This window comes from Lolium perenne, chromosome 2, assembly GCF_019359855.2.
Source record: "Lolium perenne isolate Kyuss_39 chromosome 2, Kyuss_2.0, whole genome shotgun sequence".
Lineage (NCBI taxonomy): Eukaryota > Viridiplantae > Streptophyta > Magnoliopsida > Poales > Poaceae > Lolium > Lolium perenne.
In genome coordinates this window covers 281,121,902-281,193,990 of record NC_067245.2, presented here as the reverse complement: position 1 = coordinate 281,193,990, position 72,089 = coordinate 281,121,902, and the positions used below count along the sequence as shown (strand labels likewise).

General features: G+C 43.2%; 2 protein-coding genes across 4 annotated transcripts; both read right to left on the bottom strand.

The window, feature by feature from the left end:
- Window positions 1-37,844: 37,844 nt before the first annotated feature.
- LOC127330733 (nuclear poly(A) polymerase 2-like) lies at window positions 37,845-39,530 on the bottom strand. The gene has a single exon (XM_051356849.2). It carries the CDS (start codon window positions 39,528-39,530, stop codon window positions 37,845-37,847), a length of 1,686 nt encoding a protein of 561 aa, XP_051212809.1.
- Window positions 39,531-40,713: 1,183 nt separating this feature from the next.
- Window positions 40,714-52,193, bottom strand: LOC127336540 (DNA replication ATP-dependent helicase/nuclease JHS1). Of its 3 annotated transcripts, none has more exons than XM_051363361.2 (34): window positions 51,827-52,193; window positions 51,621-51,746; window positions 51,341-51,520; window positions 51,201-51,266; window positions 50,874-51,071; window positions 50,735-50,788; window positions 50,592-50,653; window positions 50,228-50,360; window positions 49,964-50,074; window positions 49,751-49,847; window positions 49,043-49,119; window positions 48,559-48,624; window positions 48,157-48,312; window positions 47,026-47,081; window positions 46,869-46,929; window positions 46,686-46,796; window positions 46,554-46,610; window positions 46,282-46,416; window positions 45,979-46,209; window positions 45,417-45,491; window positions 45,203-45,324; window positions 45,037-45,109; window positions 44,848-44,952; window positions 44,599-44,766; window positions 44,379-44,448; window positions 44,146-44,297; window positions 43,874-43,951; window positions 43,706-43,798; window positions 43,450-43,587; window positions 43,253-43,292; window positions 43,103-43,176; window positions 42,042-42,176; window positions 41,568-41,687; window positions 40,714-41,172 (listed from the first exon to the last, which is right to left on the bottom strand). In XM_051363361.2, exons 1-34 carry the CDS (start codon window positions 52,109-52,111, stop codon window positions 41,011-41,013), a joined length of 3,867 nt encoding a protein of 1,288 aa, XP_051219321.1. In that variant the 5' UTR covers window positions 52,112-52,193; the 3' UTR covers window positions 40,714-41,010. The 3 variants fall into 3 exon arrangements, with proteins under 3 accessions (XP_051219321.1, XP_051219323.1, XP_051219322.1); XM_051363363.2 differs by having other exon boundaries at window positions 51,201-51,263; XM_051363362.2 differs by having other exon boundaries at window positions 51,341-51,517.
- Window positions 52,194-72,089: the final 19,896 nt, after the last annotated feature.

The following is a 72,089-nucleotide window of genomic DNA, read 5'->3' as shown; positions in this document are numbered from 1 at the left end:
GTCGACCTAGCCGCCCTTCCAAACGGTAACCTGCGACCTCCATCTGAAAAGGCAAACTCAGATCCCCAAATCGCCGCCTGAGCAGTTCCAATCCACAACCACCTACACAGATCTCGACCACGCCGCCCCCGGCTCCTTCAACGCATCCCATGGCGGAATCATCCAACACCGATACCACGGCTTCCGGACTGAAGGTAATCCTCAACCTCCTCTCGCCGTTCGACTTGACATGAGATTAATGGCAAACACCTGAATTAATGTTTCGCTCCGCTACTAATTTAGGCTTCAGACATCCTTCTGCCACACCCTTCTCTCGCAAATTCGATGTGCCTCGGTCCTCGTTCTTCTGAGAGTCCTGCCCTGCTAATTTCGTGCGAAGCTAACAGAATCCCCTTTGTGAGCCAGAACCTAGATCTAACTTCCTGGGCCGACTGCCTACGAGCCTGGCCTAATCCTCCTGAAGGCTGGGTGGCATGGTACAATAGAGTATCAAAATCCCATTATGCCACTTGGGAAACCATAGGGATAGCCGATGCCCTGTCATTATCATTATCTCCTCTTGAGAAGAATGAGAACATCCTGAAAACCATCGGCTACTTCTGGTCTGATGCACTGAACTGCTTCATGTTTGGTCATGGCCCTATGACACCAACCCTGCTGGATGTGGCCATGATTACAGGGCTAGACATTGCATCCCCCAGCCCTTCTGCATTCAAACTACCAAAGGTCCCTTTCACTCTCTCCTCTAAAAAAGAGTGTACCAGCTGGGGCGCCTATCTCAATCGTTATATGAAAACCAAAGGCCCCGTGACAGAGAGGGAGCACACAGCCTTCCTGAATTTCTGGCTGGAGCATTTCATATTCTGCGGCCCATCACTTGCTCCCACCAAGAATTACCTCTCCCTGGCCTATGAACTTGCTAAGGGCACCCAACTCGGCCTAGGCAAACTATTTCTTGGAGAGATTTATCGATCCCTTCAACTGATGTCTGTCAAACTGTTCTCTCGAAAGACAGTTAAAACTGGCGGCCCCTGGTGGTTCATTCAGTTGTGGGCCCAACTATACTTCCAAAACCAAATTCCAGACTTCCCACCGCTGACCACCTGCACCTTTCCGGATGTAACTGGGAAGGAAATTCGATGCACCAGCTACGGCCAAGCCCTGTATGGTCTCCCGGGCAGCAGGCTGATCCCCAAGGAAGCAGCAGGGTGGTTTAAGATTTTCTTCCAAGGCTTGGACAACCCCCTGTTCGATCCTTATACTGAATCGGCAAACTTTGAAAACCCAGTCTCCTTCCGATTGGATGACTTTGCCGATGACGCCAGCATACAGCATTTGTACTCCCTCATGATTCGTCCTTGCTTTCTCCCTGTTGGCATGAGCACCTCGAACCGGATCATCAAGCCCGGTTACGAGTGTTATCAACCAGTAGTAGCAGCTCGACAGCTTGGTCTCGGACAGGTGCCTCCACACTTCTTCTTACATCACCTGACAGCAAGTAGAGCTGACCTGCCTGACATCCTTACTGCCCAAAGGTGCTATACCTTCTTTGATGCTTTGGCCATCCCGATTCCCCACAACCTCCGTTTCTCCTTCACTACCGATGGTTTTGAAACTTGGTGGTCTATGTGGAAGACCCACGTCTTCAGGAGGGCTCTAGGACCGCTGCTGAGCGAGCTTGACGCCGAGTATGACATCCCTGCAGACCAGGTACCATTACTTAAGCATTTCCTGTAACCGCCTTATGGTGATCGTCTGTGACCTGATTCTTTCTCCTGGCAGCAACAAGATGGCCCGGCTCCCACACAAGCCGACGGTTCCCCTTTCGTATTCCTACCTCCGGCACCAGTGGTTCTCTTCTGCCAGAGCTCGCCACCCCTGAAGAAAGTCATCATGCAGGGTCAGCCGATTTCACCGAAATCGGCTCCCAAGAGTAAAGCATCTTCGGGGCCGGTTGCCCCCCGAGCCTCGACTCAGGCGAGGACGGCAGTGAGGAAAGTGGCTGCCAGAAAAACCCTGAAGCGTAAAGCTCCGGCTCAAGAAAGCTTGCGTGTAAGTTGGCTCAGACCCTGTAGACACTTGTCCGCTTCCAACCATTTGTTTACAATACGCTCGTATTCTTTCCTACAGGCCTCCACTGAAGGAACCTCCAGCGGGGCCGAAGAAACCAGTCAGGGGGACTCGAGCTCGGGTAATTCCGAGAGATCCACCACCCAGAGCCAGACGGCTTCACCAGCGCCGGCTTCCAAGAAAAAGTCGATCACTGAACCCCCTGCCCCCCAAGCCCCGAGCAGATCGGGGTCACGCACAAAGCGCCGCTGCGTCAAAAGGGCTCGCAAGAACCCACGAGCCTCTTCATCAAGCCAGGAGGTTTCAAATGTAATCATCTTCTTGGTCATACTTCATGCTTTCCCGTCGTCATGTGTGGATCGGCTAATTACTTCTTCTTGCAGGCCGAAGAAACCTCCAGCGGAGACGTTGAGGAGATACCGAGGCCGTCTGCCACCCTGGACCTAGCCACCTCGGCGATCGCGGCTGCCCAAATGGCTAACCCATCTCAGTCCACCGAAAAGCCGATCGTCACTGCATCGGCTGTTCCTCCTTCCTTGGGAGAGGTATGTCCCTCTTCCTTGGCTCTATCAATTCCACCATTGCCTGCTAAACTCACTTTGTTTGCCCTACCAGGGTTGTGATCTCTCGAGCTTGCTTACGTTCGACCCAGAATCCATCGAGCCAACTTCTTCCAAGGCAAGTGGAGAGCCGATCCCTAGTACGGTCCGTGGTCCACTCCAGCGTCTCAAAGATTTGCTTTCTGCCTCAACTGAGACTCTGATTGAAGATTCCGAGGAAGCCAAGAGCATCCTCGAGGATATCCAGCCTCATCTCCCTATGACGCTGCAAGTGAAGCTCTGGCCCGCTGTTACCCTGCCGGTCTTTAAGTCAAGGGTGCAATCGGCTCGACAAAGGATTACTCTTCGCCACTCCCAACTTCCGCTGAGAGCCGATATTGCCGAAAAGTGTCGACGGCTCAATGAGAAGAAGGCTGCTCTAGACGCCAAGACGGACACTTCTGCCACTCGCGCCAAACTCGAGACCCTACGCAAGGAGCTGGAGAATCTTGAAGAGAGGGTAAGGGTGACCAAACAGCTCATCCAGGACAAGGAAACCCTTGTTGCCCGTTCTCAAGACGAAGCAAAAGGCCTCACAGCCGATCTGAAGACCGATCTGGCTGAAATCCGTACCCTGAGCAATCAGCTGGTGACGGGTAAAGACGAGGATGACAAGGCTGAGATCGCTGAGGCGGATCGGATCCGTGTCGACGCCGTTCTCGCCATCGGTGTGTTTCTTCAGTAGGGCCTTCAGAGACAGATGATGTTTCGCTGGACTGGATCTTTCTGTACTTGCTACATTTGTACTTGCTAATGATTTTTTTTTACTGGCCGATTTCCTATCGGCTCCTAATATTTCTTACTGGCCATGCGTCTGTCTGCTGATCATACGCCTCCCCCGAGCCGAATCTGTCGGGTGACTGCAGATGTCGGCTCTGTATTGTGCCAAGGCACTGTACTCGTACGTCGGTTCCGTTGGGATTCGTGTAGCCGACGTGGCCGCTGTTCGTTGGATCACCGTTAAACCCAAGCAGACCGTGTGGTGAGAATAAACTTGGCCGATTCGCTGGATCGAAGCACTCCATGAAGGTTCTGTAATATCCCTCGCGTAATCCTGAAGTATTAGGCTCCGTCGGGAGGACGAGCATCGTGTTCGTACCGGCCGATGTCTCGTCATCGGCTTTCTTTTGCTCGGTGTCCCACCGGGCGTGCCAGAATGTGTTGACATCGGAAACCCACCGACGGGCAGCGACGGGTCAACACCGTAGAGCCGGGAAGAGCCTAGAGCTGCGGCTGGCTGAGACCCCTCCGAGCGACGGCCCGCAAAGCACTTCTGGTCACACGTCCGATGCTGGGTGCAAGGGCGTGCCACCTGACCTATACCTGGCCAGGAAGGTGATGGAGATGCCTCGCTTAGTTTCCTGCATGGCATACACGTAAACATTAAATACGAGCCTCGATCGGCTCTCAGGTTATCCTGTGAATCGGCTCAAGGAGCCGATCCACCCATGATTCGTACGGGGTGCACGAATATATGGTGGTCCTGCTTGATCAAGATAAAGCTAATGAGATCTACGATGATTTAGGGTTTTCACCGCATAATCGGATCATCCTACTCCAGGTTGGGCCTCGCGGCCACGCACGGTGCTCGTAAGCCGATCCTAAACAAGGCCTAAAAACCAACACGAAGTTGATCCCTGGAACATCCTGTTTAGGACTTGCGAACGCCACCCTACGTGCCGCTGGATCCTCCCCCCCTTTGTAAGGCCTAACTATTGCAGATATTAAACTAATCCTTGTAGAACAAGGAGCAATCGTAACGGATCAGATCTACTAAATAATGATCAAGCGGGGTGCCGCCCCCACACCTGAGATAGGTGTGAGGACGGCTAGACATGCAAGGGTTGCACTACGTAAGCATGTTATACGAAGAACTATGCTAACCCTAACACATCTATGATAACTATGTTACTCGCCATCAAAAAGGCTTCAGTACGAGCAACGCGTGAACAACATGGAGCTTGTGCTGCCTAGATCGCAAGATGCGATCTAGGCAGCATGTCGCTTACCTGATAGAAACCCTCGAGACGAAGGAGTTGGCGATGCGCCGAGATTGGTTTGTTTGGGTTGAACGTTGTGTTGTTGTTTATTCCATAAACCCTAGATACATATTTATAGTCCAAGGGACTTTCTAATTCAGGCGTGCACCTAACCGTGCACGGGTAAAACTCTAACTTCTAACTTAAGATACGATCTAATAAAGTACAGATACAAGGGCAAACTAGCCCAAACTTGGTACACAAGGCCGATTCACGTATTTCTTCCATGTACATATCTTCAAGCCCATCTTGATCGTGGCCCACCTCTGACTTGGTCAAATTCTGGTGATAACAGTACCTGGGTATTTGATACTGGTTCGGTTGCTCATATTTGTAACTCGAAACAGGAACTAAAGAATAAACGACAACTGCTGAAAGATGAAGTGACGATGCGCGTTGGAAACGGATCCAAGGTCAATGTGATCGCAGTCGGCACACTTCCTCTACATCTACCTTCGGGATTAGTTTTAAGCCTAAATAATTGCTATTATGTACCTGCGTTGAGCATGAACATTATATCTGGATCTTGTTTAATGCAAGACGGTTATTCATTCAAGTCTGAGAATAATGGTTGTTCTATTTTTATGAATAATATCTTTTATGGTCGAGCACCACAAAAGAATGGCTTATTTCTGTTAGATCTCGATAGTAGTGATACGCATATACATAACATTGATGCTAAGCGAATTAAATTGAATGATAATTCTACTTATATGTGGCACTGTCGTCTTGGTCATATTGGAGTGAAACGCATGAAGAAACTCCATACTGATGGATTACTTGAATCACTTGACTTTAAGTCACTTGATAGATGCGAAGCATGTCTAATGGGTAAAATGACTAAGACTCCATTTTCTGGTATGATGGAGCGAGCTACTGACTTATTGGAAATCATACATACCGATGTATGCGGACCAATGAGCGTAGCATCGCGCGGTGGTTATCGTTATGTTCTAACCTTCACAGATGATCTGAGTAGATATGGGTATATCTATTTCATGAAACATAAATCCAAAACTTTCGAGAAGTTTAAGGAATTTCAAAGTGAAGTAGAAAATCAACGTAACAAGAAGATTAAATTTCTACGATCTGATCGTGGAGGTGAATATCTGAGTTATGAGTTTGGCATGCATTTAAAGAAATGCGGAATACTTTCACAATTGACACCGTCGGGAACACCTCAACGTAACGGTGTGTCCGAACGTCGTAATCGAACTCTCTTAGATATGGTTCGTTCTATGATGTCTCTTACTGATTTGCCGTTATCATTTTGGAGTTATGCATTAGAGACAGCCGCATTCACTTTAAATAGAGCACCATCAAAATCCGTAGAAACGACACCGTATGAATTATGGTTTAATAAGAAACCTAAGCTGTCGTTCCTGAAACTTTGGGGTTGCGAAGCCTATGTAAAGAAGTTACAACCGGACAAGCTAGAACCCAAAGCGGAGAAATGCGTCTTCATAGGATACCCTAAGGAAACTATAGGGTACACTTTCTATCACAGATCCGAAGGCAAAATCTTTGTTGCTAAGAACGGAACCTTTCTTGAGAAAGAATTTCTCACTAAAGAAGTGACTGGAAGAAAAGTAGAACTCGATGAGATTGATGAATCTATACTCGTTGATCGAGTAGCGCGATCGAAGTTGTACCAGTACCGCCTACACCGGCAACAGAGGAAGCTAATGATAATGATCATGAAACTTCGAACGAGGAAACTACTGAACCTCGCAGATCGACAAGGGAACGTACCACTCCTGATTGGTATGATCCTTGTCTAAATGTCATGATTGTGGATAACAATGATGAGGACCCTGCGACGTATGAAGAAGCGATGATGAGCCCAGATTCCAACAAATGGCAAGAAGCCATGAAATCCGAAATGGGATCCATGTATGATAACAAAGTATGGACTTTGGTAGACTTACCTGATAGCCGAAAGGCTGTCGAAAATAAATGGATCTTCAAGAGAAAAACAGATGCTGATGGTAATATTACTGTCTATAAAGCTCGACTTGTCGCAAAGGGTTTCCGACAAATTCAAGGTGTTGACTACGATGAGACTTTCTCACCTGTAGCGAAGCTAAAATCTATGAGGATTTTGTTAGCAATAGCTGCATTTTTCGATTATGAGATTTGGCAGATGGATGACAAAACGGCGTTCCTTAATGGAGACATTGAGGAAGAGTTGTATATGGTACAACCCAAAGGTTTTGTCGATCCTAAAAATGCTGACAAAGTATGCAAACTTCAGCGTTCAATCTATGAACTGAAGCAAGCATCGAGAAGTTGGAACCGACGCTTTGATAAGGTGATCAAAGACTTCGGGTTTATACAGTGTCATGGAGAGGCCTGTATTTACAAGAAAGTGAGTGGGAGCTATGTAGCATTCCTGATATTATATATAGATGACATATTATTAATCGGGAATGATATAGAACTATTAAGCAGTGTTAAAGGTTATTTGAATAATAGTTTTTCAATGAAAGACCTTAGTGAAGCATCATATATATTAGGCATAAAGATCTATAGAGATAGATCAAGACGCCTAATAGGGCTATCACAGAGTACATATCTGGACAAGATTCTAAAGAAGTTTAGAATGGACGAAAGTAAGAAAGGGTTCTTACCTATGTTACAGCAAAGTCTTGAGTAAGACTCAAGGACCGGCTACGGCAGAAGAAAGAGAAAGGATGAGTAAAATCCCCTATGCCTCGGCAGTAGGATCTATCATGTATGCCATGCTATGTACTAGACCGGATATAGCACATGCTGTTAGTTTGACTAGCAGATATCAAAGTGATCCAGGAATGGAACACTGGACAGCGGTCAAGAATATCTTGAAGTACTTGAAAAGAACTAAGGATATGTTTCTTTGTTATGGAGGTGACCAAGAGCTCGTTGTAAGTGGTTACACCGATGCAAGTTGGAACACTGATCCTGATGACTCTAAGTCACAATCTGGGTACGTGTTTATATTGAATGGTGCTGCAGTAAGCTGGGCAAGCTCGAAGCAGTGCACGGTGGCGAAGTCTTCAACAGAATCAGAGTACATAGTGGCTTCAGAGGCTTCATCAGAAGCGGTATGGATGAAGAGGTTCATTGTAGAGCTCGGTGTGGTTCCTAGTGCATTGGACCCATTAATCATTTACTGTGATAACATGGGTGTCATCGCCAATGCACAAGAGCCAAGGTCACACAAGAGGCTGAAGCATATCAAGCTGCGTTACCACTCGATTCGCGAGTACATCGAAGATGGAGAAGTAAAGATTTGCAAAGTACACACTGATCTGAATGTAGCAGATCCGTTGACTAAAGCTCTCCCTAGGGCAAAGCATGACCAACACCAGAATGCCATGGGTGTTAGGTATATTGCAATGTAATCTAGATTATTGACTCTAGTGCAAGTGGGAGACTGAAGGAGATATGCCCTAGAGGCAATAATAAAGTGGTTATTATTTATATCTTTATGTTTATGATAAAAGTTTATATATCATGCTATAATTGTATTAACCGAAACATTAGTACATGTGTGATATGTAGACAACAAGAAGTCCCTAGTATGCCTCTTAAACTAGCTTGTTGATTAATGGATGATTAGTTTCATAATCATGAATATTGGATGTTATTAATAACAAGGTTATGTCATTGTATGAATGATGTAATGGACACACCCAATTAAGCGTAGCATAAGATCTCGTCATTAAGTTATTTGCTATAAGCTTTTCGATACATAGTTACCTAGTCCTTATGACCATGAGATCATGTAAATCACTTATACTGGAAAGGTACTTTGATTACACCAAACACCACTGCGTAAATGGGTGGCTATAAAGGTGGGATTAAGTATCCGGAAAGTATGAGTTGAGGCATATGGATCAACAGTGGGATTTGTCCATCCCGATGATGGATAGATATACTCTGGGCCCTCTCGGTGGAATGTCGTCTAATGTCTTGCAAGCATATGAATGAGTTCATAAGAGACCACATACCACGGTACGAGTAAAGAGTACTTGTCAGGAGACGAGGTTGAACAAGGTATAGAGTGATACCGAAGATCAAACCTCGGACAAGTAAAATATCGCGTGACAAAGGGAATTGGTATTGTATGTGAATGGTTCATTCGATCACTAAAGTCATCGTTGAATATGTGCGAGCCATTATGGATCTCCAGATCCCGCTATTGGTTATTGGTCGGAGTGAGTACTCAACCATGTCCGCATAGTTCACGAACCGTAGGGTGACACACTTAAAGTTGGATGTTGAAATGGTAGTACTTGAATATGGAATGGAGTTCGAATATTTGTTCGGAGTCCCGGATGAGATCCCGGACATCACGAGGAGTTCCGGAATGGTCCGGAGAATAAGATTCATATATAGGATGTCATTTTATGTGAATTAAAATGTCGCGGAAGGTTCTATGGAAGGTTCTAGAAGGTTCTAGAAAAGTCCGGAAGAAACCACCAAGGAAGGTGGAGTCCACATGGGACTCCACCTCCATGGCCGGCCAACCCTAGTGGGGGAGGAGTCCCAAGTGGACTCCCCCTTAGGGGGGCGGCCACCCCCCCATATGGGAGGTGGAACTCCCACCTCTAGTGGGAGTCCTAGCTTGGCTAGGTTTCCCCTCCATATGGAAGGTTTTGGTTTCGGGTCTTATTCGAAGACTTGGAGTCCAACACTTGGGGTTCCACCTATATAATGAGGGGCCAAGGGAGGGGGCCGGCCACCCCAAGACCACAAGCTGGCCGCCCCATTGAAGTGGACGGCCACCCCCTCCCAAACCCTAGCCGCCCCCTCTTCTCCATATCTTCCGCGTAGCTTTAGCGAAGCTCCGCCGGAGTTCTCCACCGCCACTGACACCACGCCGTCGTGCTGTCGGATTCAAGAGGAGCTACTACTTCCGCTGCCCGCTGGAACGGGAGGTGGACGTCATCTTCATCAACAACCGAACGTGTGACCGAGTACGGAGGTGCTGCCCGTTCGTGGCGCCGGAACCGATCGTGATCAAGATCTTCTACGCGCTTTTGCAAGCGGCAAGTGAACGTCTACCGCAGCAACAAGAGCCTCCTCTTGTAGGCTTTGGAATCTCTTCAAGGGTGAGACTCGATACCCCCTCGTTGCTACCGTCTTCTAGATTGCATCTTGGCTTGGATTGCGTGTTCGCGGTAGGAAAATTTTTGTTTTCTTTCTATGCAACGTTATCCTTCATGCGCCCAGGTTTTTTGCGTCGTAATATAACTGCAGATTGAAGCAAAACTTCGATTACTCTGTTTGATCGACCGCGCCCGCCGCATGAACTATCTCTGGTGGCGAAATTATTTCGACTGTGTCCACCGCATGGACTATCTATGGTGGCGCAACTATTTCAACTGTGCCCGCTACATGGACTATCTTTGGCCGCGCAAATACTTCAAGTGCGCCCGCTACATTGACTATTTCTAATCACGCAATTACTACGACTCCGTCTACCATACGACCTGCTACCACATTGGCCTCGTCACAGCCGAATTAATGGCTTCATCATCTATGGTTGTTAATGCATTTATTCTCTTCGACTCTGGATATATCTTCTCTCGATGCACTCCCGGGTCAATGGATTCATCATCTATGATTACTTGATGGACTTATATTCTCCGATTCTGGACATATCACCTATGGTTATTAATGGATTCATCTTCTATGGTTATAACTGGAACTATTTTCTTCGGGTCAATGGATTCATCCTCTATGATATCAGCGGATTCATCTTCTATGGTTATTACTGGAACTATTTTCTTCGGGTCAATGGATTCATCCTCTATGATATCAGCGGATTCATCTTTTATGGTTATTACTGGATTCTTCGGGTCTATGGATTCATCCTCTATGATAAGCGGCGGATTCATCTTCAATATACGATTCATGTGTGATGGTGTAATCTTTAATATGGATTCATCTCAAGTACTTCATCTCGGATTCATCTTTAGTATTTCATCCTTAATGGCCTTCTTTCGGCGACACGGATAATACTCGGGGGCTCGACAACGACTTCGCCGTGAGTAACAACTGTGACACGGCGTCTAAGCAACAATCATGACATCACCCTAGCAGTGCTCGGGGGCTCGGCTATCTCTTCATCAACAATTTGGTGACATCCACTTTCGCTAATTCGGTGGTTTCTACTTCGGCTCGACTATTTCACTGTACTCGAAGACCTTCATCGCGCATCGACTCCGTTGTGCCCAATAAGCTAAGTGTTCCTTTATTTAACACAAAGTTGATTATCGTTTACTTTCGCCGCACCCGACACTCGGGGGCTGCGCGGCATATATTCACTTTACATATCATCGAATCTGAGCATCTGACACCGCATGCGAAAAAGAGAGTCAAGGGAAAGATAGAAAAAGTTTGTTTATTTATGCAGGAGAAAGCCGATGAAATTGTCTACAAGAGAGAACCCGACAAAATTGTCCAAAGGGAGAACTCGACGAAATTGTCTTCAAGAAAGAACAGGACCCGAAAAGTTATCTTCAAGAAGGTCCTGAAAATTATCTTCAAGAAGGTCCCGAAGAATTATCTTCAAGAAGGTCCCGAAAAATGATCTTCAAGAAGGTCCCGAAAAATTATCCTCAAGGAGGTCCCGAAGAATTATCTTCAAGAAGGTCCCGAAGAATTGTCCTCAAGGAGAATCCGAAGAATTATCCTCAAGGAGGACCCGAAGAATTGTCCTCAAGGAGGATCCGAAGAATTGTCCTCAGGGAGGACCCGAAGAAATTTTCTTCAAGAAAGAACTCGACGAAATTTTCATCAAGGAGGAACCCAAAAAAAAAAGAGATGGACAAATCTTCGGGTCCATTGACTCGTCATATTCTTCCGAGCAAGAGCATCGGTGATGAACCCGACAATATAAAAGAATCCAATATATTCGGCAGTCTCATCACACCCAAGAAAAATATAGAAGAGCCCGCAAAATGGGTCATTGCATCAGCCGAACAAGGCACTCGACAATATATTCTCAGAGCGCTAAAAGTCGCGAATAATCTCTGAATGCTGCAAAACTCTGCGAAGGTAATACCCCGGATCCGTTCTGAGCGGCGTGGCACCGTCTCTGACGTCGGTTTGCTACTTTTTTCCGTATCAATAGATACGAAGAAAAATCCTAACGGACGCGTTAGGTACCCGATAAAACATGACTGGGACTCGACAGAATGGTAAGACCTTAAGCGGCACCTGTCGAGTTAACACCAGTATCCCGGGATCATGTCCAGGGACGTGATCTTGAAGTAGGTTTTTGCGGATTGCCACTAGAGCAGTTAACTAGTACCTGATCCGTCAGATGAACTAGCCCCAATTACCATTATCCCTATACAATATAGATATGGATGTCAAATAAAAATAGCAACGGCCTGGAGTCGATAAAAAGAGGGGCTGCGCCAAGTTGTTTATCGAGTAGTACAACTTGAGCCTATGCCTAGGTGCAAGCACCTGCTCATAGGCTCGGGGGCTACTCTTATCGAGATTATTGTTCACCCTCCCGATAAGATACAAGAAAGAGGAAAAATTGTGGAGTCAATTACAAGCAAGTTGAGCCTACACCCAAGTGCAAACACTTGGATGTAGCCTCGGGGGCTACTCCCATCGGGAGCGCTGGTAGCGCACTCGATAGAAAATAACTTCGACAGCATCTACGATAATCAAGGTTTGTAGACTCAACTCGATTCTACGACTCGAGTGGAGCCTACTCCCATCGGGAGCACATGGATTTCATCAAGTTCTCCGGAAATATAGTTAAGTTCTTCATCGAGTAGTACAACTTGAGTCTATGCCCAAGTGCAAGCACTTCCCCATAGACTCGGGGGCTACTCCCATCGGGAGCGCTAGTCGCGCACCCGATAGAAAAATAATTTCGAGAATCGTCGACATCATCTATGCTACACAGGATCTACGACATGGACCTCGCCTTGTATTTTCTTCAACTTCGGATATGGTTATGCTTGGAGTTTCTACGCAAGTCTTCGACTTCCCTATAAACTCGGGGGCTACTGACATGGGCATACCCTTCGGGTACCCATTATTAGTATACCTGGCTCGGCCCAATATGGAGAAGGCCCAACAAGGCAACCCGAAGAAGTAGTCGACTAGGACTCTTGTAAAACCCTAGGCTGGTTGCATATATAAAGCTAGCCAGGGCACCCGAAATAGGGAGGAGAACAGATAGACAGAATATAGACAACATAGCTCCGCTACGGCAGCACCCTGTAAACACAGATATGATCATATATTGGATTGCTAGCAGCACGTAGGGATCCTCCACCGAGGGGACCCGAAGCTGGGTATGTCGTGTGCCTAATCTCGTCCCCGGAATCTCCATCGTCGCTCTCTCTCGAAACCCAAGTCTACAATACGTAGGCATTGGCGAGGTGTTCCCTCGTCACTCACACACTATTTTCTTTTTGTATTTTTCTTTCTTTTTCTCACTATGTAAGGATGCTACTATCTATGTAAGTATGTCACACTTCTTTTGCTTATCTTTTCACAACGAGCTTGCTTCGTAGCTTTGCTCAACACACGCACACCCTCACAGTCGGGACGCTTGCGCAATGCTTCGCAACACTAGAAAGCCACTCTCTATGGGAAAGGTACGCAAAGGAGGCTAGGGCTAAAAGTTAAGGGGCAAGTTATACCACTTGATGATGGTGGCCTACGATGATCTCGAACTTGCGATGGTGGTGGAAGGTGTCAAATGAACCGCTTGGATCCTCGGGGTGCCGTCGTCGTTGTCGGTGTTGCGGAAGATTGTGGTAGCTGGAATGGCACTCAAAACCGAAGTTCAAACACAAAAGGGGTAGTACCAAAATAAAAAACAAAGTTAGCTGTCAAAATTTCGGATGAGCGGAACTTCCGGTGTCTGGGGGAGGTACTTCCGGTCCCGGGCGGAACTTCCGGTCCTGCCGGGCGGAACTTCCGGTCTCAACAGATCTGCGGGTTGTTCGTCGATTTGGGCGGAAATCCGATCCAAGAACCTTCGAATTCGTGGAAAATTTGGCACTTAAAGTTGTGGGAAGGTGGGGGAGTTGTAGATCAACAACAAAGACAAGTTTCTATCGGAACAAAACCACCAAAAACTCAACAAATCGCGAGATCCAACCAAGGTCAATTTAGGGCTATTTTTTTGGATTTTTGAAAATTTCCTCAAGAAAAATTTTGGGAGTCAAATCTGTGGCAACGAAGGAGCTCTTGATACCATATGATAAGGGATGAGCCCTAGGGGAGGCCCGATCTTCACGGATTTGGGTGGGATTCGTGGGGGAGGTGGTAGAACACAAAGGGGATCAGGATACAAACTCACACACACACAAATCGTTTTGTCCTCATTGGCCCGAACCACCAACTCGATAGAAGTTGCAAGGAAAATACCTTTCGGTAGAAGTCCCGCAAAAAGTTCGACGAATCGAATCCAAGAGATCTAGAAGGGTGAAAAGATCAAGGTTGGTAGAAGTGCAAGCAAAAGACCAACAATTGATAGAAGTCACCAAAGAGATCACAACGATTCAACAAGTAGATCGAGTGATACAAGATCTAAGATCCAGGGTAGGGTTTCCCACGTGGGGGAAGAGCATGGCTCAAATTCTTTCTCAATTCAAGTCTAATCTCAGATCTGAACCAACAATGCTATTTATAGTTGGTGGGGCGAAGGGATAAGTTACATGCTGAATCGGGCAGTTTTGGGCTGAAAGTCGTGCAGGCGGAAGTTCCGGTCTCTGGGGGCGGAAGTTCCGGTCCTAAGGGGCGGAAGTTCCGGTAAGGGCGGTACTTCCGGCCAACTTTTGGCCTAGTTCCGAAAATGACCAATTTGCTTGCAGTAACATCCCGGGGGCTCAGAGCTTGTTTTCGGAACTGGGGCGGAACTTGGGCGGAAGTTCCGGCGGGCGGAAGTTCCGGCTGGATCCTCTTCTCTGGGCATTGGATAGCATCTGGAAAGCATCTGAGCGGAAATTCCGATCCTGGGGGCGGTACTTCCGGCTGGAGCGCTGGAGCTCCATCTTTCCATCTTCAGCTCCCTCTCCAATGGCTTGGTCTCCATGGCTTGCATCTTGATCGATGTACCTGATTGAACACATGTTATTTGTATGAAGTAGCATGCCATCCAATGAGGTATCAAATGCATACGTGGAAAGGAGCGAGTTCACCTCTTGGTGTATGGCTTTGGCCCGAGCTCGTGTCATTGGGCCACGAGGAGGGCTTGTCGGTCTTGATGTAGTGTCGTCCTTGGGTAGGGCTACATCATTTGGTATATAAGTTAGTTTTTCAAATTCACGCCTCTATTTGATGTTAGCCGGCGCCGGTGCAAAAAGTGAAACCTACTGGTTTATGATGTTGAGTTGTTCTTGGGCTGCCTAGGAATCACATCAGGTTAGAAGGCTTAAGCATCAACATGAGACGCATAAGATAAAAATAAATAAATAAATATTAAGACATAAAGTTCAACCACCTTTATAAGATAAATTTTTACATTACTTTATCCCCCTTCTCAACATGCAAGTCAAACAATTCAGGCACATGTACTTGCTTCTAGCCCTTCTCCAAGTCACATGCAATAGTGATGACCATATGCACCATAGAAGACCATCATAGAAGATAACAAACATGTATGAATCCAACAAAGCAAACTATTTACCAGTGTTGTGAACAAATTACTACTCAAAACTAGACATAGAGATACAATATATCATGGGGAAATAATATATAGCACCACACATGATGTTTTTGAAGATATTACATGGTGGAGATAAAAGAAATGTTGATGGTGACCACGCCTGAGGGGGTGGAGCCACCCACATGCAACTCTAGCAATGTTTCCCCCTATTAACATCTAAGGCTCCGGACTGATATCTCCTTATTTTATGGTTTCGTCTCTCCTCCTCCGCATGTCATTAAATAAAGTCCTTGAAGGTATATATGGAATATTTTAGGTTAAAGCCAATTTGATGGCAGAATGGGGAAATCGGACACTCGAGGCCCTGGTGAAAAGGACACGGATGTCACCTAGAGGTGGGTGAATAGGCGACTTAAAACTTTTACAATAAGGGATTTACAAATGCGGGATAAAACTAGCATTTAATTTATCAAACACAAACCATATATCAACTAGGATTTACCTATGTTCACAACCAACTTATGCTAAGCAAGACAATCAACAATGTGATAGCAAGACTAGGGTCCATGCATACACTACTAGAAAAAAGACTTATAGGCCCCGTGCTAGGGTCGGCGCACCAAAAAAGTGGTGTGTCGGTGATGACCAAATAAATTTGGTGCGTCGGGGTTAAGTGTCAACACCCAGATTTTTAAGTCCAGATGCCTATTATGCCATACCTCGCAATCCTAGGAATATTGTTTTTGCGAGACATAATAGATTGATATCACAACACATCATTCATTACAACTCATAATTGTCTTACAACAAAAAGGATCACATGATCCAGTCTCATTACAACACTTGATCTACTGATCAATTACATAACACAATAGCGGGAATACGTAGTAGAGGTCCATCTGTTCCACAGGCAACTGTTGACGTCAGGAGTGGTCCTAGTTGTCGTAGACGTCCTGCTGTCCTTCACCTTGGTATTGGGGCTCATCTTCATAGTCTGGCCATTTGAATAGCCAGGGACAAAGCCATGAATACTTTAAAGTACTCGCAAACTAATACTAATGTAAGTAGTATTAACTACGATAAGGGGGTGCTAAGCTCTAAGTTCATTTGCATAAAGCCGGTTTTATTTCATAAGCATTTAGTAAACAAAGACCCTTCATTTGCCTAACTTAACTCAAGTGGGAACATTAGTGTCATTCCCACAACTCTGTTGTGATTCAAAGTTAAGGTCACCTTTCAAACTCAAGTCACAAGTCATCATTCATATTTTGGAAAAGTTCTGATGACGGAACAGTATGGCCTTTCCAACTGTCCATGACCGCGGACGCCGCTATTCGAATAGGTTTACACTCTGCAGAGGTCGTACACTTGTGCCACAATAATTGCAATAGTCCGTCAGGGGTAACTGGCCCTGATTTATCACACTCAGTGTGCGAACTACCAATCCTAACCTTTCATTTACATACCCTAGTATAGGCACCTCTCCCCATGAGCTTGGCCTCCCAGTGAAGACCAACCGTCAACCTGGGAACTGCATAGGGCTTGGGTAGGACATTCACCTCATTTCACATCATTTCACTTTAAAAGGAGGCAGCCTCGGCATAACCCCTATGACACTTGTTCAGAGGGAACCCATACTAAAATACATAAGTTTCCAGTTAAGCCCTACCCAAATTCAGGTATTGTGGGGATACTCAAGAATTGGAATGGTATCGCATCCGAACCCAACCATCAGTTTTTGTAAAGTTCACCAAGTCATTCACAAGTCAAATTCACCTTCAAATCTTTCAATAGAATGACTCATCATTCCAAGGTTTTCAAAGTCATTGGTTTTCACAAGTTCCCATCTAGAGTAGTCTATCTTAGTTTAGCACTAGCAACTAGTCATGAGGGGTACTAACTAGCTTATAGCTCTCTAGGCTAAGTGTGATGCTCTTGTACTACTCCACATCTAGACCAAGTGAAACATGAATCAAAAATAAACTTTGATAAACCAAAAGTCAAAAACTTGTAAGGTAAAAACTTGGGATAGGATTCAGTAAGCATAAAGTAATAAGTAATGGTGCCTTGCTCTTTTAGAGCTTTTCACTTGGGTATCTTGCAAGAGTATTAGCTTGCCTTCATTGGGGTAGTGATCAAAGTTCTCTTCTTCTTCCTCTTGGTAGAAGACCTCCTCCTCTTGATAGCCTCCGGTACTAGCGTCTATAAACGAAATACGAGGATACAATCACCAAACAAATATTAATGGGCTACTTAGCCTTATTGGCTCACTCAAGATGATTTATTATCATCACAAACATTACTCAACCTTAGACTAGGGTTTCTTCTTGAGTTTTTGGAAAACAAGTTCCTCTTAGTGCAAATCTATTAGGGTTTCTAATATTTCCTTTGGGAGAAAATAATTTCCTCTCATTGAATCTTCTTAAGATTTAATCTCCTCAGTTAATAAGTGTGAGATCATGTTGACCAAGGTCAATACTTCACCTTTATCATTTGGGAAAAAGATTTAAATGAGGTTCTATACCTCATGCAATTTAAATCCTATTTTGATTTAAGATCCTCAAGTGAGCAAGTATGAGACCATACAACAAGGTTCATCATATTACTTCACAACACTTGGGAAGATGATTTAAATGAGGTGCTACACCTCATAGATTTGAAATCCTAAAATTGAAAATGATTTAAATGAGCTAGAAATGACAAAATAGCCATTATTTGAATCTAGCTCATGATCATGCACACAACTAGGTCATTTTTTTGCATAATCAATTAAACAATGTGAAATGTGATTTTTTGAGAGTTGGAATCAACTCAAAATCACTTGTGGTTGATTTTTAATAATTGTTTGAAATCTGAAAAGTCCATGCCTTGTTATTTTTGCTACTTTAATTCCACAACAAAACTAGTGTTGAAACCAGTGTGGTTGGATAGAGCATTTTATAGGCTTTCCAACAATATAAAGTTTGTCAAATTTGGTTCAGTAAATTTGAAGAAATTAACTGAAAAGATTTGATTTGATTTCAAATTCTAGGCCTAGGCGGGAAATCTTAACGGGCCAGGGGGAGAGAGAGAAGCAGGCCGGCCCACTGCGCGTCTCACGCTCACAGGCCGCCTGACGGGTGGGCTCCACTAGTCAGTGCCTCTTTAAAACCGAAGCGGTACGCGAGCGTGTGGGACGTAGGATCAGAGACAGATCGGACGGCTTACGTGCGTCGTCTACGCCGACAAGAAGGGGTACTGGCACGGCGGAGGAAGGGGGTCGGCGGCGGTCCTGGGCCCCGGCGAGGCTGGGTGGTGGCGGCGTTCGACGTTGTCGATGACGGCGAGGCGAATGGCGGTCGTGGGAGCGCTTGAGGAGGACGCAATCGTCGGCTTGATCTGCGGCGGCTCACGAGTCTCCGGCGTGCAATTGAAGGGCTCCGGTGGACAATGTGGACGGGAGAGGAGTGGAGGAGAGGCAGAAGAGAGAGGGGAGTGGAATGGCGTGCTCAATTCGTTCCTGGGGGTGCTCCTTTTATAGCTGCGCGAGGTGGCCGAGGGTGCTGGTGAGGTCGACCGTGGCGTCGTCAATTCGAGCGGTGAAGGGGCAAGGTGAGGTAGGCGTCCTGTAGGCGACGTCGATGCGGTGTTAACGCGCATCGTGGAGCAACCAATGGAGGACGGAGCAGGGGGGCGACGTCCTGTCCGTGCGGTGTACTGGCGGCAGGTTGATGGGCGACGGTGACGGGTCGTGCAAGGGCCAACGAGCGTGTCTACGGGGTGGCCGGGGTCCTGGTGATCGTGTAGGAGAAAGAAAAGGGGCGAGAGGAGGCCAGGGTGACGAGGGCGAGTGTAACACCCCAAATTTCAATAAAAAGAAAGTTAGAGAAATCCAGAAAGCAAAATTTCAAACCAACAAAAACTTTTCTATTTGCATATAGTACCATGCATAGGACTTGTGCATTTGAGTGATATGCCATGATGATTGCTTTTACTTGTATTTGATATGCTCTAAAACCCTAGAGTGATCATACGAAGATCACCAACCCAAATAAATCAAAGAGGAAGAAATTCCATAAAATGCAAAACCCTAAAAACCCTCACATATGCCCTATGACATTTTTATAAATTTTGACCCTAGACCTATTTGGTCTTCACCATTAGTTTAGTAATGTTATTAAACACTTATTACAACTTTTGGAATCAAAGATTCACAATTCAAATGGATTTCAAACACAAATCCCACTCACATATGATAATGGTCAATTTTGACAATTCTAGTCTGATCACCACTTTGAGCCCTTGCCATTCAATTTTCCCAAACCAACTCTTGCTAACTCTTTGCACCATTTCAAAGTCAACATCAAGGTGAACAACTTTGGTGAAGATCACCATGCCAAAATCATCTTGGATCAAGAGCCATGCTCACCCAAAGTCCCAACTTTTTAACATATGGAACATTCTCCACTTAGCCAATTTTGCAAATTTTTGAATTCTAAAAATTCCACCACCACCTCAAAACCTCTCTGGTCATGTACAACTTAGATCAACACTCACATTTCAAAAACTTTCACCATTTGAATTATTTCAAATTTGGACAATTTGGCAAATTCCAAAATCGGGCAATATTTACACACTATAGCAAATAGTGATCTAACCCAACAAATCTACCCTAACCTACACCATTTGGTTCCCTGGTCCCCTTAAACCCTAATTGATGCATAGTGAGGCTAAGGGGAGGAGAGAGCAAGCTAGGGCATGGCCATGCCGGCCATGTCCCCGAGCCCGTCGACCTCCCTTCTCTCCCCTTGCACCACTGCCCTGGCCACCTCGCCACCGTGCGCCAACGCACCTCCTACGCCACCCTAGCATCGCCATTGTCACGCTCGAGGACGACACACGCCGGCCGACGCGCGCCCTGGACGCGCTCACCATGCCGGTGACGTCGCGCGTGGACATGCGCGCGGACGTCACAGTACACGCGCCGCGCAGCCACCTCGCTCACGCCCTGGCCCCGCTCGCAACACCTTGAGCCTCACCGTGACACCGCGACGCCGATGGACACGCCCTCGACCACGACCCGCACCCGCCGTCGCCGGAGAAGCCAACCCTGGTCCGCCGCGGGCGCGACAGACGCGGAAGCGAGGCGACCAAACCAGCCACCCCCTACCCTAGCTGTCGCCGCCAAACGACTTGCCAGGAACCGCAGAACAGCGCCACGCCCTCGCCTAGCTCGATAGGCCACCGGAGCAGCCGCGCCATGGTCGACCTTGCCACTGCCCCGCAGCACCCTTGCTCGCCTATAAAAGGAGACCTCTCCTCGTCGAGCTGAGCACACCATCACCTTCCCCTCTTCTCACTCGACCGCCAGAACCACTCCACTGTCGACATTAGCCACTGACGCCGCCCAATCGAAGCCTCACTGCCGCCAGACGCCGCGGAAGCTCGCCGTCGATTGGAGCCGTTCCAGGAGCCGCCGCTGGTACAAGGAGCTTCGCCGTCGACTACACCTTCCCCGAGCATACTGCCATCCCTCGCTGGAGCCCTGGTTAGCCCGCCGACCCCCTACTGCCGCTGCCGCATCATCGGGTTCTCGTCGGAGACGACGATGAACCCCGGCCGTAGATCCGCGATCTAATCCAACGCCCCAGCTTCGCCCATACCGTTTCGGGTTTAAACGCCCACTGACGGGTGGCCCCCGCTGTCAGGCAGCCCGCGCGGCACTGGACCGTGGCTGGGCTGGCCTTGGGCCATTTAAATTGAATCTGGCCCGTTTAGTTTTCCCGCCGGCCTTTTAATTCAAATCCAGTTTAATAAATTGCAAATGAATTTCAATACTGCCTCCACTTTGAAATTCAATAGATTTAAATTGGCTAAACCAAATTTGATGAACTTTATATGGTTGGAAAGCTAGAGAAATTATCTAGCCAATGCCACTGGCCTCATGGCCAGTTTCTTTGTAGAATAAATGTGATAAAAATAACAAGACAGGGACTTTTCCCTATTCAAATAATTCTTAAAAATCAACCAAAATAGATATTAAGTTAATTCCAACTCTAATAGCTCACATTTGACTTACACTAATTGTTTATGCAATAAAATGGTGTGGTCACCTTGCGTGATCATGCCCTAGTTTAAGTAATGGATCATTTGACTAGTTTAACTAGTTGATATTGTCCAAAACTATTAAAGTAAATTATGTGGTCATTTAAACTTGTCTCACATAAATTCATGGGATGTTTGGACCCCTGGTCCCAAACTCTCTTATATGAATTACTTGAGATTTAAATCGAATGTAGTGTTATTTAAATAGTATGAGGTAATCCACCTCATTTAAATCATTTTCCCAAATGATGATGATAAACATTTGACTTAGGTCAATATGAGTTCATCCATTATTGTTTGAGAAATTAAATCTTAAGAAGATTTCAATGAGAGGAAACTATTTCTCAAGAACCCTATGGAAACTATCATTTACATATGAAATACAAAGAAGTGAAATCTATTTAAACCCCACCACCCATGCACTCTAGTTAATTTATTTGTGTGCATAGAGTAGTTTGTGTGTTATATGTGATGTATGGAATAGCCATTGAATTAGTGAGTAATTATACTCGTATTCAAATTTAGACGGTAGCACCGGAGAGTACGCCGAAGAAGAAGGTTGCTACCAAGAGGAGGAGGAGGAACAGTTTGAGAACTATCAAGGCAAGCTATTACCAATGCAAGCTATTATTCTTGCAAAGTGCAAAGCCCCTTGGGGCAAGGCACCATGATTCTTATCTTATCTTACATAAGCCTATCCCAATTTTACTTTACAAGCTTTACTTGTTTTCTAAATGAGTTACTCTTATAGTTAACTTTGGTCAAAGTACAAGTTGGTTACTAGAGTAGTGAGTTAGTCTCTTCCAAGCAAAGCAAGATAGCACCCCTCATGATTTAGAGCTAGTGCTAATGAAGTAAAACTTGACTACTCTAGATGGGAACAATGTGATTTTGAAATGGATTTGAAACCTTGGAATGAAGATGCATTCCATTGAATGATTTATGAAGATGAATGTGAACAAGAGAAGATGGTGATTTTTGATAAAACAATGGTGTTGGTTTGAATGCGATACCTTTCCAATTATTAAGTACCCCCACAATACCTGATTATGGGTAGGGCTTAACTGGAAGTTTATGCGTCTTAGTATGGGTTCCCTCTAAACAAGCGTCATCGGGGTTATGCCGAAAGCTGCCTCTACAACAAAAGAAATGATATGATATGATGCGAAATGAGGTGAATGTCCGGCCCAAGCCAATGCGATTCCCAGTGGTATCTGTCTTCACTGGGAGGCCAAGCTCATGGGGAGAGGTGCTCATACTAGGATTTGTAAGTGAAAGGTTATGGTTGATGATCCGCGTACTGTGTTACGATGATTCGGGGTAATCCCGACAGATGAAATCAAATGTTGTGGCACAAGTGTGCAACCTCTGCAGAGTGTAAACCTATTCGAATAGCCGCGTCCACGGTTACGGACGGTTGGAAAGGCCATACAGTTTCCGATGTCATATCTTTGAAAATGATGTTGAAAGGTGATGGTGAAATGACTTGTGGTGAATTGAATTGAAATCATCACTTGAATGGTGGGAATGACACTAATGTTCCCCCTTGAGTTAGTTAGCACTTGAATAAGCTTTTTCTCAAAACTTTGTGAACTAAAACTAGCTTTATGCAAATAAACTAGAGCTTAGCAAACCATACTAGAATGTCTAGCACCTACATTAGTATTAGTTTGCGAGTACTCATCGTACTCACGGCTTTGTCCCTGGCTATTCAAATGGCCAGAGTGTGAAGATGACCAAGGAGATGACCAGCAGGACGCCTACGACAACTAAGCGCCTTCCGACGTCAAGCGTTGGCCTGTGGACTAGAGAGTCCTTGTATCTTACGCTTCCGCTATGTTGAACTATGAACTTGTGTTTGTTCGTTGATCAATAGATCAACTATTCGTGTAATATGGATCATGTGATTCCAATTTGTAAGACTTATGGTTTGTAAGGAATGATGACTATGATACTTAACTATTATGCCTCGCAACAACAATATTCCTGGGATTGCGATGTATGACATAATAGGCATTCGGACTTAAAAATCCGGGTGTTGACAGCGAGCAGGTGCACTGTGATGGTCGTGGCAGGTACTGGTGTGCTCTGGGCTTGGTGATCACGTCGGGGCACGTCACGTTCTGGTCGATGGCATGCTTGCCTCTGGTCAGGGAGGGTACATGCAGGTGTAGGGGAGTGAGGGTGAGCTAGTAGACATGGTGAGAGAGAGGAAGAGAGGGAGCAGATGTGACAAGGTGGTGATCATGGTGATTGGCATGGTGATGTCCTTGGTGTTCTGGTGCAATCCACTTGTCTCTGAGGTCATGGCTGGCTAAGGTAAGGTGAGGCAAGATGGTTTGCCAAGGTGGCCCAGGTTAGAGAGAGCTAGAGCTTGTACATTTGATTTTTGCCAAAGTTTATGTGACATACACCATGACATGGGTTGTCCTTGTGCTAGGTGAGCAAGGCTAGGTTAAGTGAGGTCATTTAGAAGTACAATGCACTATTGATGAGCCAAAGAGAGAGAGGGTGAGAGGTACCTAGTTGTTGGAATAGTGGTTGTACCCGAATTCAATTCTATGTGCTCCACATATAGTACAAGCAAAGGTCTCTTGTGTGTTGAATTTTGACCCAATTTCTGCATAGATGTGTTCTAAATAAGGTTTGGCACTCATTGGTGGTCTTGGTTTGAAATTTGAAGTTGGTTTGTGAAATTTCAAAAAGTGGAGGGAATCTAGAATCTGATTTGAGGTTGCTACTTTGCATGCGTGTGCTAAGCAATGGTCAACGATCTGGTCAAAGTGGTCAACACCAAAGTTGTTCACCTTGATGAGTTCTTGGATGAGGTGCAAAGAGTTGGCAGGGTTTGGTTTGAAAATCTCTTAATCCAGGGGCTCAAAGTGGGTAAGATGTTAAAATTGTCACATGTGACCATTATCACATGTAACTAGGTTTTTGATTTTTCTTTGATTTGATTTTTGTTTCTTTGATGCAAAAGGGATCCTTTTGAGTTTAAAAGAGTTTCCAAACCATTGGCACAATTTTATATGGCCTAGGTTAAAGATTTTCAAAAATGGCCAAAACCATATGTAAGGGTTTTGCAATTTCTCTATTCTTTTTCTTTATTTCTCTTTGATCCAAAGGATCCTTGTTTTGAGTTAAAAAGAGGTTGGGTTGGGTTTACTCATGGTTTCCAACCATTTGGGTAAGGTAAATAGGGCATAGGCCAATTATTGGGGAATTAGCCATTATCCCACATATGCCTCACATTTTATTTTATTTTCTTTTTAAAAGTTCCTCTTTGGTTTTGATAAGGGTAGGGTTAGGGTTTAGAGAAAATTTCAAAATACTTCACACAAGTATTAAGGAAAATCTCACAACAATTGGGTAGGAGCACTATGCACCAAACTTAATTTAATTAAAGTTTTTGTTGGCTCCAATTTTTGAATAAAGGAAATTCATTTTCTTTCTTGGTTGAAAATTTGGGATGTTACATTAAGGGTCGCCTAGGTCCCAGCCAAGGCAAAGTCATGCCTTTACCACCGGTTCGCATCTATATTGGTGCGCCGGTAGTATATTGATACTACCGGCGCAGACCCCCCCCCCCCCCCCCCCCCTCACCCCACGGATGGACTTTTTCGATTTAAAAAATTATTTTAAAAATTAAAAGTAAAATCCTTTGAAATGACCATATATTATAGTTGTTAGGAAAATTAACAAACATGAATTTTGATATATTATGCAAAATGGTGTCATGTTTCAGTAAGGCGGCTTTTCTGGTTGCATACGACCTGCAATGAAAATGTTTTTATATGAAAATGTATCTTGGGAAAAATTACATCCGATTTCAACGCCGACGATCGTTTACCGATTTTTTTACATTCCTTAAAATCAAAAAGGAAATAGGAGTTTTCTGAGGTTTAAGATTTTGATGAAAAACTAAAAAAAAAGTCGCCAGCGCACCACCATATTGGTGCGCTGGAGGTAACCTAGCATATATATTGAAAACAACTGGCTCACATTCTCCTTTTCTTCAATTTCTCCTCTTCCTCCTCCTCCTCTTCCTCCCTCCATCCACCTTCTCTTCTCCTCCCCTTTCCCTTCTCGTCCTTCTCCTCCTCCTCCTCCTCCTCCTCTTCCACTTCTCCAACTTCTTATCCCTCCTCCTTCCTCTCCCTCCCTCCGGAGAGCACCTACTCACCATAGACCACCTCCTCGACCTCCCTCCGATGATGGATGGCTCTAGCCGACCTCCCTCCGCCGAGCTACTCCGTGACCACCTCCGCTCGCTCCTTCATGCGCGACACTCACAGTGAGGACAACAGACACGATGATGAACACGATGAGGGATATGTCACGACCTAGATCTATATCGTAGATATATATTTGGCTATTTTTGAATTCTGAAATTTTTTTCCGCCGGCGCACTAGCTGCAGCCAGTGCGGTGGCGGTATTTTCACTACCACCGGAACACCAAATGTTTCGCTTCTGCGCCAGCGGTAGCCGATTTTGGTGCGCCGGCAATAGGCCTTTTCCTAGTAGTGATATTATTTTATATCACAAGGACGGAACAATAAAAAAATTATTATGTAAATGCATGTTTGCAAGATCTATATGATCAACCATCCAAATAGGTTCTACGTTATATCTGCCACGTAGCTTTGCCAATATTTTGGGTAATTAGCTTAATAGAGTGGATCATATATTTAAAACACTTATTATGGTGGGAGCCCTTATTGTTATATGGTCACTTTAGCTATGTAGAAATAACAAGGTTCTTAATGATAAAAATCATCTCTTATGCAGGTTATCTACCAGTGCAACAGTTTGCTCCATTCATGGTTATCTCTTCAGCGCATGGATCACCGAGACCTATTTACGGAGGTATTTACATGGTTGAAGGACATGGCGAGCGAATCTATTACCCAACATAGGTGGTAGCATAATCTCAGAATTGGATCTCCACCGTCTTAGGAGTCGATGGAGTGCTTGTTTTTGTATCGAGCTTCTTTTATTGCCTTTGTAGCTAGGATGTTAAAAGACTGTGTGCATCGTATTTATGCAGAGGTCGGGTGTAATACTTAAAACTTTTGAGTAATAAAGGGTCATTTATCGAAGAAAAAAATGAATCCTTGGAGGGTAGCATCATCGTATCTTTTGAAGGGGAGGAGTGTTCAAGTTGACCCTCATATCATGTTGTGCGTGCCTAGTGAAAGAGCAAATTCTAAACCCCGTGTTTTGTGTGTTTGATGACAACACTTGAACAATCTCACCGTGTGCAAAGAGTATCTTTGTTAGATTTACAAGTGCACGGTGACCTCGCTGGACACGTCAAGATCGGAGGACTGAAGCGTAGCTTATAGGTTTTCTGGTTTTGTGTGTGTTTCGCGAGGTGACATGGTTTGAGAGGAAAAGATGAGAAAGCAGTTTTTGTCAGGCCGGTACTACCGGTACCAGTAGCGGTAGTACCGCTACCCCTACTGGTACCGCCCAAGGTACCACTCTGGAGTTTTACACTTAGAAAGACCCACAGAACAAGTTATGGTACCTTTGTGGTACCTCGAGCGGTAGTACCGCTTGAGAGCGGTAGTACCGCCTCGGTATCGCTTAAGTACCGTAACATAAGTTACGGCAGTACCGCTCTGGTACCGCTTCGGTACCGCTTGGGATCCAGTAAGCTCTGGAGGCCATTACGGTACCTCGAGCGGTACTGCGAGCGGTAGTACCGCTATGTGTCCACGTGGATAAGTTCTGTGGGATTTTGAATCCAGAGCGGTAGTACCGCTTACCGAAGCGGTAGTACCGCTTAGGAAAAAACTGCAGGTAACGGTTGGATTTCGGGGGGGCTACTTAAAGGGCCCTTCTTCCCCAACACGATTTTATCTCTTCTCTCTCTCTCCTCCATTGTTGCTGAGCTTAATCCTTGAGGATCTCCCCAACCATCCAACCAATCTTGCCCAAATTTTGAGGAGTGGTGGAGGAGACCCCGATGTATAGTTCTACCAAGAGAGATTTCACCAATTCGTGCTAGTTCTTAGTGGATCTTGGAGTTAGGGTTCCTATGGTGGGATCTTGGAAGAAGTGCACCTATGGAGGCTAGCTTGGTGTTGTGCTAGCCCCATAGGTTGTTGGGAGCCTCCTAGTGTTGTGGAGCTCGCCCCAACCTTGTGAAGGAACCACCGCCTCGACCGGTGCCTTAGTGGAGAAGGGGGAGCCCCTTCGTGGAGCTCTCTCGAGGAAGAAGGTGAGGCCTTCCTTCGTGGTGTGGCCGCCTAGCCTCTTGTGTGAGGCTAGCACTTCCTCAACGCAGACGTAATCTCTTTTGTGAGGGGAACTGCGGGAAACAAACCTCGCCTCGTCTCTGCGCCATCCGGTTGTCCCACTCCTTACTCTTACTATCATGCTTGTTTCCTTTACTTGTTGCACTTGCCTTGGATCATACTAGGAACATCTCCACCACTAAAGCTATCACCTTTACCTTCCGCTTTGCTAAAAACTGAAAAATACTTAAAATTTGTGTAGCGTCCATTCACCCCCCCCCCCCTATTGTCCGCTACGATCCATTCAATTGGTATCAGAGCGAGGTTTTCTTGCTCGGGCTTTACCGCCTAAGAAATGGTCGGACAAGAGAAGGTTGTGAATGGGTCTCCTTCCCTTGAGCCACCCGCTCCATCATCTACCATCGATAGCACAACGGCTACGTTGGATGACCTCAAGAAATTGGAGTCATCCATCGTTAGCCAAATGAAGGCAATGATGATGGAGTTGGTTGCTCAAAAGCCAACCCCTATCGAAGATCCTAAGGCAAGTGCCGCGGATCCCCCACCAAAAGCTAGTCAATTTCCTCTTGTTGATTTTGTCGCACAATCGACAAAAGACCCACAAAAGGAAGAGCTTGGGGAGACCGGCACTTCAACAAAGGGGAAGGATGAGACACCGGTATCGGAATGTCTAGGGGATAATCATACGGTGCCACCACCAAGTGATTACACCATAAGCGTTCCAATACCTATGCCACATATCTTGTCGCATGGTTCGCCACCGTTACTTGAATCAAATAGCTTTGAAAATTGGCAATTCTTAATGCGTTCTCATGTGCGCAGTGCTTCTACCGAGCTTTGGCGCATCATTGAGGAGGGCTATTCACCACGAGACCCAAAGAACTTGACAATAAGAGAAGTGGTGGATGACCAACTCAACGCCGCCACCATCAACATGATCCACATGGCCGTCACGCCCAAGGACCGCGCTCATATCCGCTCGCTCAAGACCGCCAAGGAAGCATGGGATAAACTCGACAAGCTCTTCCTCGGAAATGAGAGCATCCAAAGCTCTCATTTCGATGAAGTGAACAACATGGCCGACAACTTTGTCATGAATGAAGGAGAGACCCCCGAAGAAATGTATCGGCGCCTCATCGCTCTTGCCGTACAAATGCAAGATCTTGGAGCAACGTTTGTGGATGACCATTGGATCAAGCGAAAGTTCTACAACGCTCTCCTCCCGTATGAGGAAGTGAAGTTGACGGCCATCCGCCAAAACGCCTCTTTCCGTGCTATGACATCCGTTGAAGTCCTTAGAGAAGTCATCGCTTTGGACATCTCTAAGAAGAATGCGGAGGATCTTGTTGCTCGCGCCCACAACACCCGCAAGCCCAACCTTGCATTGAAGATGAAGGTGCATGAAGCTAGTGAAAGTGATGAGGATCCCATTGAGTAGGGTCCGGATGATCTCAAGACCAACTATCATGAGCATATGGCCCTCGCCGCCAAGAGATTTTGGGAGGGAAACAAGTCCCGAAGTACAAGACCAAGAAGACCACGTGATTCTCCAATAAACTTCTCCAAGAGTCCAAGGGAGGGGCAAAGGGGGAGAACATGCTACAATTGCGGCGACAAAAGTCATTTTGTTGCAGATTGTATCTATGAGAGAAGAGAAGATAATGGTGGAAGGCTTGTCCGCAAGGAAAAGTTCAAGTCACTCTCCAAAGGATTCTCCAAGTTCTCCTCCAAGCCCGATGACGACAAGGTCTCCTTCACCAAGAAGCCAAGAGCCTTTATCATCCGTGAAGAGTACTCCGCTGATGAGGATGAGGAGCATGAGGACAAGAGCTCCAACAAGGAAGGAGAGGGAATGGCCGCCATCGCCATTACCACTCCCTCTATCTCCCTCTTCGACTCTCCAAATGAGAACCTCGTCACTAACAACGCGCATTGCCTCATGGCAAAGGTATCCTCGGAGGTAGAATCCCCTTCCAAACTCACATCTCCACATAATGCTCTATCTATTGATGATGCCACTAGTCTCACCATTAAGCGTGAGATTGTGGGTTTGGATTCTTTTCTCACTAACATGCAAAGGGATACCAAGACTCATGTTGGGGCTCTCTTGGCCCAACTTGGTGCGGCTCAAGACCTTATAGAGGAGAAGGAGAGGCTTGAAAGGGAGGCAGCAAATGAGATTGCCTCTCTCAATCAAGCACTTGAGGAGGAACAAAACTTGCGCATGTCTCTTGAAGCTAGTATCATCACCCTCGAAGACTCCAACGATGCCATCATCTCCCAACTCACCAAGGACCGAGATCATGCTCTTGGATTGGTGGGTGAGCTCAAGAAGAAGATGCTTTCTCTCGAGGAAGCCAACAAGGAGAAAGATGAGGAAGGTCCCAATTCTTGTCATGACGAGCTTGTTGATCAAGTTGCTTCTTTGAAGAGGCACAATGCTCTACTCTTGGAGGTCAATGCTCTTCAAGAAGAAGCCTTGGATGAGTATTACCGCTTGAGCAAGGAGAAGACCTCATGTTGCAATCATGAAGAAGAAATTGCCACTCTTGAGAGCACCAAGGCCAAGCTATTGAGTTTAAGTAGAATGCAAGAAGATTCCTTGGTGGAGTGCCTCCGCATGAGCAAAGAGAAGGTCACTTGTTGTGATCATGAGGAAGAAATAGCCTCTTTGAAGAGGAGCGAAGCTAAGCTCATGGAGGTCAATTCCATGCAAGAGGAAGCTTTGAAGGAGTACTTTCCCTTGAGCAAGGACCGCGCGTGTTGCAACCATGAAGGTGATATTGCCAAGATGGAGAGTGACAAGCGTCTACTCATGAAGATGAACTCTCTCCAAGAAAAAGCTTTGATGGAACATTTCCGGGTGAACAAGGCAAAGGAGGTCCAAGTGTTTGATATCATTCACCCTCACCCGGAGCATGAAGATGAGGTCAATCGATTGAAGGCCAAAATTGATAGACTCTAAATCCAATCCAAGTACTTGGAAGGAGTCATTGAAGCCAAAGATGGAGCCAATGAGGGCTCGGGCAATGAAGGAGGAGTGGCTACCAAGCCAAAGAGGAAGAGAAGTAGGAGGACCAAGAAGAAGAAGAAGAAGAACAAGGAGAACATGGAGATCAACCATGAGGGAGGCGATGCAAACTCAAGAAGGGATGGAGTGCCCAACTCCGCCACGAAGGGTTTCGCCGGCTCTAACAACCCTTCTCATGTTCTTTTTGTTGATTACTATGGACATATTTGTGCTCGCTTTATTGGTCCTCAAGAGTACAATGTTGATTGGACTATTTGGGTTCCCAAACCCCTTGTTACTAACATGATAGGACCCATTGAAAAATGGATACCTAAATCCAAGACTTGATTCCTTGTAGGACTATGCTTCCGGTGGCGCTAAATGGGTGGTTGATAGTGGAGCCACAAGTCATATGACCGGAAGCAAGGAAATTGTTGTTGACCTCGAGCCATCTCACTCTACCGTTTCATATATATGGCGACAACACGTGCTCTAAGGTATTGGGTCTTGGCAAGGTGGTGGTAACACCCGACATTTCACTTGTGAATGTCCTCCTTGTCGAGACCCTTGGTTACAATCTACTTTCCGTTCATCAAATTGTTTGTATGGGTCTATTTACATTTTTCGATGAACATATGGTGGTCCTCTTGTGGAGTAAGACACTCCGCGTAGCCTTTGTTGGATATGTAGAGAACAGGTTGTATGTTGTTGACTTCTCTGGAAAGACAACATCTTCCGCTCTTTGCCTATTCGCTAAAGGTGACAAAGGTTGGTTATGGCATCGCCGACTAGCCCATGTCAACATGAAGACTTTGCAAAGTCTCCACAAGGGTGCCACATTCTCGGACTAAAAGAAGATGTTTCCTTTTGAAAAGATCATGTTTGTAGGGCTTGCGTACAAGGAAAAATGCATGGAGCTCCTCACAAGGCCAAGACAATCATCTCTACCACAAGATGCTTGGAGCTCCTACATGTTGATCTCTTCGGTCATCCGTCTCCTGGAAGTCTTGGAGGGAAGAAGTGTTGCCTCGTCATTGTTGATGACTATTCACGCTATTGTTGGGTATTCATCTTCAAGTACAAGAGTGAGACTCAACGGACCATGATCGAGTTTGCCAATCAAGTTCAACGCAAGTACAACACCACGATCCTCGCAATAAGGAGCAACAATGGAACGGAGTTCAAGAACTACACCTTGGATGACTTCCTCGGCGAAGAAGGAATCCAACATCAATACTCCTCGCCATATACTCCCCAACAAAATGGGGTTGCCGAAAGGAAGAATCGAACCTTGATCGAAGCCGCTCGAACAATGATGATGGAGTACAAGTCCAACTACAACTTTTGGGCGGAAGCTATCTCTACCGCATGCCATGCTACTAATCGTCTCTACTTTCGCAAGGGTCTAGAGAAGACACCATATGAGATTCTCACCGGCAACAAGCCCAATGTGTCATACTTCAAGGTCTTTGGATGCAAATGATATGTGCTTGTCAAGGGCACACGACTATCCAAGTTTGATTTAAGAGCTCAAGAAGGAATTTTCGTTGGCTATGCTACAGATTCTCACGCCTATAGAGTCTTAAACAAGTCAAATGGACGAGTTGTATAATCTTGTGATGTGACATTCGATGAAGATGATAGATCTTTGGAGGAGCGAAGTGCTTCTTGTGAGAAATGAGATGCAATCCCCCCGAATGCCATAGGAAGGATGGGTGTTGGCATTCGCCGACCTCAAGAGCTACCTTCTATGAGTACCGGGGAAGGACCAAGTTCCACACAAGTGGAGCCATCTACACCACAAGGCCAAGCTTCTTCCGTTGATCATACAAGTTCAAGCCAACCTCTACAACAACCTCAAGTTCAACATCAACAACAACAACAATCAAGTACAATCCTACCTCAACAAACTCAAGAACAACATCAACAACTACCGTAAGCTCATCTACCTCAACAACCAACATCAAGTGACCAAGGTCAAGCTTCAAGTTCTTCACCAAATGGCTCGGGGACAATCTCTATGGATACTCCTATACCCAATACACTCGAGTCATTTGGCCCTCATGATGATGATGATGATGTCCGACCCAACAACAGTGAAGGTCAAGGCGAGGATCTAAACCATGATGAAGGCCAAGAGGACTCACAAGAATCTACTCCTTTAGCCGATACTCGCCGTGAAGATCCTACTACAATACATTTGCGCCCCAAGTCCCATTCTTTGTGTAATGTCATTGGTGATTTAAAGAGGAAAGTGACCACCCGGAGGCAACTAGCAAACTTTTGTGAGCACCACGCCTTTGTCTCTATGGTGGAACCACTCAAGGTTAATGATGCGCTTGAAGATCCCGATTGGTTGATAGCAATGCAAGAGGAACTCAACAACTTCAAGAGGAATGATGTGTGGACTCTCATGAAGTGACCCGATCATTGCCGCAATGTTATCGGCACCAAATGGGTTTTCAAGAACAAACAAGATGAACACGACATCGTCATCCGTAACAAAGCAAGATTGGTGGCACATGGCTATTCTCAAGTTGAAGGCGTGGACTTTGATGAAACCTTTGCACCCGTTGCAAGTCTTAAGTCCATATGTATCCTTTTGGCCTTTGCCTCTCATCATGGCTTCAAGTTGCAACAAATGGATGTTAAGAGTGCTTTTCGTAATGGTCCTTTACGCGAGGAGGTATATGTGAAGCAACCCCCGGGGTTCGAGGACCCCCCTTTCCCGGACCATGTCTTCAAGCTCAAAAAGGCCCTATATGGTCTCAAACAAGCTCCTAGAGCTTGGTATGAGCATCTAAAGGAGTTGCTTGTAGACCGTGGTTTCGAAGTGGGGAAAATCGATCCCACTCTTTTTACTAAGAAAGTCAATGGGGAGCTCTTCATATGCCAACTTTATGTAGACGACATCATATTTGGCTCAACTAACACAAAGTTCAATGATGAGTTTGCTAAGTTGATGACTAATAGGTTTGAGATGTCGATGATGGGTGAACTCAAGTACTTCCTCGGGTTCGAGATCAAGCAAATGCGACAAGGCACCTTCATCAATCAAGAAAAGTACCTCCAAGACATGCTCAAGCGCTTCGACATGAAGGACGTCAAGGGCATTGGAACCCCGATGCATCTCAAATGTCAACTCTCCCTTGATGAGACCGGCAAGGCGGTGGATCCCAAGCTCTATCGTTCGATGATAGGTTCTCTTATTTACCTTTGTGCTTCTCGTCCGGACATAATGTTAAGCGTTGGTATGTGTGCACGGTTTCAAGCAAGTCCGGAGGAAAGCCACATTGTGGCGGTAAAGAGGATATTTCGATATTTAGTTGATACCCCACACTTCGGACTATGGTACCCAAGGGACACGGACTTCTCTTTAGTTGGTTTCACCGACTCCGATTGGGCGGGCGACAAGGTGGATAGGAAGTCTACATCCGGAGCTTGTCACTTTCTTGGAAGATCCGTGGTGTGTTGGTCCTCAAAGAAGCAAAATTGTATCTCCGTCTCTACCGCGGAAGCCGAGTATTTTGCCGCGGCGAGTAGTTGTGCTCAAATCTTATGGATGAGACAAACCTTGCGGGATTATGGACTCGAGTATAGCAAGGTGCCTCTTTTGTGTGACAATGAGAGCGCAATCAAGATCGCCTACAATCCGGTTCTTCATGGCAAGACGAAGCACATTGAGATAAGGAACCACTTCATCCGGGATCACATTGCTCGCGGAGATATTGTTCTATCCTTCATTGGTACCAAGAAGAAATTGGCGGACATCTTCACGAAGCCTTTGGATGAGAAGCGTTTCATTGAGTTGAGGCATGAGCTAAATATCATTGATCCATCGAACTTCGCTTGACCGTCGTGCGCACATACCACTCTTTAACTATATGTCTAGATGAAGAGCACGCATGAACATAGGGGAGTGCGGTTTAAACTTATTGAGCTATCCCTCCCCCCATAATGCATAAAGAAATGCAAAACATATGCTATTTGTCAAATAAGTGACTAATGAGCTTCATGTTGAGTTGTAGCCGTCAGTCCTAGATACATCTACGCGACCTCACACTACTATACTCTTACACGGTGGCTTCGGCCACCAACCTCCTCTTTGAGGAGTTTTTGGTTCTTCGTGTTTCTTTGTGACTTTCTTTTGTCCTTCTTCTTTTGTTGTCTTTTTTTTCTCCATGTTTTTGGGGAGTCTCATCCAAGCTTTGTTTTCCTTGTTGGTTTTTGCAAGCTTGGTTGTGTATTTCCTTACCATCATTTTTAGTTTGTTTATCCTCCTTTTTGGTGTTCTGATGCCAAAGGGGGAGAAGTTGCCTATTAAGATGGGTTTTTGCATGGGGACTTTCGTTGTTGTAGCCTTTTGGTCCTCGTTGCTTATCTCTTCTTGTGGCTACACCAACTCTATGGAGGCACTTGTTGTGAGTTCGGGTATTCTCAAGGCAAAGGTATGATAACTTCACCCAAAACTCCTTGCATGATCTTGTGTTGCCTCCATATTGTGCATATGCTATATGAACATGTCAAGTATCCTTGTTGCATATGTGCTTGGTTTGTAAAATCTAGGGGGAGTTATGTCTCTAGGATGTGTGCATTTGTATTCAAATACATATTCAAAATATGCACATGTCTAGGGGGAGCTCCGTCGAGCTTTTGAAAATCTAAATATCGCATCATAATATCTTATGCCATTGCAAATTCTTGTGTTGTCATCAAACACCAAAAAGGGGGAGATTGAAAGAGCAAAGTCTAAACCCCGTGTTTTGTATGTTTGATGACAACACTTGAACAATCTCACCGTGTGCAAAGAGTATCTTTGTTAGATTTACAAGTGCACGGTGACCTCGCTGGACACGTCAAGATCGGAGGACTGAAGCGTAGCTTATAGGTTTTCTGGTTTTGTGTGTGTATCGCGAGGTGACATGGTTGGAGAGGAAAAGAAGAGAAAGCAGTTTTTGTCAGGCCGGTACTACCGGTACAAGTAGCGGTAGTACCGCCACCCCTACTGGTACCGCCCAAGGTATCGCTCTGGAGTTTTGCACTGAGAAAGGCCCACAGAACAAGTTACGGTACCTTTGCGGTACCTCGAGCGGTAGTACCGCTTGAGAGCGGTAGTACCGCCTCGGTACCGCTTAAGTACTGTAACATAAGTTACGGCAGTACCGCTCTGGTACCGCTTCGGTACCGCTTGGGATCCAGTAAGCTCTGGAGGCCATTGCGGTACCTCGAGCGGTACCGCGAGCGGTAGTACCGCTATGTGTCCACGTGGATAAGTTCTGTGGGATTTCGAATCCAGAGCGGTAGTACCGCTTACCAAAGCGGTAGTACCACTTAGGCAAAAACTGCAGGTAACGGTTGGATTTCGGGAGGCCTATTTAAAGGGCCCTTCTCCCCCAACACGATTTTATCTCTTCTCTCTCTCCTCCATTGTTGCTGAGCTTAATCCTTGAGGATCTCCTCAACCATCCAACCAATTTTGCCCAGATCTTGAGGAGTGGTGGAGGAGACCCCGATCTATAGTTCTACCAAGAGAGATTTCACCAATTCGTGCTAGTCCTTAGTGGATCTTGGAGTTAGGGTTCCTATGGTGGGATCTTGGAAGAAGTGCACCTATGGAGGCTAGCTTGGTGTTGTGCTAGCCCCATAGGTTATTGGGAGCCTCCTAGTGTTGTGGAGCTCGCCCCAACCTTGTGAAGGAACCACCGCCTCGACCGGTGCCTTAGTGGAGAAGGGGGAGCCCCTTCGTGGAGCTCTCTCGAGGAAGAAGGTGAGGCCTTCCTTCGTGGTGTGGCCGCCTAGCCTCACAGTACCTCCTCAACGCAGACGTACTCTCTTTTGTGAGGGGAACTACGGGAAACAAACTTCGCCTCGTCTCCGCGCCATCCGGTTGTCCGTCTCCTTACTCTCACTATCATGCTTGTTCCCTTTACTTGTTGCACTTGCCTTGGATCATACTAGGAACATCTCCACCACTAAAGCTATCACCTTTACCTTCCGCTTTGCTAAAAACTGAAAAAGACTTAAAATTTGTGTAGCGTCCATTCATCCCCCCCCCCCCCTATCCGGTACGATCCATTCACCTAGCATAAGGCTGCTTCTGAATGTGGGAAACATCCAACATTACAACTTCAGAGCATTATTGAAAAGTAGGAAGAGTCAACTGAAGTAAAAAAATCTTTTCTTTTCTCACCATGTCAATCTTCAGCAAGTGTACCAAAGTTCTACATTAGTCAATCCTTGTCAGATGCTGATACCAATGGTTCAGAGTTTGTATTGGACATGTCTGCTGGAGAGGATTGCCACACACAGAGTTCCTCAGGTATGAGTTTGATCCTTGTTGTTTTGCTGATATGGAAGAATCAGATCCCATATCAGATTTCATGGATGTTATCACTATCCAACTGCTGAAAAAATGTTGTTTGGTCGACTGTATCACAAGGTGAAGATAGACTTTATTAATATTTTGACTCTTGTTCCTCTACGGAACCATGACACATATGAGCTCTGCCTTAACGCCGGAAGACTTGCGGGAACTAAGGAAGCATATAAACATCCACATTTACAATATTTTTATCCGGTGGTTCTGCCAACCGTTTGCATACATAGTTGATTCTGAATTTGACTTGTAACTTTGTAAGTATGTATGGGGCTTGGCTGCCCGTATTCCCAGTATTCCATTGATGCATGCCATCTGCCTTGCCTTGGCTTGATCATAGCTTGTGATTGCTTCGAATGTTCATCTGTCCTGAAGCGCTGGGTTAATTGCTGGGACAGCTTAGCCTCTTGCTCTCAGGTGACGATCCGGTTGTATCTGCTGCCACCGCCCTCTTGGCGCTGGGAAAACTTACAGCGAGGTACCTAAGCAAGCACGTAACATCGACAATTGCAAGTTTTTTATCTAGTGGTTCTACTAACCGTTTGTGCGCATAGTTGATACTGAATTTAACTTGCAGGTATGTGTTCTCATCAGTAATCATACAAAATTGTCCCCTTGACAAAGTTATGCATGTAAATCTATCTCTGTACTTGATGATCCTCGCAGGGGCGGCCGTCTTCTGTTGAATCTTGTGATCTGCCTGACTAGAGTTCATTTGAAGATTTCGCCTTGCCTTGGCTTGAATGTGATTACTTTGAATGGATGTTCATCTGTTGTCAGACATCTCCCTGTCCTCTGAAGCGCTGGGAAGTATACTGGCGGGGCAGCTTTGCCTCTTACTCTCAGGTGACGCTCCGGTTCTATCTGCTGCTGCCGCCCTCTTGACGTCCCTGCTGCTGGAGCTGGACTCGGAGTGACCGGACGCAGAGGACGACGAAGGCGAAGGATCATCTTGGGCGCGCTTCCTCTTGAGTTGACCTGCAGCCGGGAGGAGGATGTGATCCATGACGTAGGAGGGCAGGTCCTTCCTTCGAGCGTGCTTGACCTCGAGCTCCATCCCGGGTCTCCAGAACTCGTACATGTACACCTCCTGCTTGAACTCGTCTGTTGTGGCACGGAGGTCGAACTGCACCTGGGTCTGCTTCTGCTGCTGCTTGGACAGACCCACGAAGAAGGTTGCGGTGCAGTGCCGATCGTCGGGCTTGGCGGCGTAGGCTTGCGGGTTGGGATGGCAGAGCAGCATGCCGGCCGTGGCCATCTCGACCCTGATCACCAGCTGCCTCAGCCGCGACTCCACCCACCCTTTCCACTCCCGGAGATCTGCCTCTCCTCCTCCGGCGACCTTCACGTCCACCTGCAGGTAGCTCTTGTACGCCTTGAAGAAGTGGAACGGCTGGAACAGCGCCTCCCACCCGCGGGCGCCGCCGGACTCAGCGACCTCCTGGCTGGTCACGCGGCCGATCTCGAGCTGCTCCGTGATGATCCGTAGAGTGGCGTGGGAGACGTTGTAGCAGGAGTTCATGCACGGATACGCCGGGGTGATGACGGGCATGAGGTGGGTCCTGTCGCGTGGGTTCCTCCTCGGATCCCAGACTGGCAGCCGGAGCGCGAGCTGGCCATCGTCGTCGTGCTCGATGCCCCCCAACAGCACCGGGTTGGGCCACTTCCACTGCGAGAAGATCTTGAAGAAGCGGGGCAGGAGCATGCTGGGCGCGGCGTTGGGGTATAGCTGGCACACGCGCGCCACCAGGATTGCCCATCCGACGCCGCCTACGAATCCCATCACATTGGAGTAGACGCCCCGCGCCTTGGCCCAGTGCTTGACGCAGCGCAGCGTCGTGCGGAAGGCGCCGGCGTCCGGGACGAGCCGCATGATCTCGTCGGCCACGCGCACGCCATTGAGGCTGCGGACGGTGGCAAGGTCCATGCCGCGGAGCACGGAGCGATCGCGCAGGTCAAGATCTTTGGGCACTACAGGGAGGCAGACGCTGGCGTAGAGGAGGTCCACGGGGACGCCGCGGAACTTCATCTTGATCACCGGCACGTACGCGCGGGGCACGGCCTGCAGCTCCGTCACCGCCTCCGTCTCGGCGAGCACGCCGCCCAGAACGTCGAAGAAGTCGTGGTCGCGGTCGATGTAGGAGGGACCGACGACGAGGGCGTCGATGTCGGAGCCGCGGCCGTGGACGCCGAGGCGGTAGGAGCCGAAGGGGAGGAGCAAGGCGGTGGCCTGGTCGACCATGCCGTCCGGGTACCCTCGCTGAGCGGTGAGGCGCTTCACCCAGCGATCTAGGACGCCCTGGAGTTCGCGCACAACGTGCTCGCGGGCCGCCAACTCGTTGGAGCTCTCGTACTGCCCGGCGTCGCGAAGAAGTTTCTCCAACTGCAAGGTGCTCTGCAGGTCGGCCGGCGTCGGGCCGACCAGAGAGATGGGCTGGTTGATGATGTCCATCTGTTGATGCTGGAGGGACACCATGATTGGATGGAGGTCGAGGATACCGCGCGCTAGCTGCTAGGGCAAACTTGAAAGCGATTTGATGAGTGGGATTCTGCGGTGGGAAGCGGAAGTTTATAGCCGAACCCAGCCTGAGTGGACCAAAAATCACACTACGAGTACGAGTCGGACTAGGTAAGAAAATTCCATAACTGTTGCCGGTCTGCATGAATCATGTCTGCCTACCCGGGTTCGCGTGCATAGAGTGGAGTCACAATTACCTTAAGAAAACAAAGAGGAGGCACAATCGGACTGGAATGGGAGAAGATCTCATGTGCTATATCTATCTAGGTATCCGGTAATGATTGTTGGTCTTATTGGAAACTTGTTGTGTAATTAAAATATTTATTTATTAAAACTTGTTGTGTAATTTTACACGTGCAATGATTTGTAGATTCCATAAACTCTCGTTGATTCATATCTTTGTGGGAAACTTGAAAGCTGAAATTTTAATTCCACCTATATGTACTTGTAATTTTACACGTGCAATGATTTGGTTACATTCCATAAATTCTCATGGGACCAAATATTTGGGGTATAATGCGTTTGGATTTGACTAGGTATTTTATTCTCCCGCACCGAAGCTCATCGGCGCCCTTGCGGATTGAAGCTTGTCGATGTCCTCCCACAACGAAGCTCGCCGGCGCCCGCGTTTGGCCGGTGCTCCCGCCACCACCTGACGACGGAGGCACCCTCCTCCAGCACCACGGCCGTTCCCTGCCGGATCTCACTCGCCTACAATCGCATCTGCCGTTGGCATCAGGGAGCTAGCTACGGGCCGTTCCTAGAGCCGGCGCGCACGAGCACGAGGCGCCCCGCTGCAGGCCGCGGGATTGAAGCGACCCCAGCGGTGAGGAGAGCGGGGGTGCCTGCCTGGGAGACTCCATGTCTGCGCATTCGTAGCAGGGGAACAAGCTGAAAATGGTGAGGTCAAGGGGCCGTGAGGGAGGTGGAGCAGGCGGCGCGAGCGACAGGCATGGGCGGTGCGAGCGAGTGAGCTGGCCAGATGGCGCAGGATTTGATTGACGGCTAGGTCTAGGCAGGTATGATGCACTGTATTTCACAGGTATTTCAGAGTTTAAAAAATGAATAGATGTGTAAATGGAGATATGGAGCAAATTATAAAGGAATCAGTCTAATGTACGGCAAATAGTAAAATCCTAATTAACATGTGGCAAATTATAAAGATTCTAAGTAATGTGTGGCAAATTATAAAATCTCCCAAAAATTTACATGGTGCTCTAATGTAAGCCAGCAGTTACACAGTACAAAGAAAAAAATCACTACCTTCTACGCGGGGAACCACAGCATGCACTGTCACAACTGACATGTGACATGGCCCAGAATGGTTGTGGCTACTACATCCAAAGCAAAATATATACAGAATATATACGGCTCTGGCCTCAAAACTCACAAAACTATATTACAGCACAGCCTATTATTGCACATTCAACCGGGAAGTTCTCAGCTCTGGAATAGATTGCACGTCCTTATTTGTCAGATCTACTACACCGCCACGCTCAGCAACTTTCTCAACTAGAAGCTTCAGCAATGGGATCGTCGAAAGAGTTCCAGCAGACCCAACCATGATGAGTTTCTTCTGCAGTATGATCATCAAAAAAAGTTCAAAACTAGGATGCGGAAGTGGAATGATATAAACATGATATCAGGGCAGTTGACAGTTACATTTTTTGCCGGTAGCAAGCATCTAATTAAGTACTAGATTAAAGCCAGGTATATCTACATAAATCATTTGTGTTCTGATTCTGAGGCAAAATCATTATTTGAACATGTTTTGTCTTTTCAAAAATGCCGATCTCATAGATCCTATTTAACATCAGATCCTACCCAAGTTGCCCCCTGTAATCCAAGATTATTATAGTTCAGGTAATAATGTTTATGATGATAATCACTGAAGTCCAACAAAATTACTAGTTCTGAATTTACTTAATCCTGAGGAATGATCCAAATGGGAAAGTACAGACAGCGGCTGACCTTTGCACGCGTCAAGACGACATTGATCCTGTGCCAATCACCAAGCAAAGAAGAACCACTAGCCCTTGAATTCCCACTGGATCGTACAAACGATACAATAATGCATTCTTTATCCCTCCCCTGAAAAGAGGTAGCGTTGTTTAGCCTAAAAGACCATGGTGACGATGCTTTGTCAGAAAATCAGAATAAGTCCCAAACCAAACTAACGAATCGGCAGAAAGAAAATATGGTTGCTCAAGTCTCAATAGCTTTTTGTCACTGAAGAGCATAAAAACACAATGAAGGATACTCTATTGTCCCCATGAGAAACTGAGGAGGAACACTAAATCTTGGGAATGAGCGTGACTGATTACTTGGAAATGGTGTACATAAGAAATAGCTGAAAAGAGACAGAGGACAGCCACCATAACGAAATGGACCACTGAAACATCAGGCTGAGTCGATGACTTGCTCATGTAAAACAGTAATTTTTACCTGGTATTTGTCGATTGTATGAACCTCAACCAAAGCATCAACTTGTTGCCGAATGAGATCCGCTTGGGCATTATATGGGGTTATTATACCAATCTCATCTTGAGCTACGCCTCTCTTCAGCAATTGTTTGATGATCTATAGAAAAAGAAAGACAAGTTTTCATGTGATCAAATTGCGAGAAATAAAAATGAAAGTAATGAGCTTCAGATCAGCAGGCTGGCATGTAACTTGTTTGCGAGAGTAGTTCATTAAGGTTTCAGGTATGGGTGGGTGTGCTCTGGAGGGATGAGGTTGGACAGAACGTTGATCGTAACGTCTTCTGTCTTCTTGTGACAACTTTTCTACCTTCTATAAATATAAGGTCCGCAATTGCTTACTCTCGGAAAAAAAAAGATATGTAACAAAGATAGCTGGCTCAGAGTGTATCATGTATTCAATAAAAAAAGGACGTACCCAGTGCTGAGAGCTCCCGCACTGTGCGGGGTCTGGGGAAGGTGTTAGTGGCAAGTCTTACCCTCACGAAGTGCAATGTGAGGAGACCGCGACTCGAACCTGGGACCTCTCGGTCACAGGCGGTGAGGCTCTACCGCTGCACCAGGCCCGCCCTTCGTATCATGTATTCAATAGTTACACAAAAACAGCTCGATGCGACCCAATGAATTGGATGTTCTTCATTGATTGGACTTGATTATTGTGCCATTTGCAACACTAAGCATAAATTCAAGACCATGGACCAAAGCAGTTCCATCTGAACACTTTCCTAACTAAAAATAAACTTAACTAGATAAAGACAAGCGTACAGATTCATTTTCAGAGCGTGCAGCACAGAAAAGACAGTTTTTTTAACAAGACAAAGAAATTGGGTACTGCTAAGTGCTAAGTATCCAACTTGACACACAGCACATGCTGTGCCCATACGTGCACAAGCACTCAGCTCAAAGATAAAATAGATGGCAAATGTGGAAGATCTTAACTTATAGCTATACAAGTCAGTGATTGCTTGCTAAAATATAAGAGAGGCATGAAAAGCCCCTCGCCGCAGAGTGTAGATCAGGACATACCCACGAAACAATGTGTGCTTCTGTAGGATTGTTCACAATTTTATGTTCCTTGGCCTCAAGTGCCGGTACTTGATCTGTATGATTTGGTCACGTAGTTAGCATCGAAGGCAGAGTATCAGAAGAATATAACTAACTGAATTTATCAAAAACCTGTGTTGGCAAAGATGACAGCCCTATCGGGATTCAAAATCTGCAATAAAAAGAATAAGGCACAACAATTAAAGGGGAGGTCATGAAAGATAAAATATATGGCAGTATGACAAACCAGGGTAAAGGAATTCAAGCTTTCAAGAACAGGATGTTTCTATATTGAGAATGGAAAATTTAAAGCAAAAAAGCAGTGTTACCTCCTTGAACTTTAAGTGAACTTGTTCTTTGCCAGAAAACTTGAGTTTCGCGTTTGCAATTTCTAACGAACCACAGCATAACCTATTGCCATAAATCAATGAATTCGAGAGCTCCATAATACCAGATGACATTCGGTACTGCAGAAAGGTAGATTCGAATCATGAGTTTACAGGAACATAGGAGATCTTCAAAAAACAAAATATGTGGCATTGGCAACATATAATGATGAAAAAAGTAGAGTTCAAACTGACAAACCTGGCAACGTAGTGCTGAAATTGCTTGAGGATTTGCTTCTGACAACCTCCAAAATAAGCTAATGCCCATCCCACTCTCTCGAGCTTCAAAGCTCTGTATATAGAAAATTGCTGAAGTTAACATAAAGAAAGGGGGGCATAAAAAAGCAGTAGAAAAATGATTAGTAACCTGAACAAGTGGAGGGAGTTGATAATGGTCTCCTACTAGCACAAACTTTGTTGCAAGCATCAGAGGTCCCAGCGAAACCTACCGAGTAAGAAGTGTGTGAGAAGGATGAAGACCTCTTCAGTAATCAGTTTTACAGAATAGTCTGGTTAGCAGCTTGACCGACTGGTACATAGTTTACAATACATTTATGAAGTTAGATGAGCATCATTTTGTGATTTTTGTTGTGGTTTCCTTGAAGACTAAATTACCATGCACTTTAAATTGGGGCCTACCGGTAATGTGATTTGTCCAGCTTCATCCATGATACATGTGTCAAACTTCTTATGTGCCAGTAAGGGATGGTATACTCCCAAACAAGTAACTCCAACAACTTGCACTTGATCCATCCTTGCTTTAATGGCGTCTACTGACTGTACCTCTGTTGCTGTTTCAGAGACACCCAAATCAGAGCACATTTTATTTAATTTTAAGAAATGATAGTGCATTGATAATGATAGGTTCTGACTTGATAAGCAGTTGGCTCTGACATCAGGATGTACAGCTTCCTGCCTCCCGATTCGAATAAAATCTACACCCTACAAAAAAACATTAATCAAAAATAAGGATGTGCATGTATGCTTCATTGAACTTGAATACTCAAAGCAGCATGTTAAATATTGCTCAGTGGAAGAAATGAGGGGTTTACAATGGAATAATGCTACATCAATGAACTTCGGAACACAAACCTCAGCCTTCAACTTCATAAGTAAATTATCAATAGCTGAATTAGTATATGAAGTTAGCAAAATAGATTCTCCTCTCATCAATAAGGACTTCACAGCATGCACCATTGTGTATGTTTTGCCTGTTCCAGGCATTCCTAGAATAAGAGCATAATCTTTTGCTGCAAGAATCTGAAAGCGATACATGTGTTAGTTTTCTATTGTAACCTTAAATACCCAGGATAAAAAAGAACTATAAGAGCAAAGATTTACTTTATGCAGTGATCTCTGTTGGTCATTGTTCAAACTCGTTAGTGATCGTATGTATGATAATGCCGGGTCTTGGCTCAACAGTCCACCACTATCAAACCTGGGAGCCTATCAACATTGAGTTAGGAAATTCCAGACAAAAAAGATGGTGGGAAACATGTTGTGGCATAAAAGTGCTACTGCCGAGCAGACCTCAAGATCAACTATCAACTTCCGTAGTTTAGTATTTTGCGGCTTCTGAGCAAATAGTTGGACAAGGTTGAGTCTGGCAATAGGTTAAATACAAAGTTTAGTTAGAAAAGAAAGGAGAACTTTTCTGAATAATAAGATTGAACGATAGATAAAAACAAGGGCCAACCTCATGGTTGCAAATGAAGAACTAAACTCATCCTTGTCTATCCGCCAAAGTTCACGTTGGAGGTCCCCTTGCTCTAACAAGGAACTACTACCTGGGAGTCTCAGACGACGTGACAAAGAGACCTACAACACATTCCATTTGGAATACTTACAAGTTTATAATCATACTACAGAAAAATGTTGAACAGATGAAGTCAGTGATGGTCAGGTAATACCGTTATATGGGAACGGCTGATGTCTCTTATAGATCCATTTGCAACTGCTATCCGCCCAGATTGAGTGCTAAGCACCTAATGCAGAGTAGCAGGAGATGAGATGTAATTTAGTGTACGGACAAATTGAATAAACTGACAAGGCGATGTCTTCATGCATCAATCTGATATCTTTTATTACTTCAAATAAGAAATGACCTCTTCATAGATGTGCTCAATTATACCGAATTAGACCATAACTGACCCTAGCAAAAATGAAACACCACCAATCTGGTACCTTATCTGTTTGGTACCTAATTGATATGTTTGCACTAGCTGCAGAAGTTTCCAGCAGGTATTGTATTTGCTTTACTTACAGCTACATTGGTTGAACTTGTTCTACAGAACATACACCTATATTGAATCCTTGCCAACGTACAATATGGTGTAAAAAATGATTCGAGATATTGGTATGTATACTGCGGTGTACACAGGTATACGCACAAACAAAAACAAAGTAACCATGGGCATGTTAAAAACTTGAAGTGACCAATATAACTGGATACTGAAGGTGTACAAGGCTTACCACATAATCCCCGCATTTGAGGCTGAAATCTAGGCTCTCAACCAGTGGTTGTGAATGGCCAGCTATTTCAGGATGCGTCTTGTGACGCACAAAATTATATATGTATCTTTTGCTTTTTCCAGATGAATCTATTGAGTGTTCATTTTTTATGTCAAGGACAAAAAATGACGGGGGCGAATTCTTGCTCCCTGAATTTGAATGGCGAGGAAGGAAAATTTCCTTTTTCTTGACCTGAATTTTGCATAACTTGAGTTAAGAGAGAAAAACAAGTTTCAGAGCTCATTTCATAAACTAAAGAGATACCTGAGAAGTTCTAGCTTCAAGATCAATCAATCTATCCCAATGTTTAAGAAAGTCATGATGGGCCACTGTTAAGTGATTCACAAGGCTATCAAATAGATCACCAAGCCCACTAGTTGCTGTATTTCCTCCATGCGCCTGTTGCATCAAAATGGAAGTACTCCATAAAGATTAGCTGGCACATGTACATTTCCAGACAAGCTAAGTAGTTTCATTTTTTCCCTCGACAAGAACAAATGCTAAGACCATGTAAGAGAAACAATTGTCTAGCAAACCTTGTGATAGATGGTGCATGAAGTCAGGTGTCGACATCCAGTACATGATGATAGACTCTGGAGAAGTAACAGGAATTTATTTAACCTGTTGCAAATGAATCATTATGTGCAAGTTTCTAGTTACAGTTCTACCTGTAACATTGGAGGGAAACTCTGTGAAATCGACGCCTTCAGGATCTCAGAGGCAAGTTCGTTCCGACGCATTATTAGCCCAATCAAATCAGACCTCTTAACTTTGATACCCTTAATAAATCAAAGAAAATGGGTAAGAACAGGGTAAAAAATCTATTTTGGGTATCTTAATTACAAGATTACCAATGTTTGGTCTGTATGAAGATAATACAGAAGACCCAAGTCAATGTCTTTATTCAAGTATCTGAAAAATACATGGAAAGACATGGCAAGTACTAAGTACTAATGGTTATGGAAAGAATGCTTAACAGACAAAGATAACAGGATAAATGGATCATACCTCTCTTTCATCAATAGCGTGTATAGTATCACCTGGGCAGAGTGCTCCATAGCTGTCTGCAAATAGATAAACTCTCATGAAGGGTAACATAGAAGTAAGTGCTGGATCTACTTTAATTAGGGAAGGCGGTCACAATGTTTACTGAGACATTTGGGAAGGCAATACATATAATAAAATCTTATGCTTTAGAACTGAACAATTAAGATTAAGCCAACACCAAGACTAGCTACCATACTCAAAACACGAAAATATTACAACATAACAAAATCTGACATAAAGTGATTATGGAAACTAAAAGAGTATTGACCTTGCAAAAGTAGAAGCAAGCCTTATCCTGGGACTATTGGTTGGTTAGTTTTTCTCCCGAGGGAATTATTTATTAGTTCAATTTATGTGATTATTTAATTGGTTGCAAAAAACTGAATACAACTATGTAGTTGACAGAGATTCACAAACAATTACTAACAAATACCTGTGTGATATTAGCATGTACTATGACGACAAAGAATCTATACTGTCAGCATGTATGCTACAAGCAACCAGATTGTGAAGCTAGAAAGCATACAAAGCACATTAATCTCGTGATTATTGATTCTTAAGAATACCAGCTAAATAGCCATGCGTAATGCGTTGCTACTGATAAAAAAATTGCAAACATCCAACAGGGTTCTGCGAATAAAAGAAATTAGACTACCAGCTTGTGGAACACTCACATATAGTAAGGGGCACTACGAGGAAATTTTATCTCAGCTCTATTAGCAAGCATGACAACCATCTTAGCAGTTTGCTACAGATCTAATTGCTCACATCAGGAGGGCTCGAGGAAGTGAATACACCGCCATAAATGGCATCTTTACAGGAGTAGATGTGGAAAATATGATTTGCAAGAATCAAGTGAAATCAAAATCAGTCTTACTTTTCAAAAAGACCTACTTAGGTTAATCGAAGTCCACAATCTAGGCCGGTATCACTGAGTACCGGATCACTGACCAGTCTGGTTTATTGCAAGAAGTCACTCATTTACTAATTGATTGCAATGTCAATAATATCCAGAATTCTAGTGACAAAAACACCCAAGGTATAATATGTTCATCTTTATTTGGTATCCACTATCCAGGAATATATGCCTACCTGACCACTAGTGCTTTTACCAGTTTTGAACTCCAGTGGCATTACACTGTCATGTGAACCACCATCGCATGAATTTACCCTTGATATAACAGAAGCATCGATAACCCCCTTTAAACCATATCTTGGGGCCCATGCCATCTCCTCAATATCCATCACCTAAGGCACATGAGAGTTTCATTTCAGTATAACTATTAATAATGCACACATGAAGTGCTCAAAATTTGAAAACTACGCATGAAAAGTGTGTAACTTTTAATTTCATGATCAAGGACCATAAGGAATACAGGAATGCACCACCATGAAATTGTCTACTATTGATCCGTTCGAAAATTGGATAAGTATATAGTTATATACCCTACATAAAATAAGGTCCTAATTGTTCCAAGTTCAATATTTGCCCACCTCAGTCACTCCAACAGTCTTCTGCTCTTCATTATGTCCAAAAGACACATTGGTGCACTTTGAACCCTGAAAGTGCAGCTTATCATTGCCAAAAATGGTATATGATCAAATCTTCTTCATACAATTAGAAACAAGCCAAACAGAAAAGAAAGTACAGATGATTTAGTAGTGATTTACTCATGAGTGATGAATTCTACAATTAAGATATTCTACGAGAATAGACACAAAAATACTAATCCTGAAGTTTTTCTCTGAAATATATAATTGAATTGGCACAAATATTAATATAAAAGACTTGATGTTGGAATTACTCCTTGTTTGGAACTTCTGAAAGAATGGAATATGATCGGAGGTTTAAATTTAAAAAAAAAAATCAGGCAAGAGAACTTAAGACACGGAATGATTGTAATATTCAAAAGTTCGTGTAGCCACATACAAGACAACAGAAGTAAATATTTGAAAGCTAGTATGCATGCTTAACTACCTTCATAAAGCTTTTGAACCAATTGAGCATTTTAGGGATTGCTTCAATAAGAATTGAATATGTGTTGCTATCACTGGCTGCATAAGAAAACTTTGAAAATTAGTAACATATAACTAGGTCAGAGAGCCTCAAAACAACACTCATATCACACATGATTCAACGTTTACGCTTGCATTTTGTACTGTGTGCTAATATTTGATAAAAGAGTGCCACAGGCTTGCAGGTAGGACTTACCTCGATGTTTTCTCATCCATATGAGTACAATACAGATATTAATAAGGAATATGTACTAGAAAAGACAAATAGTGGTTTAAATTAATCAAGTTAGGTATGACATACAAAAACAAAAAAGAACCATCGATATATTAGTAGTCGTCATCACGTACAATAAGAATATGGAAGCATCGCTAACCAGCACCCAGAATAACACTATAACTACAATCTAATCACAATTTTTTATTTTTCTGTACAATCTTATTGCTGGGTTCCACTACAGAAGATAACGGAACACAAAAGAAATTCCCAGGATCCATGCGCAAAACAAAACAAAACTACCAACAGCCAAAAGCAAACAGGGGAGATTCCAGGCCCCAAAGAGCTAAACAGCCAAAGCAGAAGGAAAATATAATCTAATCACATGAACACACCAAACAATATTCTGTTTAGAGTTTCTTTTATAAGGTTGGAAAATTTTGTCCTGGATATTACCTCCACATGCGTACAAACTCTCGATGTTGTTCAAAAGAACTTCTTTTGCTTGTTGTTCCAAAAACTGCCTTGAAGGAACATCCTCAAGTAGCCCAGCCTGAAGCACAAGAAAAAAAAATACTTGATGAACTGGTACAAACTTACAATATTAACTGACAAAAAGAAGTTGATGCACAGTAACCAAAGTTGGCACGTATTCTTGTCTCTGGAAACCTGAAAAACTTGATGAAGCAGAGTACCCATCAAAGCGCTTGTGGCAAATTCGGTGCTTTTTAATCTTTCGTCGAGAACGGATCTTCTTGGACAATGGAAACTCGAAGCTACCTAAAATCAACTCTTTATCAAAAAAACTGGTGTAGGAAAATAAGAAATACATGCCTAGAGAATTTCTAACAGGATGTGATACTAAGTTGTTCATACTAATCCATGATGCCGACTACAAACTACAAAATGGTAGCAGAACATGTCAATACTCACCCGGGTTCCGGAAATGAGTAATTCTGGATGGATAATAACAAGATTGCTATCATGGTCCACTATACATTCTCCTTGGTCACCGAATTCTCCAATGACACTTACTGTGTCGCCGAGCCCAACAGTACTATGGAACCTGCAGTAGTATGAAAAGGGAAATACAAAAGATTGCTCAGGTGTATGTACATATAGTAAACAACTACAAATAAGTCGAAGACCTATCCATATTTGGTGAATGTATCCTATGTTGAACAAGCACAATGGTTGTTGAATTACAGTAACCCAAGATGTAATGGGAGATAAGCTGATGCTCTAAGACTACTAGATTAAAGGCAGTCAGTTCGGCACAGTAGTATTGTATACTCACCACTCATCGCACAGATGCACCGCATATTCTTTCCCACAGTGCTCATTCAACAGACGCAGAACCTGCCAAAAACAGCAACTTTGCAGAACAAGAAAAAGAAAGATTTGCACATATAAATCATCCATACATTTAGAGGGACACACCTTAACAGGATAGCGATCACATGATGAAGTATCACCTTTGTGTTTTTCTGACACCTAAAAAGTAAGGTAAAACAGTTGTCACTGGAACAGCTCGTTGACACTGATCAGAAACGAACAGGTGGAAGTAAACAAGGCAAACCTCCAACACAAGGAAACTATCGAAATATGGGGCATCAAGGGGCGTGCTGGACTCAACATTCAGACTGCTACTAAGAATAGAAGAACATTTACTGTTGGTGCTATCCCCAGATATGGCTTGTCCTTTATTCCCAGCATCAACTGGCAATTCTTCTTCCGTAATTGCATCTTCAACTTGATCTAGAAGATCTAGTAGTGCCTAGCAAGAAAAGGTTTTGACATAATTTCACGGTTCAGTTAAGTGATGGCTTAGTGTTAATTCTGACAAGTAGCAAGATAACAGGACCGATGGTGTATCAAAAGAAAATAGTGTAGACATTTAGTTCACCTTTTTGTGCTGCCCTGCTTCCAACTGGTCGGGTCCTCCATTACCATTGATACCAGCGGTCAACTGCTGCTTGATGCATGACAAGATTACACAACTGGCAATTACATTTGACAACCCACCCAGACAAGAATTGTGTGTACCTCATTGCAGCTATAGGGCAGTGATGGTGGCGTCCGGAAGGGACTCTGGGTATCCTCCATACCATCACAGCCACCTGGGCCTATAGCACACGCATTCGGATTGCGCGCTGAAGCAGTACACCTCGACAGGCCCAACGGAGATGAATGCCACTTCTTCATAGCCTCGAGCGAGGAATGCTTCTACGTCAGAATTAACAAGCCACAGCCGCAGATTAGATGACCACAATGATGGTGGGTTTCGCTAATTCGCGCAAAGGAAGGAGCTTCAGGGTTAGCGTACCTCGCTGTTTGAGCACGGATGAAGCGCCATCCCTGGCAGCTGCCTGGTGCGAAGGCGGTCGTTCACCGGCGAGATCTTCCAAGTGATAACCTCCCCGCCCCCGTCGTCCTGGCTCTGGTTGATCAGCTGGACAGCGGAAACACCCCATGAGCTCGGCCGGCAGGTAAAGTAGATCGAATCTGGCTAGTCGCGAGAGGAGGGCTCACCATTCCGGGAGAAAACTTGACCCGCTTTGGCGCGAGGGTCTTGGTGACCTCCGGCGAGACCTCGGAGAGCTTCTCCTCCGGCAGCGGCAGCGGGGGAGGAGGAGGAGGGGGCATGGGGTCGGGGCTAGCGTCGGGCTTCTGGCGCCTGGTGGTCTGGGAGGGGGCGGCCTGCGACTGGCGCTCGAAGAAGTGGCGGATGCCGAACTTGGCGGGCTGCGACGGCTGCGAGGGCGGCGGCGGCTTCTTCGACGCGGCGGCCGCCGCCGCGCGCTTCCGTGGAGCCATGGCTGCTAGGGTTGAGGATTGGAGGAGGGAGGCCGGATTCGGCGGGCGGCGGTGGAATGGGAAGGAAAGAAGGAGTTGGGGATTGGAGGGACGGGAAATTGGAGTTCCCGCGCGAAGCCATTTCCGCGGGTCATTTCAGCCCATTTTGACCATTAGATCTTCTTTGCAGGCCGAAAAAAAGTTGCAGTATGATTTATTAACCCACGAAAAAAGATACTTCCAAAAGGCCCAACATGTTCCTTCTACGCCACATACAATGCAAGTGCTTAGTGAGATACACCGTGATAGGACATCAAAAGTCAACTCTGTACGTGCGGCTCTGGCGATATGGGCGAACCCACGCCCCCACCGCCGCCGCCACCGTACGAGAGTTCGTCGCAAGGCCACCAAACCACAATACCAAATCGATCTGCAGGGGATTGGAAGATCGAAAGGATCAACGCAACTCCGTCAAGGATGGCGCCACCAGGAGGATCAAAGGCTTCGGCGAGCGACGGGAGAAGTGGAGGATCGGGCAGGGAAAACACCGTGGGTCGCACCACGGCTGCTAGGGCGGCGGCTGCCGGCAGACAAGGGCATGGTTGTGCGGTGCAACGGACGGCTGGGCTGCTGATGGCGCTGTCGGTGGGTGGGGGCGATAAAGGGGGGCTCGTTGAGAGACCTACCCGCCCGAAGCCCATTGGCGGAGCCTCGGCTTCTCCATGGCAGCGCCGCCAGGCCATGCTCGAGTTGGCAATGCGCGAGGAAGCAGATGGGAATTGGGATGATGGAGATGCAAAGGAGATGGGCTTCAAGGAAGGGCCGGAGATGAAGCTTGGGGGTACGATGGAGATGGATGACGATCTCTATATGGAATTTGAGGAGGAAGAAGATGAGGTGAAGAAGGACCTGGAACCTGCTAGCAAGGTATATGGCCAATTTCAAACCAAGTACTAAAGCAAAGTTTACTCCTCTTGATGTTGTTCATAAATGTTGTTCGGTTTGACGAAACGGCCCTGACGAGAGTGGTACAGGCATACGGTATGGTCATGATGACCGTACCTCTTGTCGTTAAATATTATGGACTCCTATAGCATTTTGGGCGTCATTTCTTCATACAAACTCCGATTGAGGTGTTCTTTGACTCATTGGATTCGTATGGGTGAGGGACGCGACACCATGGTCTTGGATTTTTATTACCTTGTGATGGAAAATTTGACTCATTTCCACCCTTGAAATGGCAAGTCCTAGTGCATGTAACTCCTCCATATTGCCGCCATTTGGATCATTTCCTATGATTTGTCCATAAATATTCAGAACACCTGCACACACATCAAAGACAAGGAAAATGATAAAATCCTAATAAACTACTAGTTGTGAAAATCTCTCATGAAAATAAATCAATACTTGTAATCTTGCATTTAGACGTAGTCAAAATTAGATAGAGCATGTAATGAGACAAAAAAAAAGTATATGTTTTATGTAATGAAAAACATGTTAGTTTTGGACTCACCACTCCTTTAATCATGTATATCCGAGGATCAAAAAGATAAGAGCCTATGAACATAGCCATGGACACTGATACGTCCAATTTGTGTCACTATTTATATCATAATTTACTGTTATTCATTGCTATATTTCATATTTAGAGATGATACTTATGTTATTTCATCTATTTTTGCATGTTTGATGATTATTGGAGAATTAACTGCCTGAGTCAGAATTCTGCTGAAAAAACGACCGTCAAGATACTATATTTCCGAAGAATAACAATTCCCAGAAAAATACCTAGTTCCCAGAAACTCCTATTTTGCCAGATGAGGGAGGAAGCCAGAAGGGGAGCCTGAGGTGGGCCAGAAGGGTCCCACACCAACCCTAGGCGCTGGCCACCCCCTGGCCGTGCCTAGGCATGGTGTGGTGGCCCTAGCCCACTTCTGACGTCGCCCCCTCGCGTATTTCATCCCCCGAGAACCCTAAGACCAGGGGAGCGAACAGAGAAACATTCCGCCGCCGCTACGGGACGGAAAACCACAGAGAGAGAAAAGCTCTCCAACAGGCAGAAATCTACCGGGGAAATTCCTTCCCGTAGGGGGGAAATCGTCGCCATCGTCACCGCCATCGAGTTGGACTTCATCGGGATCATCATCATCTCCACCGCCAGCACCATCATCACCACCATCTCCACACCGTCCCGCTATAACATCTTGGGTTTGATACTTGTCTAGTTCATAGGGGAAACTTTCCCGGTGTTGATTACTCCTTGTAGTTGATGCTATTGAGTGAAATCATTGAATTAAGGTTTATGTTAAAATTATTATTCATCATTTTATCACCTCTGATTATGATCTATATGATGTCTCGTGAGTAGTTCGTTTAGTTCTTGAGGGCATGGGAGAAGTCATAATATTAGTAGTGGAACTATGTTGAGTAATATTTAATGGTTTGATATTTAAGTTGTGGTGTTATTCTTCTAGTGGTGTCATGTGAACGTCGACTACATGATACTTCACCTTTATGGGCCTAGGGGAATGCATCGTGCATTTGGCTACTAATTGTGGGGTTGCGGGAGCGACAGATACCCAAACCCCCGTTAGGAAACCGGTGCATGAGGGAGTGTAGGATCTCAAAGTTTAAGGTTGTGGTTAGATTTATCTTGATTACTTCTTATAGTTGTGGATGCTTCCAAGGGGTATAATCACAAGTATGCATTGGTCCAAGTTGGGGTAGTGCATTAGCATAGATTCACCCACAAAACACTTACCAATCTAATGAAGATTATTCAGCTATGTGAAGCGAAAGCACTTGACGAAATTCATGCGTGTCCTCATGATCGTTTGGTCATCATAAGTAAAACAACCAGCTTGTCATTTGCTATAGAAAGGATTGGGCCACTCGCTGCAATTATTATTACTGTCTTTTATTTACTCGTAGTTTATTTATCTGTAATACCAAATACCCATTAAAACCTGTTTGCTAGTGTTGACAGTGAATCCTGATCGAAACTGCTCGTCAACACCTTCTGCTCCTCGTTGGGTTCGACACTCTTATTTATCGAAAGTGCTATGATACACCCCCTATACTTGTGGGTCATCAAGACTATTTTCTAGCGCTGTTGCCGGGGAGTGAAGCGCTATTGAATAGTGGAATTGGTAAAGGAAACTTTTATTGTAAGTGTTGTTTTTATTTCTGTCTGCTGCTTTATTTCATTATGGAGACGTCTCCATTTGACTCCCTATTTGGGATTACTACTACCACGGTTGCGGTAGTAGATGAACCACCCCATGCTCAATTGGATCCTTTTAAAATACCTATGAAAATTGTTCAATGTGTTATGAATAACTGCTATTTAGGAGATAGAGCTGTCCATCCGGGTGATCATTTACTCTGTATACATGAATTAATCGAGTTGTTCAAGTGTGCATGTATTTCAATGGAACCGGTTAAGAGGAAGTTATTCTCTTTATCACTGAAGGGAAGAGCAGCGGAATGGTATAAGATGCTGAAGAATAGCCGATCTATTGGATGGGAGAAAGTTGTACCTCTCCTTTATTCCAAATTCTATCCTCCAAGTGAGATTCATAAAGATCGGAATCAAATATATAATTTCTGGCCTCAAGATGGAGAGAGTATTGCCCAAGCGCGGGGGAGATTGAAGTCACTAATGCTCAAATGTCCCATCATGAGCTCCCCAGTAATATTGTTATTAATAACTTCTATGCAAGGCTTTCTCTTCATGATAAGGACTTATTGGATGCTTCTTGTTCTGGATCTTTTACATGTATGAAAGAAGAAGCTAAATGGGATTTTCTCGACCGCATTTAGGAAAATACTGAAGGATGGGAGAATGATAAAGGAAGAAAGTCAGGTATAAATTATGATTATGAATGCATTGAATCTTTTATGCAAACTGGTGACTTTCGTAATACTAGTGTTGTTTATGGTCTTGATTCTAAAATTCTTGCAAATTGTTTTAAGGCTTTTGCCTCTTATCTTGATGTTCCCAAAAAGGAGTGGAACAAGTACCATGCACCATATAAAGATATAGTTATTTGTGTTCCTGCTAGAAATATTGAAGTTTGTATTGTTGATCGTGTTTTGCCTGAACCTTATATTGAGAAAGTACATTTCCCTACCAAGGTAAAGGAACAATTTATTGTAACTAGTATGGTTAATAAAAGTAAAAAAATAAAGCTATAGAACCTGATGAACAAATGACTATTGAACCTGCGGTAGCAATAATAAAGGATCTTGTTACTGAAAATGTAGAAGATGGACATATTATTTTCTGTGAAGATGCTTCTAATTTTGTTTCACATCCTAGTAAATCAAAGAAAACTAGTGTTCATGTGCTTTCTGTCAGAATGAGTGACCATTTCTATTATGGTTTATGTGATATTGGTGCAAGTTCAAGTGCTATTCCTTACGAACTTTACAGGGAAATTATGCATGAAATTGGTTCGTGTGAACTTGAAGAAATTGGTGTGGTTATTCAGCTTGCTATTAGAGAGACCATCTCTCCAATTGTATTGTTAGAGATGTGGAAGTTTTATGTGGTAAGATTAGATATCCTGCTGATTTTCCAGTACTTGGTTCAGCTACTAGTAAGACTTGTCCTATAATTTGTTTTAGACCTTTCTTGAATGCCTATGGTGCTATTATAGATTCTAAGTAGGATAAATTTCTTACTAAATTTTATGGAGAGTCTTATGAGTTTATTTTATCTAAGTTTGCTAAAGCTCCTTATGAAATTGAATTGCCTAATGAAGATTTTAGAGTAGAACAACTTGCCGCTATTACTCTTGCTCCTAACAATGCTTTGCAACAATATATGGAGGACCACGAAAGTGATATCTTTATGGATGAAAGAAATGAGATTGATGAGATTCTTCTTCATCAACCGGAGATGCTTAAGCACAATTTACATGTGGAAGACTTGGGTACCACACTAGCACCCAAGGAGGATCATGTTTACGATTAAAACCATTACCTGATGATCTTAAATATGCTTATATTGATGATAAGAAAATATATCATGTTATTATTAGTTCTAAACCTTCAGGGCAGGAAGAGGAAAGATTATTGGGAGTATTGAAGAAACACCTAGGAGCTATGGGATATACTTTTGATGATTTGAAATGGATTTCTCCTACTATATGTCAGCATGCTATTAATATGGAATCAGATGCAAAGCCAGTTGTTGAACATCAACGCCGTTTAATTCTAAAGATGAAGGATGTGGTAAGAAATGAGGTATTGAAACTTCTTGATGCTAGTATTATTTATCCTATTGCTGATAGTAGATGGGTTAGTCATGTGCATTGTGTCCCTAAGAAATGAGGAATTATTGTTGTGCCTAATGAGAATAATGAGCTTATTCCTCAAAGAGTAGTAGTTGGTTATAGGATGTGCATTGATTTTAGAAAATTTAACAAAGTTAATAAGAAAGATCATTATCCTTTACCTTTTATTGATCAAATGTTAGAAAGGTTGTCTAAGAAAACTCATTTTTGTTTTCTTGATGGTTATTCTGGGTTTTCTCAAATTGTTGTTAAAAAGCAAGATCAAGAGAAAACCACTTTACTTGTCCTCATGGAACTTATGCTTATAGACATATGCCTTTTGTTTTGTGTAATGCTCCTGCTACGTTTCAAAGATGAATGTCTGCTATTTTTCATGGTTTTTGTTAAGAAATTGTGGAAGTATTCATGGACGATTTCTCCATCTATGGGACTGCTTTTGATAAATGTTTGCACAATCTTGATAAAGTTTTGTAGAGATGTGAAGAAACTAATTTTGTTCTTAATTGGGAGAAATGTCACTTTATGGTAAATGAAGGAATTGGTCTTGGACATAAAATTTCTGAAAGAGGTATTGAAGTCGACAGATCCAAAGTGGATGCAATTGAGAAAATGCTCTATCCAATGGATGTTAAAGGTATTCGTAGTATTCTTGGTCGTGTTGGTTTCTATAGGAGGTTTATTAAGGATTTCTCTAAAATTTCAAAGCTTCTTACCAATTTCCCCAAAAGGATGTACCTTTTGTTTTTTATGACGATTGTAAGGAAGCTTTTGAAACTCTAAAGAAGTCTTTAACCACTGATCCTATTGTTCAACCACCCGATTGGAATTTACCCTTTGAAATTATGTGTGATGCTAGTGATTTTGCAGTAGATGCTGTTGTTGGACAGCGAGTATATAAGAAGTTGAATGTTATTCATTATGCTAGTAAGACTCTTGATGCTGATCAAAAAAATTATGCTACTACTGAAAAAGAATTCCTAGTTGTCTTTGATTGTGATAAGTTTAGACCTTATATTGTTGATTTGAAAGTTACTATTCATACTGATCATGCATGCTGCTATTAGGTACCTTATGGAAAATAAAGACGCTAAGCCTAGGCTTATTAGATGGGTGTTGCTCTTACAAGAGTTTGATCTGCATATTGTAGATAGGAAAGGTGTTGAAAATCTTGTTGCTGATAATTTGTCTAGATTGGAAAAAAATTCTTATGATCCTATTATTGTTAATGATAGTTTTCCAAATGAACAATTGGCTGCAATAAAAGTAACTTCGCGATAGATTCCTTGGTATGCTGATTATGCTAACTTTATTGTTTCCAAGTACTTGCCTCCAACATTTACAACTCAACAAAGAAGGAAATTCTTTTACGATTTGAGGCATTATTTTTGGGACGACCCACACTTATATAAAGAAGGAGTGGATGGTATTATGCGAGGATGTGTTCCGGAATATGAGCAACAGAATATATTGAGAAAATGTCATGGTAGAGCTTATGGACGACGTCTTGCTGGAGATAGAACTGCACAAAAGGTTCTAGAATCAGGTTTTTATTGGCCTACTCTTTTTAAAGATGCAAGAAAGATTATTTTATCTTGTGATGAATGCCAAAGGGTTGGTAATATTTCTAGACGCAATGAAATGCCTATGAGTTATTCTCTTGTTATTGAACCATTTGACTGTTGGGGATTTGACGTTATGGGTCCTTTTCCTCCTTCAGAAGGTTATACTCATATAATTGTTGATGTTGATTATGTTACTAAGTGGGTAGAAGCTATACCTACAAAGAGTGTTGATGGTGAAACCTCGTTCAAAATGCTTAAAGATGTTATTTTCCCGAGATTTGGTGTGCCTAGATATCTTATGACTGATGGAGGTTCTCATTTTATTCATCGTGATTTTACAAAGACCCTTGCTAGATATTATTTTAATCATAGAATTGCTTCAGCCTATCATCCTCAAACAAGTGGGCAAGTAGAATTATCAAATAGAGAATTAAATCTATATTGCAAAAGACTATTAATAAATTTAGGAAGAATTGGCTAGTAAGTTAAATGATGCTTTATGGGCTTACAGAACTGCTTATAAAAATCCTATGGGTATGTCTCCTTACAAAATGGTTTATGGAAAAACTTGTCACTTGCCTTTAGTATTAGAACACAAAGCTTATTGGGCAGTGAAAGAAATTAACAGAGACTTTAAACTAGCTGGTAAGAAAAGGTTGCTTAACTTAAGTTCTCTAGATGAATGGAGGAATGAAGCTTATGAAAATGCTAGACTCTTTAAAGAGAAGGTTAAAAAGTGGCATGATAAGAGAATTCTTAAGAGAGAATTCCATGTTGGTGATAAAGTTCTATTGTATAGGCCTCATGTCAGATTTTTTGCAGGAATATTACTCTCAAAATGGGAAGGACCTTTTATTATTGAAGAGGTGTATCGTTTCGGTGCCATAAAATTGCTTCATTGGAGGATAACACTACACAAGTGGTGAATGGACAAAGACTCAAACATTATATTTCTGGAGATTCTTATAATGAAGATAATGATATTATTCAAGTAGTGACTTCGGAAGAATTTATTAAGGAGCAAATCCAGGAATCAGCAGAGTCCGTTTTCGAATAGGTAAAAGTTTTAGTAAGAAAAAAGTTTGCGTTAAACCTTCCAGCTTATATTTTTGTTGTTTTTACTAAATATGAAAAATTACGAGATGAAAATGGGTAGCAGACGGTGCCCGGGGGCACTGATATGTCTCAAGCGTATCTATAATTTCTTATGTTCCATGCTACTTTTATGATGATACTCACATGTTTTATACACACTTTATGTCATATTTATGCATTTTCCGGCACTAACCTATTGATAAGATGCCGAAGAGCCGATTCTTTGTTTCTGCTGTTTTTGGTTTCAGAAATCCTACAAAGGAAATATTCTTGGAATTGGACGAAATCAACGCCCAGGGTCTTATTTTTCCACGAAGCTTCCAGAAGACCGAAGGAGATACGAAGTGGGGCCACGAGGTGGCGCCACACTAAGGCGGAGCGGCCAGGCTAGGGCCCGCGCCGCCCTAGCGTGTGGGCCCCTCATGACGCCCCCTGACCTACCCTTCCGCCTACTTAAAGCCTTCGTCGCGAATACCCCAGTACCGAGAGCCACGATACGGAAAACCTTCCAGAGACGCTGCCGCCGCCAATCCCATCTCGGGGGATTCAAGAGATCGCCTTCGGCACCCTGCCGGAGAGGGGAATCATCTCCCGGAGGACTCTTCATCGCCATGATCGCCTCCGGATTGATGTGTGAGTAGTTCACCCCTGGACTATGGGTCCATAGCAGTAGCTAGATGGTCGTCTTCTCCTCATGTTCTATCATTGTTCAATCTTGTGAGCTGCCTAACATGATCAAGATCATCTATTTGTAATGCTACATGTTGCGTTTGTTGGGCTCCGATGAATATGGAATACTATGTTATGTTGATTATCAATCTATCATATATGTGTTGTTTAAGATCTTGCATGCTCTCCGTTGCTAGTAGAGGCTCTGGCCAAGTTCATACTTGTAACTCCAAGAGAGAGTATTTATGCTCGATAGTGGGTTCATGCCTCCATTTAATCTGGGACAATGACAGAAAGTTCTAAGGTTGTGGATGTGCTGTTGCCACTAGGGATAAAACAACAATGCTTTGTCTAAGGATATTTGTGTTGATTACATTACGCACCATACTTAATGCAATTGTCTGTTGTTTGCAACTTAATACTGGAAGGGGTGCGGACGCTAACCCGAAGGTGGACTTTTTAGGCATAGATGCATGCTGGATAGCGGTCTATGTACTTTGTTGTAATGCCCAATTGAATTTCACACTACTCATCATGATACGTATGTGCATTGTCATGCCCTCTTTATTTGTCAATTGCCCAACTGTAATTTGTTCACCCAACATGCTATTTATCTTATTGGAGAGACACCACTAGTGAACTGTGGACCCCGGTCCATTCTTTTACATCGAATACAATCTACTGCAATACTTGTTCTTACTGTTCTTCGCAAACATCATCTTCCACACTATACATTTAATCCTTTGTTACAGCAAGCCGGTGAGATTGACAACCTCACTGTTACGTTGGAGCAAAGTACTTTGATTGTGTTGTGCAGGTTCCACGTTGGCGCCGGAATCCCTGGTGTTGCGCCGCACTACACTCCGCCACCATCAACCTTCACGTGCTTCTTGACTCCTACTGGTTCGATAACCTTGGTTTCTTACTGAGGGAAAACATGCCGCTGCACGCATCATACCTTCCTCTTGGGGTTCCCAACGGACGTGTGATTTACGTGTACAAGCAACGTTTTTCTGGCGCCGTTGCCGGGAAGATCAAGACACGCTGCAAGGGGAGTCTCCCACTTCCAATCTCTTTACTTTGTTTTTGTCTTGCTTTACTTTATTTTATTTACTGCTTTGTTTGCTTACTTATATCAAAATACAAAAAATTAGTTACTTGCTTTACTTTATTTACTGTCTTGTTTGCGTTCTCCATATTAAAAACACAAAAAAATTAGTTACTTGCATTTACTTTATTTAGTTTGCTTTATTTACTACTGCTAAAATGGGTACTCCTGAAAATACTAAGTTGTGTGACTTCACTAGCACAAATAATAATGATTTCCTATGCACACCTATTGCTCCACCTGCTACTACAGCAGAATTCTTTGAAATTAAACCTGCTTTACTGAATCTTGTTATGAGAGAGCAATTTTCTGGTGTTAGTTCTGATGATGTTGCCCATCTTAATAATTTTGTTGAACTTTGTGAATTGCAAAAGTATAAGGATGTAGATGGTGACATTATAAAATTAAAATTGTTTCCTTTCTCATTAAGAGGAAGAGCTAAAGATTGGTTGCTATCTTTGCCTAAGAATAGTATTGATTCATGTACTAAATGTAAGGATGCTTTCATTGGTAGAGATTATCCTCCTGCTAAAATTATATCTTTGAGAAGTAGCATAATGAATTTTAAGCAATTGGATAATGAGCATGTTGCTCAAGCATGGGAAAGAATGAAATCTTTGGTCAAGAATTGCCCTACCCATGGACTGACTACTTGGATGATCATCCAAACCTTTTATGCGGGATTGAATTTTTATTCGCGGAACTTATTGGATTCATCTGCTGGAGGTACTTTTATGTCCATCACTCTAGGCGCCGCAACAAAGTTTCTTGATGATATGATGATTAATTACTCTGAATGGCACACGGAAAGAGCTCCACAAGGTAAGAAGGTAAATTCTGTTGAAGAAACCTCCTCCTTGAGTGATAAGATTGATGCTATTATGTCTATGCTTGTGAATGGTAGATCTAATGTTGATCCTAATAATGTTCCTTTAGCTTCATTGGTTGCCCAAGAAGAACATGTTGATGTGAACTTCATTAAAAATAATAATTTCAACAACAATGCTTATAGAAATAATTCTGGTAACAACTATAGGCCATATCCTTCTAATAATGGTAATGGTTATCGCAATTATTATGGGAATTCTTACAACAATAATAGGAATGTACCCTCTGGTCTTGAAGCCATGCTTAAAGAATTTATTAGTACACAAACTGCTTTCAACAAATCTATTGAAGAAAAGCTTAGTAAAATTGATATTCTTGCTTCTAAAGTTGATAGTCTTACTGCTGATGTTGATCTTTCAAAATTGAAAGTTATGCCTAATGAAAATAAAGATATTAAGTCATTTACTACAGCAAACGCCATCCAAGTTCGAATTAATGAAAATATTAGATTGATGGCCGAACCGCGTGCTAGGTGGGAAAAAGAAGAAAATGCTAAAGAGAATAATGTAGCTAAAGTTTGGACTATTACCACCACTAGTAATGCTAATGCTTCACATGTTGCTACACCTCCTACTATCAATGGTAAAATAATTGGTGTTGGCAATATTTCTACTCCTAATGCAAAGTGTGCAAAACTGTCTGAAACTGCTAAAACTGCTGAAATTTTTCAAAATATTGGGGACAATGATCCCATTGCTTTAGATCATAATGGTTTAGATTTTGATTATTGTCACATCTTTGAAGTTATAAAGTTCTTACAAAAACTTGCTAAAAGTCCCAATGCTAGTGCTATAAATTTGGCCTTTACAAAACATATTACAAATGCTCTCATAAAAGCTAGAGAAGAGAAATTGAAACTTGAAACTTCTATTCCTAGGAAGTTAGAAGATGGTTGGGAGCCCATCATTAAGATGAAGGTCAATGATTTTGATTGTAATACTTTATGTGATCTTGTTGCAAGTATTTCCGTTATGCCTAAGAAAATCTATAATATGCTTGACTTGCCACCATTGAAAAATTGTTATTTGGATGTTAATCTTGCTGATAATTCTACAAAGAAACCTTTGGGGAGGATTGATAATGTTCGCATTACGGTTAACAATAACCTTGTCCCCGTTGATTTTGTTGTCTTGGATATTGAATGCAATGCATCTTGTCCCATTATTTTGGAAAGACCTTTTCTTCGAACTGTTGGTGCTATTATTGATATGAAGGAAGGTAATATTAAATATCAATTTCCTCTCAAGAAAGGTACGGAACACTTCCCTAGAAAGAAAATGAAGTTACCTTTTGATTCTATCATTAGAACAAATTATGATGTTGATGCTTCATCTCTTGATAATACTTGATTCACACTTTCTGCGCCTAGCTGAAAGACGTTAAAGAAAAGCGCTTATGGGAGACAACCCATTATTTTACTACAGTACTTTTGTTTTATATTTGAGTCTTGGAAGTTGTTACTACTGTAGCAACCTCTCCTTATCTTAATTTTATTGCATTATTGTGCCAAGTAAAGTCTTTGATAGTAAGGTTCATACAAGATATGGATTACTGCGCAGAAACAGATTTCTTGCTGTCACGAATTTGAGTAGTATTCTCTGTAGGTAACTCAGAAAAATCTGCCAATTTACGTGCGTGATCCTCAGATATGTACGCAACTTTCATTCAATTTGAGCAATTTCATCTGAGCAAGTTTAGTGCCCCAGAAAAATTCGTCTTTACAGACTGTTCTGTTTTGACAGATTCTGCCTTTTACTTCGCATTGCCTGTTTTGCTATGTTTGATGGATTTCTTTGTTCCATTAACTTTCAGTAGCTTTGTGCAATGTTCAGAAGTGTTAAGAATGATTATGTCACCTCTGAATATGTGAATTTTTGATTATGCACTAACCCTCTAATGAGTTTGTTTTGGGTTTGGTGTGGAGGAAGTTTTCAAGGATCAAGAGAGGTGGATGATACAATATGATCAAGGAGAGTGAAAGCTCTAAGCTTGGGGATGCCCCCGTGGTTCATCCCTGCATATTTCAAGAAGACTCAAGCATCTAAGCTTGGGATGCCCAAGGCATCCCCTTCTTCATCGACAACATTATCAGGTCACCTCGAGTGAAACTATATTTTTATTCCATCACATCTTATGCGCTTTACTTGGAGCGTCTTTATGTTCTTGTTTTCGTTTTGTTTGAATAAAATTGGATCCTATCATTCATTGTGTGGGAGAGAGATACGCTCCGCTGTTGCATATGAACACATATGTTCTTAGCTTTATTCTTAATGTTCATGGCGAAGGTTGAAACTGCTTCGTTAATTGTTATATGGTTGGAAACAGGAAATGTTGCATGTGGTAGTGTATAATGAAATACTTGTAGATCATTGAGCTTTGATAATCTGATTCTTTGCAAATGTTTTGAGGTATTTAGATGGTAAAGCTTGCTGGATAAATAAGTTAAATTTAGTAGTGGATTGTTGTCTTTAAGCTTGTGACGTACTACAAACTCTATTTAAATAGTTGAAGGTGTAGTTGGACTTGATAACTTTCCATGTCTGAGAGTTCATCGTAATAACTAAGTTGTGCTGAAGGTCGAGGGAGCTAGCGGGGTACTTGTGCCACCGTGAACGGCCCTCCTTGGAGTAAATTTTAATCATGCTCTTAATGTTGAACCTGCTAGATGTTTGCAATAAGCTTGTGAGTTCTTTTTGACTAATGTTAAGCTACGGTTTTTGGCACTTCCACCATCCAAATTTGCTAGCCTCTTCGGTACTGTGCATTGCCTTTTGCTCACATTGAGAATTGTGCATACTTCGCCAGTATATCCAAACCCGTGGGAGGACTTTCTCTTGTTCTCCTACACATAAGCCATACATCTTCCTCAAAACAGCCACCATACCTACCTACCACAGCATTTCCATAGCTGTTCCGAGATATATTGCCATGCAACTTCCATTTTACATTACATGACTTGTTGTCATTTATTATTTATATACTGCTTTGCATGATTCTATACAGCTGATGTAAGGTTTATCCATGTTACGCTAGATCATTGCACATCCTGCTACACTGGCAGAGGCATACAGTTTTATACATCATGTTCTATTCATTATGAGTTATTTGTACCAAAAAGTGTATTGTCATATTAGGATGTTGCCCCTAAAAGTGAAAAGAGCCATGGAGGCCATCAAAAAGAGAAAAAGGAAAGAAAGAAAAGAAATAGAAAAGAAAAAGAAAAAGAAAAAAAAAAGAGAAAAAGAAAAAGAGAAAAAAGGGGGGCAACATTACTATCTTTTATCCACACTTGTGCTCATGTTTTAGCACCTGCAGTATTCATAGTCATCATTTGTGCTCATGTTTAGCACCTACACTCCATATGAGAGAGTTTTCATGTTTTACTAGTATAACTATGTGGGGAATTCACACTGTAGAACTTGGGTTGTATATTCCAATGATGAGCCTCCTCAAAAGTGCTCTAGGTCTTCGTGAGCAACCAAGTTGGATGCACCCCCACTAGTTCCATTGGAGAGCTTTCATACACATATAGCTCTATGTGCATCTGTTGCATGACAATCACTACTCCTTGCATAGCTTCGATTATAAGATTTCCTCTTGTCTAATAATCACTTATAGCTTTGTAAGACTTTCTTCCATTTGGCCTTCCAAACCCCCATTAACGTTCTTTATGCCATAACATCCTGCTGCCAATACCAAATGCTTGCGCTCACCGGTTGAGTAGACTTCGAAACAGTTGATTCATGACGTTCATGTTTATTTTTACTTGACTGAATCCTTCTTATGTTGTGAAAATTTACTTTGTAATATCCCAGGTATTGGGGTTACAAAAATAGAGGAAACAGATGTGTGCATTGCATTCATGCATAGAAAATCCGGGGAATTTTCGCGCTTAAAAGTAAAACAGTCACAGTAACTGAAGTTTCACTTGACCTTGGTGGAATTGAAGTAGCTCATCAAGTCAAGCGCTATAAACCTCAATATGACTTTGTTAAAACTTTGTTTTGGGTAGTGATAATTTGATCTAAGGGGTTAGATCAAATGGAACTAATAATCAACACACCAACACTTTACTCAATGATCAACTACTTGATCTTATTAAAGATCACAACATGGTATTCCTTGCCATAACCTATGAACATCCAGTCAATTGGAAATCAAGTAACATTAATTGGAGATACTATTCTTCACTTATATTTTTCCATGTCTTAAACCAATCTATGATCCTACCATGAACCTTATGGTATTCATTTTACTTGATCCTTGGAAACCAGACAAGGAGATCAACTCAAGAAGTATATATTCTTCTCTATTCCAAATAGTTAAGAATCAAACCTAGAGAGGTGAGAGTTCTATTATAATTATTAGAGAAGCATTAACAAACCTTGAGCCAAACCTTGGATATACATCCAAGTATTCAAATCATCATCTCTAAGAGGAACCCTAGGATATATTCAAGACAATCCCTAGAGAGAGAATCCATTTATGTTAAACATAGATATTGATGATCACATCAATTCCTATGGAGCCTAACCTTAATTTAGTATTAAAGTCCTTTCCAAAATGAGAGAGACCAATCACACAAAACATAGCTTTATCTATTTAAGAATAAAGGACAACCATTGCACTAAAATATTAGGAGTACACCATAAACCCTAGAATAACTATTCCTATATGAGAGAACTCAAGTTATGGTGTTACACTCAAATTAATGAGGCAACACTTGAACTTGGGAAAGAGAACTATCCATATACTCGGATGATATTATCATCATTCCCTGGAAAGAACCCTAAGAATTATCTCGGGCAATCTCACGGGATATCAATTATAGAGGCCACCATAATAGCTCATCCTAGAAATTAAAATAGAGTGCTATATCTTAGTTCATCAAGACAATGCTTGATCATGGAAGTGAGAAACCCATTTAATGAGAGATCCCTTAGGAAGCCAAACCTTGATCATTATAAATTGAGGGATGATCATAAACCCTAAGAACTTGAGGTAGAGATATTAAGAACAAGTTGATCATGCCTAATCCATGATCATGCTCTTGAGGTATGTGAGGATAAGTTAAACCTTAATATGATTACTAGATATTATTCCCCACATGAAATCATAGGAAGGTAACTAGTAAACAAACCTAGACTTATATTTTAAACCCTAATTTGTGAACCATTTGGTGATCATAAGTAGAATCATACCATACCTATATTTCATAAAACAAAGAACCTAAGAAAACTTTAGAGTAAAACTCTATATTTAATATGGTGAGAAACCATTCATCCATAAGACCAAAGTTAACTATAAAAAGAACTATAACCAATGTAGTTAACTTAATGATAAATTAAGGATAATAATTGTAGTTAATTGGTAGAAGATAAAACCAATTCTCAAATCCTTAGTAATTAAATGAGCACAAAAGCAATTAAGAAAGTAACCATATTATCTTGGTTAGGGGAGATTAAACCCTAGCAATTGCAATATGATGCCATCTCACTTCTACAAATTAAAATTATATCTCAACAGTAGTTTGTGTATCACTATGGAGATTACAAAACTATAAACCCAATCCACATTTAAATCCCAACCCATGTGTCATTAGGTGAATATAATTAGAACCCTAGTAATATTTGAGATAAGCATCCTATTAATGGTGAGGTAGAGTAAACCTAAACCACTCAACATATGATCAACACACACTAGGAAACAATAATACCTAATACTCTATTGCACTTATGCTTCATCTCATAAGCATAAGAAAACTCTAGTATCAATTCTATAAAGATCTTAACAGGAATCAAGATATAAACCCAACCTACTCTTCAAACTTTGCATATATAGGAATACCAACTATTGTTTCCAAATAAATGAAAGCCTCATGAGAGGAATAATATCCATCTAAACCACTTTAAAACTAAGGGTTTAGAAGATGACATTAATACTTTAAAATAGCCTTCAACAATTTTCCAAATCCCTAACCATCAGGAGCACATGCAATAAAGTCATGAGATCAAATTCTCAAATAAGAAACTAAATAAGGAACTTTGCCTTGTAAATTGTTTCTGCAAGGTAACAAAAACTTAACTATCAATAGGTACTTAGAAGGACCTATTTAAAAATAGTTGGACCACCCTAAATTGATAATTGCAAATTATGTCTATATAGATGTCCATTTCCAAACTCTCATAACATGTAATAAACAATGGTGACATAACACATATAAAATGTTCTTCTTATTAGTACTCATGAAACTCCAGTTGTTAGACACCTGCAAAATAGAATGATTCAAATCGAGTTAAAAATAAAATGCAAAATAGAAAATGAAAACAGGAAAAAAAATATAGAAAGAAAAAGAAAATAAGAGAGAAGAGTGGCTTACCTGCCAGGCCACCGTAGCCCACCACCACGGCCAGTAGGCAGCCCACCACCACGGCCCAATCCACCGCCGAGCACAGCCCAGCACCCTTTCATAAGAAATACGATGAGGAGGTCATCCTCATCCTCGTCTCCCGCATGGAGGCCACCTCGATGCCGTGGCCAGCTCCTCCTCTCGCTGGCGAGCTCCCAGCGATCGGCGTCGTGACGAGGCACCATCCAACGCCCTATAAAAGCTCCAACACGAACAATTGCATCGAGTTCTTCGTCCTCGTCCCAATTTTTCCCCATTCCCGAAACCCTAACTCGCCGGTCATCTCCAATCGCCGCCGGTGGAGACCTCCCCTGGCCAAGCCGTAGCCACCATCGTCTCCGCCATCCTCGACTTGCCCAACCTGCGCAAGGAATCGAGCTGGGGCATGCCAGAACATCGCCGACAGGCTCGTCTTCCCGACGCCGGGAGTGAGCAATTCGGCGATGCCGACCGCCATTGACGACGCCATCAAGCCCTGCGTGCTCCTGGTGAGCCCCTGAATCTCGTAGCATGCCTATCCTGCTCAATTGCGTCCTCTAGCTTCACCGCACCATTAATACCGCGAGCTCTGCCGCTCGGTTCCGCCGCCGCCAAGCTCCGACGACCATAGAGGGCGGCGCTACCACCATTCGGTTCACCTAGTTGTTCCCTTTCCAATAAGCACACACACACCCCGCAGAACCCCGTACCACGGCGATCGTCGGCAAATCCCGCCGGCGGTGAGCTCCCGAGCCACTCCCTCGATTTGGACTTGGTCCACGTCTACGTGGCAGCCAGCGTGGACCATCGGCCCACTTGTCTGTGGCCGAGGGTAGCTCGGTCCGGCACGTTTAGTATTTCTTTTGTTTTATTTCAAAATCCAATAATTACTGCAACTTTGCCAAATTATAGAAAAAATCATCTTAGCTCAGAAAAATGTAAATAAGATATTAAAATTCTCAGAAAAGAAAACTCTATCCAATAAAAATATAAAATGAATTTTTTATTTTTTTATAAAAATCTAATTATTTAATACGTGTTATTTAAGCCTTTAATTTTAATTCTAAATTCAATTAAAATTCAATAATTAGTAAAAATCTCATAAAATAAATAAAAACCAGTAAGTAAATAAGGAAAACATTAAAATTAGTTTTCCTTTCCTATTAACTTATAAAATCCTTATTAGGAGGATTTAAAACCATGATTAATAAATACCTTAATTATTAATTATTTAAAAATAATAACATATCAAATTCAATATTATTTTTATTTCTAAGTTATTAATAACTTCAACTTTATAATGAAGTTATTAATTCAATAATTATAGGGTAATTAGGAAATCCTAGTTCCATTATAAATAAAGTGATGACCTCATCATTTCATGTGCAAACCTAAAACCCTAATTCCATTTAGACCCTAGCTCCATTAATTCATATGAACCCTAAATTGTTCCCAAACCTAAACCCTTTATAACATGTGATCATGTTACTTCATTAGTAACTATAGATTCATATTTAACCACTAAATGCTTGTTCAAATCCACATAACATATGGGAACCCTATCACTACTAATTAGCATCCCATGTGTTCATCTTAATCAAACCTAGTTCCTATCACAGGGATCTCATCCTTAATTAACCTTAACTAGCATCACACCATTGTGATGAACTCCAATAGCAACCATTCTAATACTGACATCATATCCCATACACACTAAACCCTATTAGTGTGAGATAATTATTAACATCCTATTTAGGAAAGCACCATCCCTTACTTAGTAAATCCAATGGCTAATACAAAACAACCTCAACCTTAATTACAATACTTCTTATTATTTAAGAAGTATGTTCTTCAAAAGTTATTCTTTTGAAGAAAATAAGGAATCATCACCAACCCTGCTTATAAGGACCTATAAACCCTAGCCAGCTATCACTAGCAAGATAAACCAACCTTGACAACAACCATGTATAATGAATTGCTTAGGATGCCTAGGCTTATCTCAACCTTACAAGCCCTAGTTGCTGATGAATCCAACTATGTTGTGATCCATCTTATACTTACTCCAGAAACTACTTGGAACCAGAATAAATTATAGCAACCTACTAACCTAATTACCATACTTGTTCTTTATCAAATTACATGTTCCTCAAAAGTTATTCTTTTAAAGTATAGGATAATCAATCATTAACCATGCCATATAGTACTAAAACTGACCACTGTTCTTTACTTGTTAACATTATGCCAATAATCATTCTCTGTGTGATCAATTGATTATTATGCTTTATTATCTACCTGTTTATAATACCAAGTAATCACACCTGAATAAGAACCTTGTTTGTGAATCACTCTAAAAGTGCAACACACCCTGAACTAATTACTACAACCCACTAATCCTAAATCATCGGGGTTAGGTCACGCTTAGAGCGATTGCATCTCATCCTTATGCATTATTGCATCCTTGCCAATCTTTTAAACATCGCCCTTACCGGACGATGATGCTATTTCAGAATTTGGAGTTATTGCGTATCGAAGACCTTGCCTGCATAATCTGGCAGTCAAGAAAGGCAAGTTCATCACTTGCTCATGTCATTTGAGTATCTTTATCAAATTACTTGCAAAGTACTATGATTATCACTATTGCATAAAAACCAAAACCACTATTTTCATAACTATGAATATGACTATGTGGTGGGCAATGGAACCATGGATTGTGTTGATATGGTGGAGGTTCCATTGCAAGGGTTTATATCCATCTAGGATTAAACAACAAATGTCGCCAGTGATTCTTGTGCCGTAATACCCGTGTTAACCATAAGATCTGGAATGGGACGGACTAGTCAATCGTATTTCCACCTCTTGTACATCAACGGATGCGCTTACCGTAGCAGTTGTATCTTGCGGAGCAACTTGAGGGTGGGGATCCCACTCTAATTCCCCACGGTTATGCTGTGCATACCGTAGCGATTGCTTGCGGAACAACTTGAGGGTG

Excerpts from the sequence above, each read along its gene's own strand:
- LOC127330733 (XM_051356849.2), bottom strand. The coding sequence starts at position 39,530 with ATGGACATCATCAACCAGCCCATCTCTCTGGTCGGCCCGACGCCGGCC.
- LOC127336540 (XM_051363361.2), bottom strand. The coding sequence starts at position 52,111 with ATGGCTCCACGGAAGCGCGCGGCGGCGGCCGCCGCGTCGAAGAAGCCG. Across the intron at positions 50,075-50,227 it reads TACTCATTTCCGGAACCCGG|GTAGCTTCGAGTTTCCATTG; the intron begins GTGAGTATTGAC and ends AGTTGATTTTAG. Across the intron at positions 48,625-49,042 it reads GGTTCAAAAGCTTTATGAAG|GGTTCAAAGTGCACCAATGT; the intron begins GTAGTTAAGCAT and ends CTGCACTTTCAG.